The 72,089-nt window shown below is 47.0% G+C and overlaps 2 protein-coding genes across 2 annotated transcripts; both read left to right on the top strand.

Moving 5' to 3' along the window:
* Positions 1-1,660: 1,660 nt before the first annotated feature.
* On the top strand, positions 1,661-8,271 carry LOC115321855 (mite group 2 allergen-like Ixo r 2). The gene is made up of 4 exons (XM_040208995.2): positions 1,661-1,812; positions 2,395-2,499; positions 3,547-3,716; positions 7,960-8,271. The coding sequence occupies exons 1-4, from the start codon at positions 1,734-1,736 to the stop codon at positions 8,038-8,040; spliced, it is 435 nt and encodes a 144-aa protein (XP_040064929.1). The 5' UTR covers positions 1,661-1,733; the 3' UTR covers positions 8,041-8,271.
* A 27,369-nt stretch (positions 8,272-35,640) lies between these two features.
* Positions 35,641-69,583, top strand: LOC8051504 (hydroxyacid oxidase 1-like). The gene is made up of 9 exons (XM_040209001.1): positions 35,641-35,831; positions 38,498-38,652; positions 40,112-40,368; positions 40,975-40,985; positions 41,739-41,884; positions 44,255-44,346; positions 52,759-52,917; positions 53,841-53,910; positions 69,492-69,583. Exons 1-9 carry the CDS (start codon positions 35,641-35,643, stop codon positions 69,581-69,583), a joined length of 1,173 nt encoding a protein of 390 aa, XP_040064935.1.
* The last annotated feature ends 2,506 nt before the right edge of the window (positions 69,584-72,089 follow it).

Raw genomic sequence — 72,089 nt, 5'->3', positions numbered from 1 at the left:
CGGCTCTAGACCTATTTGAGTCATACCTACAGTACCGTACACAGTTTGTTAATAATAATATTTATATTTCAACTATTCAAAAAATTAGAGCTGTTGTACCTCAAAGTAGTGTGCTCGGGCCACTCTTGTTTATAATTTTCATAAATGACATTGAAAATTGCGTACCTCATGCAAACCTTGTGTCTTATGCCGATGATACGACTATCTTTATTAAAGGCGGCTCAGCAGATGATATAGAAAGAAAAGCAATAGGAGTTCTTTCAAACATTGACTCGTGAACCATAGTAAATGGACTAAAAATAAATTATGAAAAGACTAATTGTGTGCTATTTCGACCTCGAAGTAAGCAAATGCCTTGTCCGTTTCAAATAACCTTAGGCTCATCAACACTAGAGGTGGTAAAGTCGGTAAAGACTCTGAGTGTACTTTTCACGACATCATTATCATGGAATGAGCACGTTGAATATGTCCATGCAAAATCTAGTAAATCTATTTGTCTCCTTTGTAGCAAATGTCTTTCCAACAAGTGTAGAATTGTTTTTATATTACTCTTTGGCTTACACTAACTATGTATATTCTCATTTAGTTTGGGGCCAAACAACAAAACATAACAAGACTACTACTAACCCAAAAGAGGGCTATTCGAATTGTTTCAAATGTTTCTTTTTTGCATCCTTCTAAGGAACTCTCTTTCAAGCATGGTGTAATTTCGTCCTGAAGTAGATTGTTGTTTTATCTGCATCATCGTGAGGCCCTAAGACCTCTGCGAGTTTGCCCAGTGATTTTTTTTTCGTTGGTGCTATTTTTTTCTTTTTAGTGCCCTACCCTATTTGTAACTACAGTCTTGGTCTGTTCGTCCCGACCGTTCTGCTTCGCCTTTCTTCAATACGGACGTACAAGTGTGCGTGTGTGTGTGTGTGCGCGCCGATGAGTGCCGTTTCTTTTATTTAGAGCTCCGACTGATCTGCTTATTATTACGCATACAACACGCGTAATAATAATAGTCTCAGCAAAAACGAGTCATTGCAATATCCGTGCTTCGAAAGCCGCGGGCCAAGTTTCTCCTTGCACTCATTGCCACGTGGCATTCGAAGCACGGATCTCGCGGTGGCTCGCGTTCGAATCAATTTGCAGACTGTCTTTCGTATGATGTATAAGCAGTGTGACCCCGGCTTGAAGGTATAGGGGGCATTCACTGGACGCCATATTTGAGGTCACTGTTTAGAGCGCATGCTGGGAACGAGCTCACACTAATAGGCTGCTATAGAACCGTTAATCTTGATGGTGTGGAATGCACGTTGCAAAAGAACTGCTGAAGCTCCCCGTCAGCACACGCTCACCAGTCGCGCACACAGCTATGGCTGCCAGTGAATACTCCCTATTATCGAGACGGTAATCAGAGAGAACAGGTAGAATTTTGCGTGTGAACGTTATGAGTTGTGCTTTCAGGGGTTAGGTACTCATTATCTGCCCACCGGCTGGTGTGCAGGTAATCGGTATCCACGTTTGGAAAGAGTTATTCCAGGAGCAATCAAGGTCAAATGTTCGACGCAACTGCAGTACCGTTACAAACGCGTCCGATAAGATATATGGGTTATCTATTCCGTAGATGCTGGGAAGTGTGAACCTGGTCACCTGCTCCTCCTCTACTTAAATAGTGGCTGGAGTTTCCTTTTCAAACACTTTCTCTCGGATGAGCCTGGAGTCGGCCCAGATTGCAGTCGCCCACAGCCATGTTCCGTTACGTCGTGTTCCTGCTGATCGTCAGCGCTGTGTCCTGCCAGCGCGGGAAAGCCGTGTATAAACCTTGTGGTAAGAATAACTTTCCTGTCTTTTGTTTTTTCTTTTTTTATTTGACTAAAGTTTGGAGTATAGACACAGCCGATGCTACGAGCTGACGGGACCAATCAGACATCGTTAAAACAGCGCCATCAGGGTGTTCGTCATGTATCCTATCATCGCTGAACCAATCATGAGCAGAAAAGGACCGAGTCCCATTCGATCGTAGCGTCGGCTACGTCCGGAATCAAGCTGAAATTAAGTAGAGAGCTGTAATGCATTCATTTGTTCAATTGCCTGGCCTTGCTCCATGCAGAAGAAAAAGTCAATGAAAAGGAACAAGAATTAAGAATTAAGATTTATCTTGGCGCATTCTTAATAATTAAGAAATCATTAAGTAGGCGTCAGAAGCCCCGCCTCAGCCCGAGCTTCCAACCTTTGGTAACACTTCCGGGTCTCGTGAGAACGCCCAACGAAAACATGACGGAAAGCAACGAGCCCCTACTGGAGGCGAAGCGTCTTGCGCATTTCTAACTTACATCTAAACATTTTTTTAATGTAAAAGTGTGCGTGTGTGGGCGGGGAGGAGAACGAAACGAACATTGACTTTTGCAGGCGGATCGGGCAAGCTCATCAGCGTTGAGGTCGAGCCCTGCGATTCCGATCCGTGTGTCTTCAAGATGGGGACAGATGCCAAGATTCACGTCACTATGGTTGCTGGTAAGGGATTCTGTCTCTCGCGGAGCCAGTCGGCATCGCCTGACTCCAACGAAGGTGTCGCGACCAACTAAAATAAAACGCACCTGCTTTAAAAAAAAAAAAAATGAAAATAATGCAGGAAGTCATTGCAATGTGCACGGTACGACACTGTTTGTGCGAACACGACATGAGAGATTTTGTTTTTCAATTTCATTTCGACAGGGCATTGTCTGGCACCAAATGTTTAGCTCTCAGGTGTGTGCACCAAGTGAGCATTTTGTCCATTATAGTTATTTCGATCAAATCCCTTCAATTTTAGAACGAAAAAAAAAACACTGTACTCGCCTGTTTGCGTTTCACAGTGTTTCACAGTGTACGCGTTGCGTAGTCTACGACGTACGCTAGACGTTCCCAGCTGTCTTCTTCCAGGCCTCCTAGTTTGGCGTGCGTGCGTGCGTGCGTGTCCACACACACGCAGACAAAAATACTTTTTTTGTCGCAAAATTGAATTACCTATTGCCAAACGCTCAGCCTCTGCAAAATGTAACGCTATCGGTCCCAACCAGGTTCCAAAGTTTGAAAACAAACTGTTATTTTTTTCGAGAGTTACGAGAGATCTTCCAAGAAATCCGTTTTTGTAACTGGCGCCACTCAGCTCTATGTGATCGCCATTTTCTCACTGAAATTTTGAGAAAATCCCCGATAACTTTTTATTAGGATAATGGTTCCTTTTAGAACTCCTGAATCTGGGTGGGACCACTCGGACTACATTGGGGCGGGACCTCAGCATCCGGAAAAGCGTAAATTCATTTTTGCAACAAAAAAAAAAAGGAACTAAACATATTTGTATTTATATTTGTGTGTGTGTGTGTGTGTGGCCGGGGGGGGGGGGGGGGCTGTACATTAAAACGGGTAGGTTGGACAGGAGGAGGGATTGAACCCAATAAGCACTGCAGCGCGAGCTTCGTCTGTCCATTGTCCGAGAAAAATGCGAAGAGCGGATGTCACGTTCGCTTACCGGCCCGGTAAGTATTGCTAGGCACTGACCCCGTGGCATTTCGGGTGCAGACCAGGACAGCGAAACGGCGACACTGGACGCCAGGGTGAAGGTGTTCGGCTTCCAGATGCCGGTGCCCGGCATCGAGACGGACCTGTGCAAAGGCACGGTCGAGTGCCCCGTGATGAAGGGACGGACGTACAACACCACCACCGTCTTCTCCGTGCCCTCTCTGATGAGTGTGAGTATATAAGGCGACTCTGCTAACACATGGTGCAAGAAACAGTCTGCGGTCATGTTCACCTTCGATCATGCGCGAGGCATGTCTGCCGGTATTTCTGTCGTCGTGTCGGCAGCGAACGCCGTGTCTTCTGTACGACGCGTGAGCAGTGTCTCCGGGGCTTAAGTGGGTTGGCGTTCACTCGTGGCAGTGTACAGAGCAACGTTCGCCGCGGCAGAGACACGTCCAATCGAAGCAACCTTCTTTTGACAGCGTAGAAACCCTGGAGCGAACACAGAACACTAACTTTTGAAGTTCGTGTTTTTCCTTCGATCCCCGTTTGCAATAAACCGTGTTTTTTTGTTGTTGGTTTTTTTAAAGGGGGGGGGGGGGGGTTAAAGACATATTTTTGGCTTATCGATCCTCACTACAGGGTTTACAATGTCAGTCCTAAACCAGCTCACCTGCCCTCTAGTTTCAGTAACCCGCTTTCACATCCGGGCTTCTCCAATGTGCGAAAGATATCTCGGGCCGCCAAAAAGTTGAGTTCGTTTCGTTGGCGTACAAAATTAGATCCCGCTATAAAACAAAAACCATCGAGTGAAAAAGAAAGAAAAAAAAATTTGTTTGCGTGTTACTTTAGGAGTGGATATACATACCGGATTTTCTCGAATAATATTCGCGCTTCATGCCTGCGAGGTTCACACGCCTAGGTTTTCAAAGAGCACGTGGATATCTGATCACAGCGATCAGCGCAAGAAAGCAAGAAAGCCGCGAGGCTCGGGAAGCGTTTATTTTCGTAAATATATTATGTTCCCTATTGCATAAGGAGCTTAGGGTGACGCATCATGCTTTGTGTCGCAGTGTAGAGAGCATTTGGGTGTCCTTCTCTTTGCCTCGTCGTTACCAAGATTTTTTGCGCAGATCGTAATGATTGGTCATGTAGGCGCACAATAGCTGCAAAGCAGACGCGCGGTCATGAATCGTGGTCATATTTTTAAATAATATTTTACGAAAGAAACAACTGTGCCCCCCCCCCCCCCCCAATTGCGAAAAATTAAACATAAAAAAAATATATTTGGAGACCTGTCTTATAGATGAAAGGTTGTGGCTGATATAACTTCGTCGCGTTGGGATTCGATAAAGTCATATCAAATTAAGTTTCTTCAGTGGCAGATTTTGATCAAAGTGCTTGAAGAGTGAGCTAATCCTGTAGCTTCAGACCCCTATATATGGAACTCACGCTTCGCGTTCCTCTGAACTGCTGACAGTCATTGTCGCGCGAACGCCTGTGAAACGTCTAAAAAAATTGGCATCGTGATACGCCAGTTTCAGCTTAAAAATAAGGTTTAGCGTTTTATCTCTATCTTTCGCGCCATAAAGCAAAATTCTACAGGAAAGCATATTTGATTATTTATTTTACATCGTAAAAGCCCGAGGCACAATAAGATGCAGACAACAAAAACTCATCCAAGGTTCCACTTTCTGTTGTCCCGCCAACACCCATTGGGAAAATAACAACAACGAAGGCACCAAGTATATCATAACCTCCGGTCTACTGTGATCAAAAAAATTTTCGGGGACGTCTCTGGCAGGTTTACGACTTTGGAGCATCACATTGTTTCCTCATCCGACATCGAATGACGTCAAACTCAAACACCTTCAAATTTGTTTGTATGTCTTAAAGGGCATGCACCTGACCACAGAATCCTTTACGATAACGGCTCGATGTTACGGCTCGATGTTCAACGTAGACTCAAAATTCAATGCCAATATTTTTTTGCACGGCAAGCTTATAAATCGGTGTATTTTTTTTTTTTCGGTTTCTTTGGGTTAGGAAAGTTTTCGCAAGATCCGAACGGATCTACTAAAAGTGCTTACCATGTACCTTCTCCACAAGGGCGGCGTCATCTTGAATTTCATCACTTCCAGTGATTCCATCGTAGCTGGAAACACAGAACGCTAAAAAAATATTTAAAAAACGGAGAAAACAACAAGTCTTCTAGTATGGGCGAAAACGTTGTTTTGCCGTCGTTACGCAAATAGAATACATTTAGGATATAAGCGTAACCAAACACTGGACTAGGGGGGCTACAGAAAACTCCCCGAGAATACAATGGCCTCGAAGACAACAGGTTTTGCGCACTTTGAATGGCTGGATGTGTCATGGCGTTGCGGTTTTCCCCTTTAGAATCGGCTGGTGACTAGCGCCGTCTCTCGGTGCGGGATATTTTACTACCGCCCGAACTTCTTTCAATGTGTGCACGCTGTTCGGTCGCGGCGACGTAGGTCGTCTCTTGAAATTAAAAAAAAAAAAAAACGGACACTTCATTAGTGACTCACTTAGAGAGCGAATACACGTAGGATGAGCTCTGTGTCTACGTTCTTTTATATCAACCGCACGCATGTAGCTCGATCAGCGGGTATCGAAATTTGTACGAGCGGTCTTGAAAGCTGCGTTGATATGTGTGGTTAGTCGTAATCGCACTTCAAAGCAGTACGGGGCAACTAATATTAAGGCATTATGCCGACACGAGAAACACGTTTAGCAAGCACAGCAATGTCTTGTCATATACTTCACCGCAAAGTATTTGCTACTATGATTATCCCTAAAGCGCCCCAGAAGGCACCTTGAGCAAACAACCCTCTTTTCGCGACCTCGGTATGTCGGCAATTTTTCGGAGTGCTGCTTTCGGGAATGTCTGGCTGGCGCAAAATTCTGAAATCAGGAGTGGGGTTCTGTGTATTAGATATGAAACGATTGAATCGAGTGATTTTTGAATTTTTTAAATTGTGAATAGTAGTGCTTTGCAGCGGCCCAAGGCAACAGAAAAAAATATTCAGAAAGTTGGGAATAATTTTTCAGTACTTCGCAGAGAGTCAACATTATTCCTAATAGACCATGCTGGCCTTGAAAAAAGTTGGTACGAATTATTTTAGGATTCCTACAATTATAATTATTGAAGATGCGAACTCGGATTCTACTCGTAAATGTCATTCGACAATTTTTTTTTTTGTTGAAGCAATATTTATTGAACATTGAACAAATATCTACTACAGATTTGCATTCAACAAACACAGATCTACGTTTACACACCCAACCTGTTGCAGCGAACGACCCATTCCCGACATCTGAAACGATAACATCTTGTCAACTTGTCTTTGACGATAAAAGGTCAGCATGAGAAACGAGACGTCGACGTTGTTTACTTACGTGACTCGATATCTAAGGAACCGAGAGAATAGACCGATCTCACCAGTCAGTTTGACTACGCCACCGCTGCCGCAATGCATCAAGGGAACTTTAGTCTTTCTGCACGTGCGACAACCTCACTGGAGCTCTGCGCGTGCGAAGCACGCGACAGCACGAGACTTCTCGTGCACTGCCTTTTGACTCTTGTAAACTAAAGCTATGGCGGCGTCACGCATGCGCCGGTCGCTTGGTGAGATCGGTTTATTAAAGGTTTCTGCTTTGCAAGGTCCGGTTCTATAATGGAGAACGGTGCGCACTGTCCCTCCTACCATCTTCACTGATCGTTTGCAGCGGCGAACTCGTCATGCTTGGTGCACTTCGAAAGGACACTGTAGCGTGTCATCCGCAGACAAGGAGGCCGGCATCAACACGTGGTGACAGGTCGCGCAATGGTAGCCGCTGAAAGCGTCGCTCTGAAAGAGACGCTGTGGTTGGCCTGCCACGATTGGCCGAATGCTGACTACGACGCCAGCAAAGGATTTCCCGTCGACGGAAATAAGAGGAGTTGAAGAACTTCCATTTTGACGGGGTTTGCAGGGTTGCTTTCAGAGCGCTACGATCTCAAGCTTCCACCATGCTATTTCCAAACACCATCGAGCTTGCTGTTCGCAAGGTAATGATGTTACGAGAGGGAACCGTGGGAGGGCGCCACCAAAACATCTGGCCGCTAATACTACGCGCGGATACAGCGTGAAAATAGATTCTGCTACCGTTTAATTGATTTATGTCGCAAGCTACCATCTGTCTAGATTAAAACCGTGGTCGGCACTTGATAATTCTGCTCTTCTTTTTTTTTTCTGACACAGCAATATATTTTTTCTTTCTTTCTTTCTTGCTGCTTTCATTTGTCGGGGACTTTGAACACTCCAGGTTAGCGCGTCTGCGAGTGATTCATTTATACACGTATACGTCAATCAAATAACCAAAGAATGCGCGCTTTCTACGCGACTACAGGTTCGGAAGAGCAACCCGCTAATCTACGTGCCTTGTCGCGCACGGCACTTTTTTCAGCTGAAGACTGAAGTCACTGTCAAGGTGATTGGCGACAAGGGACTAAGCATCTGCGGCATAGCTGACATCATCATCGAATGAACATCGCACCCGGACACTTCGCCGGAGTTTTCCACCGTCATCCGCAGCTCTCAAGCAAACCCACATCGTTCCGTGACGTCAAGTTGCAGCGATGAGGATGTCAACAGCGTGCAGGGTCGCCTCTGAAACTGCTTCACGCCGAGACACCGACTCGCACGATCCGGGATGCTCGGTCGTGCTTCATTTTGTTTCGTAATCAGTAAGCGTAATAAAGTCAATGTTCACGTTTTACTGTGTGTTGTTTACTGTCGCCGGGCCGGGTCTCAAAAAAATTCCATGGTAGTCCCGCCGTTCAGCTAAGTGCAGCAGCGAGAGCACCTTGAGAGCCTGTCGCAGACATCTGCGAATCCTATCACGGAAGGACAAGCACCTCGCACAAAGCATCTCCACCTTTAAAGGAGCTGTGCCACGATTTTCACGTTGAAAGAATTTGCATCTTCTACTTTTGACGTTGTTTATCTTGTCGCAAAGGACAGGAGACCCATCTCCTTCCTTCAAAATGTTGCGTTCCACCGCGTAATCGCGAGGCAAAAATCAAAATATTTCCCGACCTTTAGCACGCATACGGCGGTAATGACAACCACGTGGTGTGACGTCAATGGGGGACTTGTAGAGAAATAGGAAGTTGCGAAAATACCTGCTCGATAAAAAGGTAATTTTTTTCTCAAATCTTTTCCTTCCAACATAAATATAAATGCGTCAAAAACCTGGTATCATCGACAAAACGTTTATTATACGTAGTTTTAGTGGCGCCATCTATCCGAGGTCAGCAAAACCTTCAGCACCATCTGCTACCGCGAACAGCCACCAGAAGCCGGAAGGGAAGGTGGGCAGAGCCGGGCGGGGATGTCCGGACCCAGACGAGGCTTTCCTCTTTTCGCCATGTTGATCGCGCTGCGCAAGCAGGTGGTCCGTGGTCGCGGGGTGACTTCTCGCTGCTCACTGATGGCCGGAACCCCGCTCTTCCCCCTTTCACGTCACACCGCACGTGACTCGGAAGATGGTGAAGGAGTTGAGAAGTGCCGAAAACCTCAGTCAGTCTTCGTCCGTTTTTAAAATAAAAAGACATGCAGGGCAAAAACGTTTTTCTTTTTCTTCGTTCTTTACTTCAGTAAGGTGGAGACACCAACTCCCAAATTATTTAGGCAAAGCACTGAAATTGTTCCACAGCTCTGTTAAAGGGGTTATGATACAAAAATTAAACGAATAGATAGATTATTAGGCTACTGAGTATATACACGAAGTTATGCGATTTTTAGAGGTCTGGTAATTGCAATAATCAATTCACGAGTTTTTATCATTTTCATCTGGCAACCAGGCAACACTGCCCAAGTTAGTCACACCATGATGTCCATAAACGACATGATCATGAACACTCTCTCATTCTAGGCGATCGCCCAAGCTCTCCTCGCCGCGATACGATCAAAACTGCTCACGCAACTCGGCAACCCGGACGCCATTTTCGCTCTCGCCCCCGGCCCGTTGACCTTCCACCCCGCATGCGCCTGGGAGATATTCCCGGACGACGGTGACCACGGCGAGTTCGTCCGTAACTCGCCGTCGCTGGAGCTGGTCGCCAGCGGGTCGCAGTCAAAATGAACAGCTTCCAACATCTCTCGATAGCAATCACTCGCATCGCTGCTGCGATCAATGTCGAACACTGACAACGCGAGCGGCAAGCGATGCCGTAGACGTAATCGTCACGGAGCCGGCATGTTCGAAACGCGGAAGGTGAACGGGAAGCTGAAGCTCGAGACGCCAAGTGAGCCAAGTGTGTGAGCGCCTGCAAGGGGACGCCGCGCGGGAGGCTGGCTACGTCACCAGCCTCCCGCTTCGCCCGGATCCGCCCCTCCGAGGGACCCGCATATAAATAGATTTATCCACGAAACTATCGCGCTGTTTTTAAAACAAATTTAGCAACTCACGATGAAATCAACAATAGCGATAACAAAAACACTGGAAATAACTGATAAAATTAGATTTGATAATTTGGTTAAAACCTATGATTGGAATAGTTTACTCTCTATTCAAGACTTTGATGAAGTGTACTGTAGGTTTAGAGATATATTTGACTACTTCAAGGACAAATCTAAAAGGGTTATCACTCTGAGGCGGCGTCGTAGCGAACAAGAATGGTTAACGAGTGACATTTTGTCAGCTATCCGCTGTAAAGATGTTATTTTGGCTAGATGTCGGCGATCTCCAACCAATACAAACTTGAAAAAAGAATTCCGTAGAATGCGAAACCGTGTAACCGCGCTTACTCGATCAGCAAAAAGAAAATACTTTCGAGATAAATGTTTTAAAGCAAGGTCAAATATTATAATGACTTGGAGTTTGATAAATAAATTACGAGGCACGGGTGTAAAGAGATCGATAGATGCCTCCCTAGAGAAAGTGTTTGGTAACATTACGACAAGACTAGTAGAGGATTTCAATAAGTATTTCGCTACCTTTTCTGGAGTAGCTCGGGATGATACTATGTTCACAGCAGATTTTCTTGATTCAAAGGTTTCCTCGGCATTCATTCCCGAAATTTCTGAACTTGATCTGCGCACTTTGCTTTTTAGTTTCAAAACTAACAAGGCGCCCGGTATCGATGGTATCAGTGCAAATGATCTGCGCCGAAATTATGATTCTATAAAACTTGTGCTCCTTCACATGTTAAATGGTTTCATTTCCTCCGAGATGATCCCGGTTGATTTGAAAAGTGCGCTAGTGAAGCCCGTATTTAAGGGGGGAGAGCATAAAAAACTTGACAATTATCGACCAATTTCCATTTTGCCCTGTATTGTTTAAATCTTAGAAAAACATATTTTGCAAACTATGACGGCCTTTCTTGATCACTTTATTATTCTGTCGCCCAGTCAATATGGGTTTGTCAACGGACGTGGGACACAGCCACTTTTGGAAGATTTTGCAGATGAATTGCATCTAGCCTTCGAGAGGCATCAGATTGCTTGCGCACTTTTTATTGATAAAGCAAAGGCGTTCGATTCAGTGAGTCACAATATTTTACTAACAAAATTGCAAAACATTGGATTCCGCGGCTCATTCCTTTCTCTTCTCCGGAACTTTTTAACAGAGAGGACACAGCTAGTTTCTATAGGTAATAGTCGAAGCTCCCGAGTTACCTTAAAGGCTGGGGTTCCCCAAGGTTCTGTTTTGTCACCTCTCCTTTTAACATTTTTGTAAACGATATGTCTAACTCAGTTTCAACATGTAAATTGTTCCAATATGCGGATGACACAGTGTTGCTTTCAAAACATCTTGATTATCCTGTAGCAATCGCATTGCTCCAAGAAGACACTTGTCAACTTAATGACTGGTTTAAGACAAATTGTCTTACGATAAATGCATCTAAAACTCAGCTAGTCTGCTTTCGTAATCCTCTTAAGATGTTAACGCCCAATCATCCTATATATATATACATACCTCTCTTTGTACATCTTGTAACTCTTGTCCCATATCTTATGTAGATCAAGCTAAATATTTAGGAATTCAATTCGAAAGTGATTTGTCGTGGAATTCTCATCTGTCAAAACTTTGTAAACGACTGAGAAATGGATCTTGTTTACTGTACAATACCAGGTCTTTAATACCTTATTCAACGAAAAAGACAATAGCTCACGCTTTGGCATACAGTGTTTTGCATTACGGAATAACTATTTTTGGTCACAGCCCAGGACGATGGGGTCAAAAAATAGACTCAGTCTTAAAAGGAATATTTAAAAGCATTGTTTATGGTTCCATATAGCAAACTGAAGAAGAAATCATAGCAGTCTTGGGCTTGCCATTGTTCCACTCCTTATTGGTTCAAACCGTTGTATTGAAACACTTTTGGTGTGATAACTTCAGAGTACCTCATGTCGTATGTAGATCGCTTCGACACACCGAGCGCTATGAAATGCCTTTTCTAGTGACAAAATACGGAAAAATAATTCGGAATTTTTATGTTTCCTATATATTTAATAGCCTACCGGACGATGTTTACATTGTGGACACATAGAGAGGCAATCTAAGTAGCCAGCACCTTCACCGCCGGAGCTGATACATTGTTTCGCCTTCCAACAGATCGACTCTTTATCGCTGCCCTGTCATCACCCGTACCGCCACGTGCTGCGCTGCCACCCCTGCTCCCGGCGACGGCAACATCCGGTGTCCTCCTTCAAAAGGAAGACCACAGCGGCTGTCTCGGGCATAGAGAGGCGATCTAAGTAGCCAGCACCTTCACCGCCGGAGCTGATACATTGTTTCGCCTTCCAACAGGTACGTGCAAGTCGTTTTACCAACAAACGCATCGTACCAGCTACTTAGATCGCCTCCCTATTTTGTAACGCCTGTTGTTTCGAGCAGTATGCCAACGAACCAAGAGCTGGCGAAAGAAGTTCAGCTACTGAGGGATGAACTAAAAAATCGAAATGCTGAGTTTAAAAAAGAGTTTGATGTTGCAAACAAAGAATTCCGTACTTTGAGGAACGAACTGCATCAGGCTCAGAATAGTCTGGCTTTCATGAACAAAGATATCAAAGAGCTGAAAGCAAAGTGTGATAGTTTGAGTGCAGACAACACAAAACTGAAACAGAGCAATGAATTATTAGAAACAAACAACACAGACCTAACACGGCAGGTCGCTCAACTCGAGCAGTACTCACGTCTCAAAAACGTTGAGATCCGTGGCGTGCTCAACAACCCGACCGAAGATCTCGGAGAGCTTCTAACGCACATTGGTAACCACATCAACTGTCCCATCACTAAAACTGACATCGACATCGTGCACCGGGTTCCCACCCTAAGTCAACCAAACGCTCACAACATAATCGCGAGATTCATCTCGAGGGATCGTAAGAATGATTTCCAAAAGAAGGCACGCCGCGCTCGCATCGCAAGCAAAGATCTGAACCTACAAGAGGAAGAGGAACCGCGTCAAATCTTTTTTAATGCTCACCTTTCTCCTCTACACAAAACACTCTTCTCTGCGGTACTGAGCCTAAAGAAAGACAAGGAATGGATGCACCTGTGGACTGACCAATGTGTTATTAAAGCCAGAAAAACCAATGGGAGCTCAGTTCACAAGATCGTGTCTCAGGATGATTTGAGCGTCTTTGTCTAGCTTCTAAATCTTTCTGTGTCCGTCTTCGGTTCTCACTTTTTCCTTTCCTTATGAACGTATCCTTGCTTGAACCAGACCTATTCTCCAGACAAAGACATCAGAGTTATCGGTACTCCATCTGAACATCAGAAGCTTACGTAGTCATTATGATGATCTGATTTGCTTATTATCTACCCTAAAACATGATTTTCACTTTATCGCCCTTTTCGAAACATGGCTCAGCAATAACACGAAAAACAACTTCAATATCCCTGGCTATCAGGTAATATATGGTCATGGCGAACCACAAGAAATGACGTTTCCGTCTAAATCGCACGGGGGAGTTGTTCTTTACATACAAAATACACTTACTTTCAGACTTCGAGATGACATTCATATATCATCTAATCTTTGTGAATCACTATTTATAGAAATTCCGCCAAATCCGAAATCACCTAGTTTAGTTCCCGACAAAACAAAAAATACACTCATTGGCGTCATTTACCGTTCACCAAATAATGCAGTTGAGCACTTCTTAGGCAGCTTAAATGAAACCCTCAAAAACATTTCTCAAATTAATTCGAATGTCATCATTATGGGCGACATAAACATTGACACTTCTGCTGATTCATACGTCACTTACAGATACCTAGATACACTAGCCGTCTACGGACTACAACAATGCATAACAACAACTACCCGCTTTAGCGACACAAGACGCAGCACTTTGGATCACATAATTACGTCTTGTCATCCAACAGACTTCACAATTGGCACTATTGCAAGCGACATAACCGACCATACACCCATTTTCGCTGTTTCTAATACACATAAGGTGTCACAATCGATAACACAAACTACTCAAATATACGATTACAACGTAATAATAAATACATTAAACACGAAGTCATGGGAGAGCGTATACCAGGCACCCACGGCAGAGCTAAAACTAGACAATTTTTTAGAAACACTAAAATCTTCCATTGAGATAGGTACGAAAACCAAAATCCTATCCCGCAGCTAGATCAGTCAGAAAAAGCCCCTGGTTAACATACGGACCACAGCGATCTATCAATCACAAAAACAATATGTATAAAAAACTAAAACGCAATCCATTTAATCTACGCCTTCAATCTAAATACAAATTGTATAATGTTTGTTTAAAGAAATTAGTTAACGTAGCTAAACAGCAGTATTTTTTAGTAAACTTTCTAGCGCCATTAACAATCCCAAAGAAACCTGGAAAATTATTAACTCTGCACTAAATAAGAGTACTACCGAACAAACTGAGTCAGCCTTAAGCACCGACCAAGGCATAATTACGGACAAACAAGAAATTGCTAACACGCTCAATGACTACTTTTCAACTATCACTACAAACGTACAGTATCTTTCATGCACAAATCTATCCACTGGCACACCAAATATAGCTCGTAATGACACGACGTTTTTTCTTTACCCTGTCGATCCAGAAGAAGTTCATAATACCATTAACACGCCAAAAAATACTTCGTCGTTGGGGTGCGACGGAATACAGACGCGATAATACTAAAAAATGTGGTTTCATCATTGCGCACCCTTTGGCTGATATTATCAACAGAATTTTCACGACTAGCTCTTACCCTGACTTACTCAAAATAGCAAAAGTGATTCCAATATTTAAAAAAGGAGACAAACTAAAACCAGATAACTATTGACCAATCGCCTTACTTCCTGTCATTACAAAAGTGATTGAAAAACTTCTACTAAAGCGACTGAACCTGTTCTTCTCTGAAAATAATTTGATCACTCCGTCACAATATGGATTTCTTAAAGGAAAATCAACAGAACTCGGGTTATTAAATATGGTAGAGAAAACAAAGCAAAATATTGAAATGAAGTTATTAACAATGGGAATCTTTGTAGACCTAACAAAAGCGTTTGACCTAATTAACCATAAACTTTTACTACAGAAATTAAGTCCTTACGGGGTTCGTGGTGTTGCTCTCAATCTAATCGAAAATTATCTATCAAACAGATGCCAATTTGTCACTTTAGATGGCACTATTTCAACAACTAAACCTATTACCATCGGTGTTCCGCAAGGCTCAATATTAGGTCCCTTTCTTTTTTTAATATATATTAATGACCTGGCCGCCTATTTACAAAAAGATTGTGTTCTTTATGCCGACGATACAAATATTTTTATATCTAATGCAAGCGTGACAGAACTATACATGGAAGCTAATAACACTTTAGAGAAGCTAGCTAAATGGCTAACCTTCCCAATATAGCGAAAACAAACTACATAATTTTTGCCCCGAAAAACAAACTAATTTTAAACACACCTCAGCTTTCGTTTGCAAGTATTAACCTAACTCGAGTGTACCATACTAAATTTTTAGGACTAACACTTGACCATCAGTTAACATGGCACCAACACGTAAAAGACACAACTAATACGATATATCAAAATATACCAATTCTATATAAACTACGGCACATATTTTCCTTACAAACCCTCCATATGCTTTATCATAGCTTCATTCATACTCACATTTCGTTCGGGTTATCCATTTATGGATTGACATATAAAACAACACTAAAACCCATAGAAATCGCCCAGAACACGGCACTACGAGCAATGCTGTTTGTTAATAGGCGCGAAAGTGCTCAATTTGCGTACCGCTTCCTCAACATTTTAACAGTTAATCAGTGCCTCGATTATCGTGTAGCATTGTTAACATTTAAGTTCATCACCAATCAGATAACATGCTCTTCAATTAGTTTTACTCATCAAAATGTCATGTATCCTATGCGCTCACGTTCACAAGCGTCACTGTCTGTACCATGCATACGAACTAATTATGGTGCGTTCACCTTCATTTACATTGCTACTAAAACGTGGAACTCTCTACCACCCTGCCTAACTGCCATGTCATCATTCTATATCTTTAAACAAGCCATACGTGCACACATACTATCTGCATGATTCATCAACCATTTCTATGCCCCTCCCCCTCCACCCCCCCCCCCCCCCCCCCGATTCATTCTTCTCTCCTAAGCACACCTTTCACACAATCACACACACACACACAAACACACTGATATTGTCCTTTTTTCTCGACTTTCTAGCTTTTCTTCTCTCTCTTTTCACTTGGTTTAATATTTTGATTATGTAAATACCACAATTGTGTTTCGTTTTTTTTTTTTTTTTTTTATATATAATGGTGTTAACTTGATCGCTGACCAACCCTTTATTACCAAGGGGTCCCTTCAACAGTTTTCTTTTGAAAACTTTGGGACCCCCGTCTGAATAAGTGTAATTATCTCACATCTTGTGTACAAATAAAAACACATTTTGACTTGACTTGACTAAACAAACTGAAGCAAATGCTCCGATCTAAAAGTGCAAGTTTTTAACTGTGCTGTGTATGTGCATGTGTTTGTGTGACCATCATCGTTTATATTGTGATGTATGTTGAGCTTGGAAGCTTACGTGTGTGGGGACGCTTTTTTATCACACACTGTAGGGTCTTGTCCAACAAGCCTTTTGTCTGGCTTTGGCAGACCCGCCTCACTATGAAGTGAACTACACGCGTAAATAAACATTATTATTATTATTATTATTATTATTATTATTATTATTATTATCTGTGTCTGTGTGTGTGCGTGACCCTGTGTGTGTTTTGTGTGAACGCTAACAAACGTGATCTTTTTTCTCTCTTTTCTTTCTTTAATTATCATCGTCAGTACCATAGCGTGGTAACAGTGCTTGAGTCGGGAACTACAAATCAGAGGGACATTTTGTACTCATGAAGTGAAGGGTGCTGTCCCACAAGTCATTCAACTGGCTTTGACAGACCCGTATTTCTACCAAGTATGATACATGCAAAAAAATTAACATTATTATCATTAATCTTATGTATCTACAGACATCGTTTCTCGTCGCGCAATGCGTCTACCTCAAACGATGATCCAGCAGTCCCAGTCCAACATAGCTTGGCATTGCCCACCCTGCGGCGTAGGAGAGAACATGCCGACATCCTATTTCTGTACAAACTTATTCATGGCATCACTGACTGCACATCATTGATATCAAATGTGCGTTTGAAAATTCCCGTAAAAACTACAAGGCAAAATCTTCACGACCACGTGTCGAGAATCGGGCACACCTACAATTCCTCTTTTACAGACTCTATTGATATATTTAACAATAACACACCGGAGTTCATCAGAGCGCTGAAGTTCCTCACCTAAATTTGACTTCCCATTTTTTTTTTTTTTTGCACCTGATTAAGTTTCTCAGAACCAATTTTTATACTCTCGCTTTCCTTTCCTTTCGCTATCGTGGTGGTATAGCCTAGCGAGTTTATGTGACATATGTGATCTTTTTTAAGTGTTTTATTGTTTACTGTTTGTTTGTTGTGTGTAGTGTTGATTTCCATGTTTCCTGAGTGCACCTGTACTAAGACCGCAAGGTTGTTCCTGGGCACTTTAATAAAAACATTGATTGATTGATTGATTGATTGATTGATTGATTATTTGTATTGTGTTACTGGTTTCCTGTTGAATAAAATTATTATTATTATTATTATTATTATTGTTATTATTGTAATGAGTATTGTTATTATTGTTATTATTATTATTATAAAGCGCAGACCCCATCACGAGTGGTTGACTTACGATATCCTTAAGAAAATTAAAGAAAAAGACGTTTTATGGAGCCGATGTCGGAAGTCGCCTAATAATGCAAATTCGCAAATTGAATTTCGGCAGGTCAGAAATTGCGTCAACGCTGTCATTCGTTCTGCAAAGCGACGATATTTTAAATCAAAGTTTGAAGAATACAAGCTTAACTCGGCCAAAACATGGTCACTGATTAACCAATTTCGAGGTACTGGGGCTAAACAATCTATCGACCAAACTCTTGAAAATAATTTTGGTTCACTCACCTCGTCATTAGCAGATAAATTTAATGCCTTCTTTGGTAAATATACTGGTGTGACTCGAGCCGCTGTTGACAAACGATGTACTCTGGCTGATACATCTCTAGCGTCAGCTTTTCTTCCTCCCTTAACTGATGCCGAGCTTTACTCTCTTTTGTTTAGTTTCAAAGCCAACAAGTCACCCGGTGCTGATGGTATTCGCACAAATGATCTTCAACGGAATTTCGATAAGATTAAGAAGGTTCTCCTAGTTATGTTGAATGACTTCATGACGAGCGGTAAAATACCTGATGGTCTTAAGGTTGCCATTGTACGACCTCTCTTCAAAGGGGGTGCGCGAACAAATATTGAAAATTATCGTCCTATTTCGATTTTACCAATCTTAGGGCAAATGCTTGAAAACACCTTCTTCAGTCGATGAACGGCTTTATAGATAAACATGACATTATTTCACCCACCCAATATGGTTTCGTGGCTGGGAGAGGCACCCAACCGGCTCTTGACGATTTCTCAGATTACCTCTACTCAACGTTTGATAATAATATGTTCGCGTGTGCGCTCTTCCTGGATGTATCTAAGGCCTTCGAGACTGTCAGTCATCAATTACTTCTAAAAATATTACAACGCTTAGGTTTTCGGGGTCCGTTTTATTCTTTATTAGAGAATTTTCTAACTAATCGTTCTCAATTTGTCTTAACTGGGAAATTTAGAAGCTCTCTCCTTTCTTTAAAAGCGGGGGTACCTCAAGGGTCTGTTCTTTCACCTCTACTCTTTAATATCTTTGTCAATGATATGTCTCGCGCTATCAATGGCTGCAAGATCTATCAGTACGCTGATGATACCCTCCTTACTTCGCGCCATATTAATTTCCCTTCTGCAGTCAACATTCTCCAGACGAATGCCACCCATCTAATGGACTGGTTTGCGGATAACCTTCTTGACATCAACAGCTCCAAAACAAAGCTTGTTTGCTTCCGCAATCCCCTTAAAAGACACCAAGCTACTCTCAGGTTCATTCTCCACTCCTCGTGCTGCCATCCGTGTAACTGTGACCCGATCAAATCTGTTAACAACGTGAACTATTTGGGTGTTCATTTTGATTTCGACATGTCCTGGAACACTCATATGTCCTACATATGCGGTAAATTACGAACTATATCTTGTATGCTCTATAACACACGGATGTTTATGCCCGTCAATGTTCCCCTATTGAAAATTCCATCAAGGTACGTAATTTGGGACACTGACTGCCAGTCAGCAGCCTTGGTGGAACGTGATGGACCATCAGACGTCATCTGATGGTCCATCAGATGACGTCTGACTGCCACTGCCAAGGGAATTTCATCAACAAGGGCAGCATTTATATAAGAGTAAAGCTATACGCACTCATAAATATCGCCAAATGCCTCAATAAAACAAAATGTTCAAAAAGAAAAAAAAAAAAGCTGGTCTACCGCGCATCGAACTCGCGACCACTTGCATACTAATCGGGCATCTTAACCACTATGCTACACCTCCTTTTTTTTTTTTTTTTATTGCCTGTTTAGACAAGAAAACAAACAGTCACATGGATCAAAACACATGCACGACGGATGGCCGACGTGCATGAGGGTTAAAAATTTCTCATATTTTCTAGCACATTCAGAACTGACACACAGTCAGGTGGACACTTCAGCGTGGCATAAACTGAGTTCAGTCTGCGGACCGTTTCCACGAAATACATCCACACAGGACGTGCATCAACATCCACATGCCGCACAGCCATTCTGCTTTGCCAAATCGCGTGCAAACCCAAAACCATAATAAAATCAACAGGAGTTTCACCATCTTTGTCAACAGGAAGGAATCTAATGCCTTGGGGCGTTAACGGTAACTCTTTTTTGATAGTCCTCTGAAGGACATCCCAGAACAGCAAAGCGTCCCAGCAGTCTAAAAAAACATGCTCTATGGTCTCAGATTTCTTGCACAGAAAACAATGAGCACCCCATGGAACAAAAATATTTTTCTGCTCAAGCCAAACTTTCACAGGGAGGGTGTTTGTGTGTAAGTAAAAGAAAAAAGTTTTTATACCAGGTGGGATTGCCATCTTTTTAACCCGGGATAACACGTCTTGCCCAGGACTTGCCTGGAAAATGGACCGGTACAAAGGGACGGGGAAAACAGTTTCAATGATATCACGCGTTAAGCGCTTACGCGTGACACCCGACAGGTATTCAAGAGAAAAACGAACAGACAGAAAACGGAACGCCTCTACCACTTCTCTAAGAAAACTACCAATGTGGCGCTGTTTCCGACAACACGATGAAACGACAAACAAAGGAATTTCTTCTGGCAGTCTGGTCTGAATTACAGCTCGAAGAAAAGGATTTGATTGGTCCCTAAGAAACATGAAGCGTGACACAACTTGCCTGACAAAAATGTGTGACAATGACAACCCGCCGTTTTTGACGTGACGAAACAAATTGTCCCGACAAATCCTTTCCCATCCAGATAGCCAGATGAACTCAGCAAAAACGCGGTGCAGCTTTTGCACATTTACACGCGCGCACGCCAAGATTTGAAGCACATACCAGATTTTTGCAATTAAAAAGATGTTACAGACGGTGGCGCGCGTAAATATAGACAACTCCCACCCACCCCACTTACTACACCTATCGCGTGTTTCCTTGACAGTATTTGACCAGTACGCCTTCGAGCTTTTATAATGCTGCAACGGTACTCCTAAATACTGCGTAGGCGTTGGCATAAAATTGATATCGTGAAATACACGAGGCTTCGTGGCCCACGTTCCATGCCAAAGCCCGCAACACTTTTCCCAATTAACTGCCGCTCCGGTCAGGTCGCAGTAATATTTTAGGTCACGAACGGCTTGTACAATACTTGCTTTGTCTCTACAGAAAATAGCGACATCATCTGCATATGAAAGTAGTTTGACTTCGGTTCCGTGGAGCGAAAAACCGTTAATTAATCTATTCTTCAATATAGTTGTACAAAAGGGTTCTAAATAAATACAAAATAACAAGGGCGACAAGGGGCAGCCTTGCTTGACGGACGACTGTACGCTGATGCGCGCAGACGGCTTCCCATTAATTATGAGTTGTGTAGTACACTCGGTGTACGCCATCTTGACAAAGCTAGTTATAACTTCACCCACTCCTACATATTCTAAGATTTTGTACATTACCCTGTGCTGAACCCGGTCGAAAGCTTTTTCCAGGTCAATCTGGAGCATAGCTACCTGGTCCGCCTCCTCGTCGCACAGCTCTAATAAACTTCTAGCAATATGCACGTTTGTTAAAATGGATCTACCTTTAATAGCACAAGTCTGATGCTCCCCAACTATTTCAGTAAGAACATTCTGTAACCTACGGGCTAGAACTTTCATTAAAACTTTGTAATCAACGTTACTAAGCGCAATCGGTCAATAATTTTTAACGTTCCTTAGCTTTTGGGCGTCATCATTCTTGGGTATGAGTACGGTATGCGTGTTTAGAAAAGACGGCGGCAATTTGTTTGTCATGTATGCCTCACGTATGACTTAATAAAGCTGCTCAGAAATTTCGCTTTTATATTTTTTATACAGTGCCGCTGTCAAACCATCGGGACCCGGAGACTTTTTCGTTGGCAGTTCCTCGATGGTGCGCTCGATTTCGGCGACGCTTATCGGCTCTTCTAATCTTTCTTTCATCTCGTCGTTTACACGCGGCATCACCGACAGATAGTCGCCGAGTGGCGAGTCATTGCCACCGTCCTGCCGCTGCAACATTGCGCTGTAGTAATCCACAAACGCCTCTTCTATAACATCGGGACGACTACTTACAAGACCACCATATTCTATTTCGACAATGCTTTTCTTTTTTACATACTGAGCCTCGCTACTTAATGCCCGTTTGGTTGGTTGCTCACCTAAAACATACTTTTCTGCCCGCGCTCGTACAAGTGCCCCTTTATATTTTTCAGTTTCGAAATCCGCGATATTGGACTTTACGCATTTAAGCTCCTCTGTGAATGTGCCGGGGTTCTCACATTCAAATCGATGTATCCGTTGAAGATCTTCCATGAGTAGCTTTTCCTCCGCTTTCTTCCAGTACGCGAGAATACCGGAGCGTTCTATCGCACACAATTTAAATTCACACTTAAACCATTCCCATCTCTCACTCGCGCTTTCACTTACTCCAGCCATCTTACTAAATAATTCCTCAACGGTCCCATTAAACACATCGTCCTCGAGAAGGCTATTATTAAACTTCCACATCTCCCACCGCAAGTTGGTTTTCTTTTTTCCCCTCCCACCGAGAACAAACGAAACCAATGCATGGTCCGAAAAGAAAACTGGGGCCACATTGTAACCGTCATGCCCTGACAAGAGACCAATAGACACGTATGCCCTATCGAGGCGAGCGTGACAAGAGGATTGATAGTGCGTGTAACGCAAACTCGTGTTGTTCCTCTGAAAAGTCGCGACATCAACTAAACTGAAATTTATTGTCAAATCTTTCAGCACCTTCGTGCTGTTATCGTTATAACGTATTGTACTAGATCTGTCTCGCGCGTCACAAACACAGTTGAAATCACCTATCATTAGAATACTACTTTGACAATCTAAATATGATCCCATACTCTGAAAAAATATTTTCCTTTCACTTGAGGCGTTTGGCGCGTACACATTGATTATTCGATATTCTACGTTATTAACATTGCAGTCACAAATAACGAATCGACCTGCACTGTCGGCAATCACATTTTGAACTTGTGCGTTTAACGACTTCCTTAAAAACAACATGCAACCTCCTGACAGACCATTTGCGCGTGACACGCAAACCTCAAAACACGGTAAAAAAGGCGCCGACAGGCGTACGGTCTCTTCATCACTGTGAACTTTTGTCTCCTGAATCGCGAGGACGTCAATGCCTTTATCAATGAGAAGCCTTTGAACTTGGTATTGCTTACGCCGCGAGGCGAAACCTCGCACGTTCAGCGTTCCTACCTTCAGGATATCGGCAACTTTAGGCGTCCTCGCGAGTCAGGGACTCACCTCGTCTAGAGACCCAGAGGCGCTGCACCTGTACAACATCAACCAGCCGGCTTGTCCGGTCCCCTGAGATCGGACGCAGGGCTGGAAGGAAGTCGCACTGGCCTTTTCTTTTGCAGGGCTGTCTTCACAGGAGGTTCTGCCGCGCTCGAGTCTCCCCCGATCTTTTGGGCGTCGGTCTCCTGTTCCCGAGGCCGCTTCATCGTTAGCGCGTTGACACTAGCGTCCACCATATCAACCTCATTCACCGGCGGCACTGCAGTTGCCGTCGTCGACTTAACGCCCGGTGATGCAGCCTTCGTTGTCACACCTCCCTCGCTCCCTGTCGCCGAGTCAGGTTTTGCCGCAAACACAACGGCCGACTGGTTAACCACGGGCTTCGGCTGTCCACCTGATGCGACTTGGTCAGGTTCCTTTGTAGCCTTTTCCACGGGCACCTCGGCGGACGAACCCACTCCTTCGACCGCCTCTTCCGCGTCTGCCTCGTCCATGTGGTGTTCACTATTGGCCTCCCCTCCTCCAGGATCCGTAGCAGCTGCGTACGTTTTCACGCAATGCTCGGCGTCATGGCCAAACCGGTAGCAGCAGCCGCACTTGGGCACCCGACATTCACGGCGGATGTGGCCCGTCCGTTCACAACGCAAGCAGAGTGGAGCCCTGCCCGGCACCACGACGAGTACCATCCCGCCAGCGATGCGTATCTGATGAGGCAGCTTGTCTAAACTCAGCCCAGGCTTGAGCCGGATGACAGCGGTGCGAGTCATTGACCCGCAGCCCACAACTCCCTGAACTCTCCACTTTTCGGTCCCTACCTCGCTCACATGTCCGTAGGGCGCGAAAGCCGCCCTTACCTCGTCGTCCGGCACGTGGTAAAGCAGCCAGTGCAGCTTGATTCGAATGTCCCGGTTTCCCGGGTCAATGCTGACGCAGCGATGGCCTTTAACGACGAGGTCTCCCGCCGCAAGGATCTTCCGCTTTCCGTCGAGTGACTTGAAGGTCACGGCCCAGACGTGGTTCATTTGGTATGCCCCCAAGGCGAGAACCTCGGGGAGCAGTCCCAGGTGGCCCAGGGTGTCGCGGAAGTCCTCGACGCGGTACGGACGGCCACGAACATCAGCATGAAGAAACGCGGTGTTTAGCACCGTAGGCCCAGTTGGCAGGGGAGGCAAAATTATCTTATATTCCTGACTTGAAGAATCGTTCCTGTCACCGCGGCCCGGCTGGGCCGTTATCGCCGCTCCGACGGAGCTCATGATTCGCCGTCCGTACCCAACGAGTGCCGGAAGAAGAATGATGCTACACCTCCTTTTTTTTTTTTTTTTTGTAACAAGAACTTTATTTACAATAAATATGCAAAGCAATATTTTACACTCAATTTTACACTCAGCCCTTTTGCACACTGTTCACCGATGTCTGAGGAGGAACGCCAGCTGGAAAGTTCCATTCGTTTGAACGCCTACTCAGGCGGTACCTGACGAAGGACGCACGTGGTCTGTTTTCTGGTACCATGGGAACTCCTGAGTCCTCACAGCACCTCCGGCTTCTCACGCCGCTCTTCTCGTGTGCTCATACGTGCTCCCGCACACACGATGCGCGCCACACTCAGCCAATATTACAGATGAAAAAAAAGAAGAAAAAAAATATTACAAACAGAAGGAGAAAAAAGTAAAGAAGAGAAAGGGAACCTCGCACGCGCACCGCCCCCCTCACACGACAACCGAACCCTGCCCGCCAGAGGGCAGCCGACAGCCGCGGCCACCTAGAAGCCGGCGCCCCGGGCTATAACGTCTGGACTCAAGCTGTCTCATCAGGTCCTGCCACTCGTCCGCCCCTCCCGTTGCCCCCCTGCCGGTCACCGAGACCACCCAGACCAGTTTAGCCAGGAAGTAGTCCCAGGTTGGACGCGCATCCAAGTGGCACTGCACCATTGCTGTGCGCGACTGCCAGATGGCGTGTAGCCCCAGCAACACCAACACGCTCGTCACCTCCGTCCCTTCTCCGTCACCGAGAAGGAGGTACTTGAAAGTACCCCACTCAACGTCAAAGGCCGACCTAAGGCGGAAGCACGTCCTCATCTCGTCCCAGAACAAGTAGGCGTTCGAGCACTCGACAAGGACGTGCTGGATGGTCTCGGTGTTCCCGCAGAGGTCGCAGTTGAGAGACCAGGGCACGAAGACTCCCTTCCCATGCAGCCACGACTTGACGGGGAGCACCTCCATGTGCATACGGACGAAGAAGTCCTTTGTCGCCGTGGGAGCCGGGAGGCGCCACACGAATCTGAAGAGACGCGCCGCTCCGTCGGGAACTGGTGGCGGCCTGTACAGAGGTGGCGGGAAAGTCGCTGCAACCGTGTCCCAGTATAGTTTCCTCTTAGTGATGGTTGTTAAGTAATCCCAAGAAAACAGGGCCAAGAAGAACTGTATGGCCTCTGCGATTTCGCTGTAAAAGCGCAATGCCGCCGCTTTCGCCGTACGACCACTCGTGCTCACCATCCACCTCCCCAGGTAAGGGAAACCGAGGTGGTGCAGCGCCCTCAGGAGCGTGGGCTCCTTTGCGTCCCGAAATAGAAGGAACCGCTGCACGTTAAGCTTGATAACGATGTTAACTAGGCCGAGGCCTCCGCTTTCCTGGTGTAGGAAAAGGTTGTCGCGTCGCGTCCGCTCCCATGGCGACCTCCAAACGAAAGTGGCCCAGCTTCTGTGGATCTTCTTGGCCGTCACCCCCGGGCGGCAGACGGCCTGAGCCTTGTAGAACACGGCCGGGTAAGTGACGGTGTTGCAGACCTGGACGCGGTTGAACACGGATATATATCTAGGCTGCCACGGCGATAGCTTCGCGACCATGGAGTTGGCGGCCCTTCTGCACACTGCCGCCGCCGATTGCCCCGGGTCGATAGGGGCGCCAAGGTAGTTTCCGATCGAGGTGCTCCAGCATATCCCTGCGAATCTTGGGGGAGCTGTGGCCCAACACCCAAGCCAAGCGCCCATCGACTTCTCTGGGTTAATCTCCGCGCCCGATGCGGCGGTGTAGACGTCCACGTGCTGCAGGACGGCCTCCACTTGTTTCTTTGACGAGCAGATGATGGCCACGTCGTCTGCGAATGCCAAGACGCTAACGTCCTTCCCGTCTCCCAGTTGCAGTCCACTGATGCTCTGGTCTTCACTGATGGCGCGGCATAGTGGTTCAAGTTGCAAGGCGAAAAGGATAGGCGAAAGGGGGCACCCCTGCCGGACCGATCTTCCTATAGGGATGCGCGCACCCTTGACTCAGTTGATGAGCAGCCGCGTGCCGATTTCGCGATAGCACAAGGCTATCCACTCTCGCAGCCTCTCTCCCACGCCTAAGTGATCCAGCGCCGCCAGGAGAAACTTGTGGGATACCCTGTCGAACGCCTGGCGGAGGTCGAGCTGCATCACAGCGAGAGGCTGGTGTCCCTCAGCGGTCGCCTCGCAGACGGTGCGCATGACGTGAAGGTTCCGCGCGATCGAGCGGCCGCGGATCCCGTAACTCTGATGGGGCCCTATGATCTTTCTGAGCCCGATGTCCAGTCGTCTCGCCAGGATTTTCGCCAGAATTTTGTAGTCGCAACAGAGTAAGCTAATTGGTCGGAAGTCAGTCGTCTCAGCGATGGGACCCCTCTTGGTTTTCTTGGGAATCAAGACCGTAAAGCTTTCCCTCATTGACGGAGGAAGTAGCTTTCGTGACTCTGTGTCATTAAACACCTCAGCGAGGATGGGGCTAAGCTCGTCCGAAAGCATTTTATAAAACTCTGCTCCAATGCCGTCCGGGCCGGGGGCCTTGTTACGGGAAAGCTTTTTAATGGCCTGCTGCACTTCGGATGGCCTAATGGGGCAGTTCATAACGTCTGTGGTCTCGTCAGGCGCGGTGGGCGATCCACGTAGGACAGACACGAAGGCGTCCTCGTCCAGCTCCTCCTTCCGGAAATGCTTCCCGTAGGCCTCCTCAAACATGGCGGCGATCTCTTCTTGCGAGGTCGCGACGCCCCCCTCGCCACGCACCTCCCTCAGTTCGTTTTCCTTCACTCTCCGCCTCTCGTGCGTGCGGAAAATCTTGGATGGCTGTATCTCTCCTTCCAGTCCCTCCACCCTGCTCCTCACCTGCGCCCCTTTATAGCGTTCCTCCAGAAGTCCGAGCAGCTCTTCCTTGCAGTTTTTTATGTCCTCCCGAAAGGCCCCGGGGTCTTGTTTTTTTTCTTCTAGAAGAATCTTCAGGGTCCAAGTGAGGTGGTCTCGTACCTGGCGTGCCTCGGCAGCCCTCCGACGGCCGAATGCGGAGGCGGACTCCCGAAGCTGCTCCTTAAACTGTTCCCAGGAAACCGCATCCACGCCACACTCGGCAAGCCCCTCCAGTGCGTGCCTCGTTTCCCTCACAAACTCCTCCTCCTCCAAGACGCTGGCGTTCATTTTCCACGTGGTGTCTCGTCGTGCCCGCCTGGGCCCGGGCCCTCCGGATCGGAGCACGGTGGCGACGAAGCCGTGGTCAGAGAAAGGCACAAGTTTCGCGTCGTAAGATTAAATCCGATCGCTGAGTTCGCTCGAGACGTACACTCGATCCAGTCTGGCCTGGGAGGGTCCTTGCCACCGGGTGAAGCGTGGCGAAAAACTGTCCAGCACCTCGGTGACGTCCACGATGTCGAAATCACGCACGGCATCGCGAAGCGTGTTAGCGCCCGCGTCGGCTCTGGGGGCTGTTGATCCGCGCATTCTGTCCCGCGCATTAAGCACGCAGTTGAAGTCGCCGCCGACGATGAGCGCCGCAGGGGTCTCGAGGAGGGCACGAAGCTCCGTGAAAAAAACTCTCCGCTCGGTCGCGGTGCTCGGTGCATAGACAGAGATAAGTCGAATTAGTTCGTTTCCGATGACACAGTCGGCCAACGCGAACCGGCCGTCTGCGCAAAGGGCCGGCTCAACCATTCTGATGCCCGTGGTTTTCCTTATCAGAATGGCACAACCTCCGGCGCGGTTCGCCGTTAATGTGTGTACACACCAAAAAACATTTCCGAAAAATTGCACAAAGCTCTTGGCCTTTTCTGGCGAACAGATCTTGGTTTCTTGTAAAAAAATTATATCGGCCTTCTCTTCATTCAGAAGGTCCATTACAAAAGTTTTGCGCTTTCTTGCTGTGACGCTGACGCAATTAAAAGTTGCTATTTTCAGAGACTTGGTGAAGAGGGCTTATTTGGTGAGAAGAGGACAACTAAGCGGGCCAAGCAGATTCTGAAGGGACAGGGAGGAATAATAGATCCTCTTACCGACCGGGAGGGGACCTAATCCTTCTTGTGGAGGGGAACCGCGTCAAGCGACGACACGTTCATCTCCCGGGGCGGGAGCGATCCCAGCTCGGTTTTCTTGGTTGGATTCCGGACGCTACTTCGCGTCGCCCTGGCTGTGTCCTTGGGTGCGGCACCATCCCGTCTCGGCTGCGATTCCTCCATTGGAGCGGCTGTGCGCGCTGGCGGGCCGCTTCCCTGCGATTTCTCCGGCGCCAAGCAGGGACCTTTCGTTTTCTCGTCCTGTGTCCCTTCGGTTCAGGTGCTGGCGGCTGGCGCGCCGTCCGAACCTTCTTTCTCGCCGTTCGGGCGCTCCTTTTCTTTCTCCTTTTCGCGGGCTGCCTCAGCCGACTCCTGCGGAATACCTTCTGTTTCTGCCTCTCTCTGCGCGGTGTCCGTGCCGCGCGATTCCAGAGGTTCGGCCTGTGGGGAATTCAGTGGTCCGGTGTTTGTGCCGCACTCCGTGCTTTCCCCGTCGTCCAGCATCTCGTTGTCCCGTGCCGCATCCGCGTGGCGCCGGGTCTTCGCGGCGTATGTGGGCACGCATTCCGCCTCCCCGTGGCCGTAGCTCCGGCATTGGCGGCACCACGGCGCCCGACACTGCCTCCGCATGTGCCCCAGCTGGTTACATCGGAGGCACCGCGGCGGCCTGCCTGGCACCGACACCAGCACCGGATAGAGGCTGACGCTTGTCTGGTCTGGTAACTCGTCCTTCGTGGTGCCCTCCTTGAGCACGATGGTGGCGGAGCGGGTCGAAGTTTCCACTTCGTAGTTCCCACTTGGGGATTTCCACATTTCCCTGGTTATCTTCACGATAGTCCCGTAGTCTTGGAAAGCCGTGCGGATCTCCCCGTCGGTCACGTAGGTCGGAAGCCAATGGATGCGAATCCCAACCTCCGTGACGTTCGGGTCGATCACGAGGCACCTCTTGCCCTTGATGACGAGCTCCTTGGCGGCAACCAGCTTTTCCTTGCTCTCTCTTGAATCCAACGTACATACCCACACGTGGTTGTACTGGAATGCTCCCAGCCCAACCACGTGCGCCATGCCGATGGCCTCCTCCAGCACGTCAGCAAAATCCTGAGTTTTGTAGGGCCTACCTCTCGTGTCTCCGTGGAGGAAAACCGTCGTGGCCAGCCTTGGTCCGCTCGGCAGCGCGGGCAGGATGGTGCGGTATTCAGCGCTCCCAGCAGCCTGGCCGGCATCCGCAGCGGGGGCCGCCGCTCCGTTTGGCATCGCGTCCGAGGAGGATCCGGTTGTTGCGGGAAGCTCGGGGAGAGACGTCCTTCCCCACGCACGCCGGAAAAGGAACCACTATGCTACACCTCCGCTTTGGAAAATCGATTTGACTATTTGATTTATACGAGATGCTTCGGCTACAAATGCAGTTAAGTCGTCAGCGTGTTATGCAAAGCACTCGTACATACTCGCCATACTTCAGTTCTACTCACCTGCCATGCAGGGTACTTTCGCGTCGTAGAGCGATCCTTTTGTTCGCGCGTCACCGGCCCAGTAGACCTGGTACACCTTGTCGTCTTCAACTACACCGCTAAAGTCCCTTACATCGTCGGAACTCACAACAGGCTGGGTCTTGTCGAGTAGAAATTCTACTAAAACATAAGACATTGTAGAGCCCGGGCAGGATCGACAGGTTAAAGCAAGCGGGCAAACAAAACGAGTCGAGAGCGATCGTTCATGAAAGCTCGGCGAAGTCACTATGGGCGAAGCGAAGTCAGCGAAGTGTCGTGTCCGGCGCTTCGGCGGGCTTCTGATCAAGGTTGTCGGTCCGTTGCGTGTCATATCTCTGACGTCAACGGTTTTATGGGCTCACGTCCCGAAATCGTTTTCTCGTGCATAGATTACTTTTCGTATTCATAGATTTGACGAAATAGTGGTATCCGAACGAACTTTACGTCCTTTGACCGTACGTCTGTCTGCACGTCAAAGCTTTTTGACGTACAGTCAGAGACAATCGATGTACAGTCAGAGTCACCACCAAGACATCCTGATGGCATTTCGCGGCGGCCTACTGCCACCAGGAAACCATCAGAAAGCCGACAAGCGGAGTCTGACTGGAGTTTGACTGTAGGTCAGAGTAACTTGTTGGCCAATCAGACATGCTTGACGTACAGTCAGGCACAGTCAGCGGTCCACTAGAAAACATTGACTGCCAAACAGCGTTACATTGATGGATTTTTCCTTCGGGCCGTTTTTTGTTAGTCCACGCGCTTGCCTATAGTGTGCTACGGTACGGAATCACAGTGTTTGGTATTTGTTCAGGTCGCTGGCAGGCAAAAGTTAACACTTTGTTAAGAGGCATACTGAAGAAGATCCTCTACAATACGCCTCTTTCTGCCACTGCCGACATTTTTGAAAGCCTTCAACTGCTGAATTTCCGCTCACTTTTTATTGAGACCGTCCTCCTTCGCAATTTTTGGAGCAGTGATTACAAGACACCGCTACATTCGTCCCGCACATTACGCAGCTCTCCTCGGTTTGTAGTGCCACGTTGTTGCACCCGGTATGGTAAATGCTCGCGCGAATCTTATGTGCCACGTGTCTTCAACGCCCTCCCGGACTATATTTATGATATCACATCACTGAAAACTCTAAAAAAAGAACTCAAGTGTCTTAACCTTGATAGTATTTAGTGCCTGCTCCGTGTGCGTTTATGACGATCCTGATGTGCTGGTTGCTATAGCTACCGCAGATTCGAAATGTTGCCTCTTCTTTTCTTTTTTTATTTTTGGTCTCCGTGCATTGTGTTACACTTTATTTGGGACTCGCGTCTGTAAGTGTTCATTCTATTTACGTTGTTACATTCATTTGTACATTGCTTTCGTATGCTGTATTTTTTTTCTGTAATTAGTATTCTGTGCTACAATCGGGGAGGGGGGAGGGGGGAAAGGGGGTTGGGGCGGGGAAGGGGGTGGGGAAAGTTTTATTATCTTTCAGTTCTCATTTTGAAGGCCATGCCTTTACCTTATCACTTAAGTGGACTTCTCTAATTTTTTTTTTTAGGGTGTCATCCCACAAGCCCTTCGCTGGCTTTGATGTGCCCGCAAACGTATGTCTTTAATAGTCCCACTGAGTCAATAAAATGTATGTATGTATGTATGTATGTATGTATTATTATTATTATTATTATTATTATTATTATTATTATTATTATTATTATTGTTGCTGTTGTTGTTGTTGTTCTTTTGCTGTTATGTCATAAACGGTAGAAACTTTCAGGTCGCGCAGGTGGCCTTAAACAGAGTGTGTCAAACATTTTCTCGGGCTTCTCAGTGAATCAGCTTCCAAGCATTCTTTTCCCACCATCGAACGTCTCGTAATCAGTTGGGAACGTGATTTACTGCCCACTTTGTACCCTTTCTGTTCGTCACACTTTAGTGTTGCGAGTAGGGGATCTCGATTTGAGAAACACGATGATAACGAAATTCACTAGTTCGATATCTTCGAGATTTTTTTTTTTTTTTCGCACTATACTTAAGGGATTGGTACAGCCGTGTCTTCCGATGTCTTGAGCCAATTCTGAGGCAAATCAACGACCATAAAAAAATCGTAGGGAACTCCATTTAACGCGTACTGTTTGTACACTTGATCATTGGTCCTGGAATAAAACCATACTACCGCTAATGGGGTAGTATCGCTTTATGGCGATTTTTCAGAGCCTTCTATTCTCTCGAGCTCCCCTCCGTCAATGCGCACAGGTGGTCGAGCTCCTCCTCGCCTACCAGACTCCTCCTGGCCTACCCCTCCCGTCACATGACCTCCCCGTCAACGAATCAGTGTCAAGCCTCGCCGCCACGCTTGTAATTGATCTTCACGAAATGCCGAACAAATAGGCAGGGAATGTTTCACGTTAAAAATAATATGTGCAGCTATTGGTATTTTGTACAGCTACTCACATAAGTACGTGAGCATTCACGGAATAAAGACAATAGTTGCAGCTATTGGTACTTTGTGGTCACACACATGGGTCCGTGCTATGGAATAAAAGGTGAAAGACGTTTACTAATCTCTGTAATGCGAAACTAGAGCGCAGCTCTTGAGGAGGAGGAGGGGAGGCTATGCCCCTCCTATTTTCCGTACTGACGCCTCCTCCCACCCCCCTCCTCTACCCTCCTCCTCCTTTTCCTTTACTCCTCCTCTCCTCCTGCCGCTGAGTTGGTTCATGGATGACGTGACACAAAGTCGTGACGTCGTTTTCCTCGCTAAATTTAGCGGGGAAACTGAATTGGCCTTGACGTCACGAGACATCAATTTCCCGCTAAATTCAGCGGGAAAATTTAACCCGTGAACTTCAGCGGAGAAAGGTTCCGTAGTGCAACGCGCGCGGTTACGCCGGCGCCGCTCAACCCGGAAACGGGCGCCTAAGAGCTGCGCTCGAAAACAATCATGTTGCTATCGGGACTTTGTACAGCCCCGCCCATGGGTCTGTAATATGGAATAAATCCAATATTCGCAGTTATTGGTACTTTGTACAGCCACGCACTTAAGTATGTACGCAATCATAAAAAAAAAGAAAAGATGCGCAGCTATTGGTACGTTAGCTATACACCCACGCACATAAATGTGTACGCATTTATGGAATCAAAGCAATATGTGCAGCTATTGCTACTTTGTACAACTAAGCACATAGGTATGCACGCGTTTATGGAATAAAAATGTATGCACCTATATGTAGTTTGTACAATCGCGCAAGTAGGTAGGTATGTACTTAAAAAATAAAAACGCGTGCAGCTAATCGTACTTTGTGCTGCCATAAGTAGGAGACAGTATGCATTTATAAAACAAAATAAGACAATACTTAAAAAATATTTTCAGGAAAAGATCGAGACCTTTTTGACAGTTGAAAAGAAAAAGTTGTGATACCGTATATGCACTGAGTGTTGCACAATTTAAAGAAAGACCGTCATCATTTGGCTGAATCTTCATTTAAGGCTGGAAGAGATGTGAAAAGAAAAAAAGAATCAAATGGAAACATTGCAAAGTTTCGAACAGGCGACAATTGTTACAGGCTATCATGAAAAACGAATGACAAGCATAAGTTGGTTAAGAGCTTATTTGCTATTTATGCGCATCAAATGCCCACGCATGGTTCACTTTTCAGATGATTTTCTTACGTTCCGAATTCTCCGCTTCTTTCGGTTGCGGCTTTACACCTGTGACATAGCCGAAGTTCCTCGTTATTTTTTTATTACGTAACAGATGTTGCTATAATTGAACCTAACTTTATTTCTGTTGTTTGATGAGCAACTGTCACCCGCTACACTGCTACAGCAACCTGATATTTACAGCATGCTCGAAACAAACAAAGCGACACAGGAAAGGCAACGACCGAACCTTTTGCGATTTTATGCGGCGTCCTGCTAGATACCTGAATGCCATCGCACGGCAGGAAGCAGGTGCGAGAACCCCGGATGAGCGCACGAGCAAGGTCTTGGCCTGCGTACCTCTATGGCGTGCATGACGTAGTGAATAGCGGAAATGAGGGAGGACGTAGATCGGGAGCGAATACAGGAAGGCCCCCCAAAATTTTACAGGGTTTTTCTTCACCGCAAAACTAAAGTGCACATTGCCCAACGCTTATTCTCTGCCCAACTGCAGCGCTATTGGTCCGAACCAGATGCAAATGTTTCAGAACTATAGTTATCTATGTTCAAAAGATGGAAGGAATTTTCTGAAAATTTCAATGGAAAAATGGCGTCCGACGGGGTTATTGAACTGAATGGCACCGGTTACCGAAAATGAGCCCAATTTTATCATGGAAATATGAATAAAATCACATAACTTTTGAAAAAGAGGAGGATTAGTTCTGAAACTTTAATACCTGGTTAGAACCGCTGCGCTAACTTTTGGGTTGAGAATGGGCCTTCGACGATACGCAGTTTATCTTTCGAATAAAAGTAAAATAGTACTATGTGTGTGTGTGTGTGTGTGTGTGTGTGTGTGTGTGTGTGTGTGTGTGTGTGTGTGTGTGTGTGTGTGTGTGTGTGTGTGTGTGTGTGTGTGTGTGTGTGTGTGTGTGTGTGTGTGTGTGTGTGTGTGTGTGTGCGTGTGCGTGTGCGTGTGCGTGCGCGTGCGCGTGCGCGTGCGCGTGCGCGTGCGCGTGTGCGTGCGTGCGTGCGTGCGTGCGTGCGTGCGTGCGTGCGTGCGTGCGTGCGTGCGTGCGTGCGTGCGTGCGTGCGTGCGTGCGTGCGTGCGTGCGTGCGTGCGTGCGTGCGTGCGTGCGTGCGTGCGTGCGTGCGTGCGTGCGTGCGTGCGTGCGTGCGTGCGTGCGTGCGTGCGTGCGTGCGTGCGTGCGTGCGTGCGTGCGTGCGTGCGTGCGTGCGTGCGTGCGTGCGTGCGTGCGTGCGTGCGTGCGTGCGTGCGTGCGTGCGTGCGTGCGTGCGTGCGTGCGTGCGTGCGTGCGTGCGTGCGTGCGTGCGTGCGTGCGTGCGTGCGTGTGTGTGTGTGTGTGTGTGTGTGTGTGTGTGTGTGTGTGTGTGTGTGTGTGTGTGTGTGTGTGTGTGTGTGTGTGTGTGTGTGTGTGTGTGTGTGTGTGTGTGTGTGTGTGTGTGTGTGTGTGTGTGTGTGTGTGTGTGTGTGTGTGTGTGTGTGTGTGTGTGTGTGTGTGTGTGTGTGTGTGTGTGTGTGTGTGTGTGTGTGTGTGTGTGTGTGTGTGTGTGTGTGTGTGTGTGTGTGTGTGTGTGTGTGTGTGTGTGTGTGTGTGTGTGTGTGTGTGTGTGTGTGTGTGTGTGTGTGTGTGTGTGTGTGTGTGTGTGTGTGTGTGTGTGTGTGTGTGTGTGTGTGTGTGTGTGTGTGTGTGTGTGTGTGTGTGTGTGTGTGTGTGTGTGTGTGTGTGTGTGTGTGTGTGTGTGTGTGTGTGTGTGTGTGTGTGTGTGTGTGTGTGTGTGTGTGTGTGTGGAGGGGAAGGGGTGAGGAGACACGCAGCACAAACACAATGAAAACGAAAAAGGAAGTGGACTGTTGTTTACGGCAACTTGGATTTCCCGTTTCGACGTTAGTGAGCAGGTGGATGCGCGCTCCACGCATTCTACCGCAAAGGCATGTATGTTCGCGCACATGTGCACCACATACACATACTCGCTTTCTCTCCCAAACACACTCTAAAACAAACACGCAGGTATTCAAACGCTCAAGTCCACACTGCGCACTCGTACGCGCACCTGCAAGCACCTCGAGCACTAGGAGAGGGTGCCCAAGAGTGGACGTGCTGGCCTCAACTGCTTCGACGAAATCTCGAAGCATGAATGAAGGAAACGGTCTGCCCCCCGCCACGAAGGGCAGCTTCGCTGCTGCGGATGACGACGTCGTGGTGACGCTGGACGACATTGAACGCCTCGCAAACGCCAGCCTGAAGCCGGAATACTTCGTCTACTTCAACGGTGGTGCAGGGCAGGACCAGACGCTTCGGGAGAACATGTCGGCTTTCATGAGGTGTGTGTGCCCGTTTATTAAAATTCCCCTCGTGTTTTTTTTTTTTTTTTTTTTTTGTTTTCGTTTTTTGCGGGCAAGCGATATTGAACATTACGGTACGGTATTCCGTCAATCAGAGTTATTTTCCGGGGCTAAGGCAATGTGCATCCTTACCAGCGACGTATTTTTACGACTATTGTTCCCAACAGGTGTACATTCCGCATGGCAAATGTTTGGCTGAAAAAGTGGTGTTCTTTTCTACAAACTGCACACCTGGTGCATAGTCAGCCGTTTACTTCGTTGTTGTCTTACTCCTAAAAATAGCAAATCAGTCTTTCCACGATAAATAGCACTCCGTACTAACTCCGAACAGAATACTAATGTTAATACGTCTTCTTTTCATGGCTATTACTGTTTGTCGTTTGCATTGCAACAGAAGGAAAATGAGCCTGAATACGATCTTCTTTATTTCAGAGGTATCTCGATCGTAGTTTCACAAAGCATATACAGTCACTTATTTACCAGTACTAATAATTGAGCACCTTGAGCACCCAGTCTGTTTGTGCTCAAGGTCAAGTTCGATTACCATCGTCTACTTGATGTACACACGAGAGCGACGACGACACCCTGGGTGGTTTTCGCAGCTCAGACGTCGCCGCAGCTGAACGTCTGCAAGGGAAGGGGCCAAAACTACCCTTGCTTACCGCCTAAATATCATCAGCCGCCATTGCGTCGCCGCCATTGGTGGTCGTCACATAGGATGTCGCCGAAACAAAAACAACGAGTGCGAAAAAGTAACCGTCGCCTCCTGCTTGCGAAAGAGCGCGGGACGTTGAAACAGTCCAGTCAGGGCTCTAGATTTGCTTCATGATTTGAAGTCATCAAGAAGTTTCAATACGCCACCGGTTGCGCGGGTGCGACCGCCATTTGTCGTCGAGGGGTGAGCTACTCTGGTTCGATGTGGGAACGTGATCTGATGACGTCGGGAAGTTTTCTGCCTATAGAACAGCGCAGACATCGCCCGTGCAGCTAGAAAGCCTCTATAACAACCGCGTTATTGTCGTTTTAGGGTGGAAGCCAGTGGTAATACAGAATGTGATGCGTTAGTGTGGAGAAACTGCGGGTGCACACGTGAAGAATGAATGGCGCAAATGGTACCTCGGTGGCAATGTAAATACGACTTTCTCGAGGCCTGTTGGAGTGTTAGACGAAGTATACGGAGAGCGCGGGAGGCGGAACAATTAAAACGTGGCAGCTAACTCAGAGCAGAGCAAGAGCAGAGCGACAGCAAAGCACTGCCGTCATCTCGCGCTAGAAAAGAACCAAACCCACGAACTATTGCAACCGGTTGCGGTAAAGTGATCAGGTTGCTTTTTTTCTCTCCTATTTTATCGCTTTCACTCTCCGAAGCTCCCTCTCTCTCTCTCTCTCTTGCGCTCTTTCTCTGTGTAAGCCCGGGGCCAACGCCACCTAGATAAGAAAGCCTAAGGGCTTTATTCTGCGTCACTAAAGACGGCTACCGTAGGCAGAGATTGGACACAACTACGGCGTTAGCGTTCGGCTTGGGGTCGTGTTCTCACTGACAGCACACGACTCCTATAGACCAACACGCGGCCCTGACGTCACGCAGCTGCGGTGGCGCTGTTGACGGCACTGCGCATGCGCAGACGCTTCACTTCACTCGAATTTGGTTTCTGCGCGTGCGCAATGCCCACACCTGGTGTGGGCAAACGCGGGCTTGTTTGTAAACAGCGTGTCGGTCTATAGAGCAACGCAGACGCCGTTGTCGTGCCCAATCTGTGGCCTACGGTGGCCGTCTTTAGTGACGGAGAAGAATTAAGCACTTATTCTTTCTTATCTAGGAAGTGTTGCCGGAATGTGTTCGTTTCATGGGCCAGAGCTCTGCTGTATGTCTGGACAAAGGTATAAGTATGGTGGGAAGTGTGCCGGGCGCCATATGCGCGAAATGACAAGGAAGAGCGCAATACACGAGATGAAAATTTCGAAAGAGCCTAGATTACAGAAAAGGGTCCATCTGAAACTACAGGGAGTGTTTGCCATGTAATGGCGGACGCCACGGACGAAGATTGGTCGCAAATGCGCATGCCCTGCGTTTTCGCGTGGCGAGGAGGAGACCAGGGGGAGAGTCTAAGACGCTCGCAGACGACCAACGCGTTCGTCACCTGCTCGCTGCTCGTATTGCAAACGCGACCCATAAACCACGTGACCCCGATCGATCAGTTTGAAACTCTGTAATGTAGGCCCTCTCAAAATTTTTGGCACCGCTTAACTCGCCTTCTGAATCATCATCGCTCTTCATCGATACAAACGCGCTCTGCAGAGCGTGTGTTGCGATGAAGATCTTAGCCACTGCAGACGAGTCGGGCAAATACATGTGCATATTATAGTGTCAATTGAATTTCGGGGGGGGGGGGGGGGGGGGGGAGGGGGATGAAATCCAACGGTGAGCTCCCCGTTTTTCGCGTTTTACGATTTCGCCTCTAGTCCGCGCCAGTTTTCGCTACATCCTCAGAGAGACACTAATTCACTGATGCTCTCTCTTTCACCTCTTTTCCGCTGGGAGGCCTCGCCTGTGCTGGAGTTGCGTAGTGACCCTAAAGTAGCGAATACACGCACGAACGACCGTGGGTTTATATCCAGTAACTTCGCTGGACTTATGCGCACAGGTTGCGCCTGCGTCCACGGGTTCTAATGGGCGTCGCGGTGAGGAGCACGGAGGTGACGCTGCTCGGAGACCAGAAGCTTTCCCTCCCCGTGGGCATCTCGCCCACAGCAGCTCAGTCGGGAGCCCACCCGGACGGTGAAGTGGCTACCGCAAAGGGTGAGCAAGACGCCGTCACCTTGCCAGGGTAAACAACGCACAGGCTCGCACACGGCCCAGTTAGCGATGGTTGTTTTTCGTGGCGCTACTTCCCGCTCTATAAGGCAGCAAGCAGGTGTCACACTCTGTCTTCTGCTCGCTGCGCCTAGCGGAAGATGGCGCCATAAATTACAACCATCGCTAACTCGGACTTTTGAGACAATGTCAGCCGTTTTTTGGTTTAACAAGTTTTTTCGCGATGCCCTTTTTTTTTTTTTTTTTTTCGTGTCTATGACTGCAATTTGCATCGTTTTAGACAATAAAAATAAATACGACCTTTGGGGCGTCAGTGCTCCTTTAAAGCTCTAGTAGAGCCGTCGCAAAGCGGCAGATGCGTCTGTCTTGACGACGCGTTCCGCTCGATGTGACATGCGGCAAGATGATCTGGCTGCGATTCTGACGCGAGGTACACACTTAGAAGAAAAGGGTCTATGTAGACCTCCCCAAAAAGAGGAACGCTCTTGTAGCCCGGGCGGAGCCGAGGCATCTCCTTCCTTTTTCTTTCGCCATCAACTTCTCGTTGGCGGAGAAAGGTCACATTAGCCAAAGTTGTCTTTCTCGCTTGCGGGGAAGCCTCCTTGAGGAGCACCGGGTTTGGGGGCGGGACAAATATTTCGGATTGCGCGCGCGAAACGCGGATCTTACACAGAGGTATAGCGAGCAGGAAGCTTCGCAAACCTTGGGACATTTAGTGTTAGATATGTGTGAGTGCGTAAGCGTCCGTGAGCAAGCAGACTACACGATGACCCACCTGGGAGGCGTACGACGGCGCCTCCGCGGTGGATCGCACCTCATGTCGTGCCCGTCTCCTGCAAGACGGACGGTCGCTTCTCTAGCAATACTTGAAGTAACGAATTCGAGACCGTTGCGATACTCTGCTTCGCAAGCGGAGCATCTACGGTTACTCTTACCCCTGCCCTGCCCTCCCCACCCTACAGCGCTGTGACTCCTTCAAAGGAGGCACCCCAATCTCCCATTTGTGGGCCTCTTCCTTACAGGGTCAAATTGGATGAATTTCCAGGCTAGTCAGACCTACGGTCCTTCGGGCCGCCTGCCTGCAGAGACTTACACGGGAAACCTCCTTCTCTTTGCCTTCTCAAAAAAAAAAAAACTTTTTTTTTGTATAAACAAGTGTTTATTTATTATAAAAAAAATAGTTAACGCATAAAGGTCGTGTAAGATGAGTACATTTTCACACATTTTTAACCATTGTGGGCGGAACAGATCTTGAGGGTGGTTCAACTAGTGTTGGGAGGGGTACTGGGTTGCGACGGCTATAAGAAATTCCATTGTTCGCAAGAGAGAGACAGCGAGGCCGCGAAGAAAACCGCTCTCCAGTCCCGCCGTGGGGATGAACACGCCAAATATTGGGAGTGATTGAACATCTAACCTTTCTGATTCTTGATGTCTTCGTTACCAGCTGCACAGAATGCAAGGACCGTAATGGTTCTGAGCACCTTTAGTGGCACCTCCATCGAAGACATCCGGAGCGCGGCCCCAGACGGGCTCCGCTGGTTCCAGCTGTCCATCTACAAGGACCGCGAATTTACCAGGAGTCTCGCGGAACGCGCCGAACAAGCGGGCTTCAAGGCACTCGTGCTTACCGTGGACTTGGCCGTGCCGGGACTCCGGACAGAAGGGAGAAAGGCATTTTTCACCGACTTAAGCAAAAGGTACGTTGATTGGCGGTCAGCTCGGTATGCGGCACTGAAAGGTAACTCGGCCGCACGACCCTCGAAAACGACGCACAGCCTCTGCACGGCCCCTCGGTATGAGTCTAAAGCCACACTGTCCATACATCATGCACACAAGCGACAGTCTGCAGACGTGCTTGAAGATGTATGAAGCAAATGTGCTTCGAACATTCTTGATGCGCGGATAATTTTGTCATCATGTCCGCAGCAAACACCGCGTCTTTTTGTATGATGCACGAGCAGTGTATTCTTGGACCTCGCCAGTGGGAATACTGAACACTTCCCTCGTCGGTGGGTGATAGAAAGTATCGAAGAACTCCCCTCCAAGGGATGGCGCTAGTGTACTCCCCACGCTCTGTAACGAAAGCCTGCTGCTTCAGGATGTCTAGGTGGGGTATTCCCGCTGGTATATGGTGTCATGGTTATAACATGTACACTGAATGTATACTGCATCTAACGAATGTTCGCAGAGCGGAGAAAGGCACAGGCGTGTGAGCAACGCTCGGCAGAAGCCTGTGTTTTGAGAACTCGCGCAACGAAGACATTCCTCAAGGACGCGCACGTACCTATAGATTTGTGAGCACCGCAGATGTTAGCGAAGTGAAGTATAGGTAGTCCCTGAAGCGTTCGCATAGAAGGAACCAAACTACCGCGCCGCCAAAAGTTTTCAGTTTAGTTCTCTCGGTGAGATTTCATGTTCCTTTCGCGATGTTTACTAACCAGAAATGGACGGTTCAGGCAACGCGGCAAAAATCCCTGAGACTGTCGGGCCTAATTGTCTAGCCGTTGATCTGACGTCTCAGATTGACTCGCGTATTCTTTTAATAATGTCTAAGACATTAGTAAGTTATGCCGTGACCATTGTATTGAGGATCCGCGGGAATGTTCAGCTGAAGTGTCTTTCACATTTGTGGCTGATTTAGACGCGGTTGCCTATCGATGCGCGCTCTGCCGTCAAGCCGCCAGTAGAATGTCGACACTACGTTCACCAAAAAAGTTCCATGTTGCCCATTTGAATGCATGCCCTTAGCTTTTTTTGTCTCGAAGAAGATTAATTTTACAAAATATTTTGGAGTAAATATTGCGAGTAACTCATTATCTCTTAGTTCTCCTAACCAGCTAGGCGCCTTACTTCTTTGAGGCTACTATCTTGCAGAACCCACTTTGAACACGGCGACTGATTTTTTTTTTTTTTTTCTTGTTAAAAAAAGGAAAATTTGACAAGTGACTCAAACAACCATCACTGAATAAAGGTCTGAGATCCGTGGCAATGCCGGGACAACGCAGCTGTTAAGAAACCTGATGTAGTATTCGAACCAATTTATCTTGTTATTCTTTCTCCAGCATTGGCAGCGTATTGGCTGCTTCCGGGATACCCCGTGCGGAAACCTGGAATGGCCTTTATCGCGATGTTCTCGATGCCTCCGCGACCTGGGATGACGTCGCCTGGCTCAAGAGCATCAGCAAGTTGCCCGTGATTGCGAAGGGGATTCTGACAGGTGCACACGCGCTTCTTTCCGTCATTTCGGAGATGTCGCCTTCTGCGAGCCGGGCGGAGTGTTCAGTACTTCGCACGGTGTAAGAGGCATATTGAGGGGATGTTTCACTCCGCGGCGACAAAAACAACGGGAGTGGTCAGATGATGTCCGAAGCTAGGGTTCTACAGACAGCTTAAAAAATCCAGAATGTGGCAAGTTTCGAGCGTTCTATTGTATTATGGTCGCTCCGCCAGCAGCACGAGAGCGGTATTCGCCGATAAGAACGCAGAAGAACGAATCATGAAGCAAGGCGTGTGAGCGTAGCTAAGTCCCGCCTTGCATTTCTAATATGTCTGTGACTCTACAGTGACTGAGAACTTAAGACGCTCAGGGCATTTCTTACTATGATCACACTTTGTTAATCTTATTGACCGCGAAGTAACAATAAAATGCTCCCGACTCACCGAACACTGCGTTTATTAAGCTCATAGTAACTATAGCTTCGAACTTGGACTGCACCAATGAAAAAAGAACTGCAAAAATGGTGTTTAAAAAAAAAAACGCAGGCTCATTGAAGCACAAGTTTTGGTGGTGTGGACACGCAAAGCGTGCGCAACTGTCGGTGCACGAGCATGATGAAGCAGCATTGCACGTGCGTGATCATATGAAGAAACCGGCTTGATAGAAATAAAGAAACTCGCAAAGCTGCGCTCACAATAGACTAGACTTCATTTCAGCTTAAGTCGAGACGCAGCCGACGCTACAAGCTAATGGGACCAATCAAGCAGGGTCAGAAGCGCAAGACACTAGGCCTGTTCTCTGTCAATTATTGGATCAGCTATGATTGACCACGAACAAAAACATGACGCGCACCATGATGGCGCCCTTTTGACGTTCTCTGATTCGTCCCATCAGCTCGAAGCGTCGGCTGCGTCTGGTCTTAAGGTAAAGGGATGTTTCGAAAATTGGTCGAAAGACAAAGGATTGCCGGCCATAGGTGAACTCGAACAGAGCCCAACCTCTGCGTTTAAGCCTATCGGTCTCCTTTTCTGTGGGCCCGACACTTCTCTTGTGCGCGGAGAGATGGCGCCAAAACGGAGACGCCTGCTTTGGAAACATTCACCACGAGCTCAATCGAATGGAGCGTCATTGCCCAAATGTGCTTTTTCCGCCATGGTACCTAATCAATTCTCTTTACCAACAAAAGGAGAGCACACAGTAGAATGTGTGTGCTGCACTACATCGGAAGGAATTGGTGGCTTTGTAGACCCGATATCTTAACTCCTAGAGGTGACGACAATGCTGTGTGGTTGAGGGGAGCTTCTTGGAGCTTTGCAGACTTTCCCAGTATAAGAATGCAACCAAACGAGGCAATGAAATGAAAAACCGACGAGTCTGAATTTTTCTGCGGAAGAATGTTGTCTTTACAACACACTTGTAAGGCCAAAATAGAGGACTTCGTTTTAGGGTGCCCTCGTACACACGCGATCAGGCACGTTAATTGGTAGAGGAGTCTGGCAGAGTGCTCTAGTTTAATTTCCTTGTATGTAAAGATGCATTCAATCTCTCTTTTTCACTATTTTTCTTTCTGTCGAGCGCACTTGTTGAATATTCGAGAAGTACATTTAAGCAAGTCACAGCGGAGGTTTTCTTGTTTTCTCAACAAGATGAGAAAGATGCACAAATTTTAATTCATTCGCCTTCTCTACACTACTTTTTCAAAACAACACAAAAAAGGTAACAACAAAAGTTAAAATAAAATTTATGGCTAAATGCTATGCAATAGTGTTGGATACCCGAAACATTCTTGCATCACAAACGTTCAGCGATACTCTGGGTTTATAGACGCCAGACGTCTACGTTCACAACACTCTTTATCGGATAATTTAACGCCTAGCTGGAACACGTACATTTGATAGTTGTTCCTAAAATGAAGTGAGAGTACCACTATAGGGGCTAGTAAACGTTGTGATCTTCCATAGCCTTCTATACTCTCTAACTCCTTCCCTTCAGTGCGCACAGGCGGTCGAACTCCTCCACGCCTCTCTCATCCCTCCTTGCTTACCCCTTGGGTCACATGACCTCCCCATTAACCATTCAACGTCGAGCAGCTCACTCCTCCTCTCCCAACCGATAACGATGATAATCAGTTTCGAGCCGACGCGGCCACTCTTTTATCCAGCATTCACTTTAATCAGGGCTTCACGAAATGCCCAGCACACTAGCCAAAGAACGTTTCACGTTAAAACAGCTTGGACTTCACTGAATCAAAAAGTTGCCCCCAGGCATGCATACTGCGGCGTAGGCGGTCGTCATGTCTCTTTGTTGTTACGTCGTGAACGGGCTTTGCTAACTTTTGCGACGTTTTCTTGAACGCCTCAAACATTCCAGCCGAAGACGCCGAGGAAGCTGTCAAGCACGGGGTCTCGGCCATCTTGGTTTCGAACCATGGTGGACGACAATTGGATGGCGTCCCGTCAACGGTATGACATAATCATACTCTTATTTAGGAAAAAATAACATAGCTGGTAAATTTTGCATCAGAGGGCATTCGGTTATGAACCTGCGAAATATATGAGCGAAAAGTTTGCCGTCGCTGGATTGTGTCGGATGAAGTCAGATAAACAATGTCCATTCATAACAACAAGGGAGGTGATATACATGACAAAAAATACTCATAAAGCATATTCAACAATATCAGAAGAAAAAAAATGATGAGCCATTCCACTCTTTGAAGGTGAGTGACCAGCGAAGCTGTTTAGCACAGAACACAGACTTGTCAGAAAATGTTTAACAAAGGTACGAACTATCGCAACCCTGTGGAGCCGGAGGAAACTAGACACCCGCAACGGGACCGCCACCCGGCGGAAAGCAGACATGCGAGGCGTGACCGCCACCGCTGGAGGGCGGAAGGAAAGGAAACTAGGCACGCAAGCGCTTGGAACGACGAAAAGGAGCGGGCGGTGCCAGCGTAGACATGGCCGACGCGCATCGCACAGCAGCAAATCTTTGAGAAATTTTTATTATCTACCTGAGAGTTTTCTTACCTTCACGATGGTGCCTATTGATAACTAGTCTACTGAAAATGCATTGACAAGTTACGAGCCATATAAGCTTTTGGACAGAATGAAGCGATTTTACCTCATATTAGAAACCTGAGGTTTTGTTGACGCGGACGAAAAATCCACGGAACGCGTGCGATGAGCTGCACGCGTTGGTCGTCGCTAAAGGTCGTGGCCAAAGAACATGACTGTATCACTTCTCATGGAGTGTTATAGGTATTTAGGAAAAAAAATGAAAGCCGTTTACAACCCACTGTAATGCCAATTAGAGCGCAGCTCTTGAGGAGGAGGAGGGAAGGGACTGAGGGTCACCTGTTCTCGGGGGGGGGGGGGGGGGGGGGGGCTGTCACGTGACCTCGGGGGGGGGGGTGTCACGTGACCCCCAGAAAAAGCTTTCCACTAGATTTAGGGGGGAAATTTTTCCGCTAGATTTAGCGGGTAAGTTTTTCCACTAGATTTAGCAGGGAAATGTTTGCGCTAGATCTAGCGGGGAAATTTTGCTGCTAGATTTACCGGGGAAATTTTTCCGCTAGATTTAGCAGGGAAATTTTTCCGCTAGACTTAGCGGGGAACTTTTTCCGCTAGATATAGCGGGGAAATTTTACCGCTAGATTTAGCGGGGAAATTTTCCGCTAGATTTAGCGGGGAAATTGTGCTGGATTTAGCAGGGAAACTTTTCCGTTAGATTTAGCGGGGACATTTTTGCGCTATATTTAGCGGAGAAATGTTTTTGCTAGTTTAGCGGGGAAATTTTTCCGCTAGATTTAGCGGGGAAATGTTTCCGCTAGATTTAGCAGGAATTTTTTCCGCTAGATTTAGCCGGGAAATTTTTCCGCTAGATTTAGCGGGGAAATTTTTCCGCTAGATTTAGCGGGGAAATTTTTCCGCTAGATTTAGCGGGGAAAATTTTTTCGCTAGATTTAGCGGGGAAATTTTTGCGCTAGATTTAGCGGGGAAATTTTACCGCTAGATTTAGCGGGGAAATCTTTCCGCTAGATTTAACGGGGAAATATTTCCGCTCGACTTAGCGGGGAAATTTTTGCGCTAGATTTAGCGGGGAAATGTTTCCGCTCGATTTAGCGGGGCAATTTTACCGCTAGATTTAGCGGGGAAATTTTCCGTTAGATTTAGCGGGGAAATTGCGCTAGATTTAGCAGGGAAACTTTTCCGCTAGATTTACCGGGGACATTTTTGCGCTATATTTAGCGGGGAAATGTTTTCGCTAGTTTAGCGGGGAAATTTTTCCGCTAGATTTAGCGGGGAAATTTTTTTGCTAGATTTAGCAGGGAAACTTTTCCGCTAGATTTACCGGGGACATTTTTGCGCTATATTTAGCGGGGAAATGTTTTCGCTAGTTTAGCGGGGAAATTTTTCCACTAGATTTAGCGGGGAAATGTTTCTGCTAGATTTAGCGGGGAAATTTTTCCGCTCGATTTAGCGGGGAAATATAAACATAATGCACCGCGCGGTTACGCCGACGGCGACGCAGCTCAAGCCGGAAACGGGCGCCTAAGAGCTGCGCTCTAAACACACGTCACACAGCATTTTAACAAATATTAAGGTTAGGGATGCAAACGTATATAAGATATCCCTCCTTATGAGAAGGGCTGTGCGTGTGTTAAAACTTAATTTTCAAAAGAACGCCGCATCCGCTAAGGAGAGGGTCTGATGGTCTTCGTCACTCGGGGATCTTGGGTGTTGACCGTACGTGAGCGACCAGGGAACGCCGTGGAACTAAAATGCCCTCAATGCGCAATCGACACCCAGATCAGGGTGTAAGATAGACAGGTGGGGAAACGAGAGCCTAATGAGCGACCGGATTGTGTCCCCCTCGGTTTTCTCTTCTTCTTTGGCGCCATCTAGGTGGAGCACCACGAACTCTCACTCCGGGTGGGCGACCGGTGGCGACCGTTTAAACTGACGGAGATGGTTTCTCGTAAATTTTCAGTGGAGGACTGTCATGCTCTAGGTTTATTTTGCGCAGTCTCCCACAGAGTTGAAACTAAACATTTGAGAGAAATCTCTCTGGTTGGGGAATACAATAATTAAAATATGGCAACCAACCAATTCCTAAACATGTAGGAGCCCTACGTTTTGAACCGACTCGGTTCTTCGTATTTCATCCGTATTTCATCCGCAGGCAACTAGAACACCGCATGCCAGCTATGCTCCCTCACTTACACTCTTTTGCTGAAAGCATTGCCTCCACCTCTGCAGAAAAGCAAAGAGTTTCTCAGAGTAAGAAATTCTCGAAGCTGATGGAGAGAGAAAATACTAAACACGAAACCGATACCACCAGGTTTGTCATAAACCTCTCGTCCAGGAATCTCTTCTTGCGAGACCAAGGTTTCAGCTGAAGGCCACGGATTCAACATGACTACCACGAGACCGCCTCTGCCGAAAATGGTCGCAGCCCTGGAGGACGGCATTGCGCACCTGAATCCTAGCGATCGTGAGCGGGTGCGACAGAAGGTGATCGGTATCTTATCAAACATCCCGCATCATCAACGACACAATCTCTCCAGAGAAGAAGGAAGTGCGCTCCGGGCACTGCACGATGATAAAAAGATTGTGCTTTTTCCAGCAGATAAGGGCAATTCGACCGTTGTCCTCGACCGGGATGTCTACGACCGGAAGATACACGACCTGCTTGACACCTCTGCTTATGAAAGACTAAAACAGGATCCGACACCGCGAATCCAGGCAACGCTGAGCAAGATCCTAACTGAAATTTTCAAGAAACATCCAGACTCGAGGAGCCTCCACCTGCACCTCCTTTGTAGGAATGGATCTGCACCTGGTTTTTACGGCCTTCCCAAGATCCAAAAGCCTAGCCTTGCTCTCCGGCCCATTGTGGACTTTAGAACCTCACCACTTCGAGCCGTGTCGAACTATCTTCACCACACCCTCTCTCCTCTCGTCGGAAAAACGACGACTTATATCAGCAACTCCAGCGACTTCGTGGAGCGCGTCTCGAAATTGAAGGTGAGCGCTGAGGAAAGTCTTTTGACGTCATCTCACTTTTCACAAGTGTGCCAGTTCCCCTGGAAGTTACAGCTGCCAGGAAGGCTCTCGAAAAAGACAAATACCTGCACAACAGGACCGCCCTTAGTGTGGAAGAACTGTGCCGCCTCCTTGAGTTCTGCCTTAGCAACACCTACCTTAGCGTCAAGGGAGAGTATTTTAAACAGGCCAGCGGAACCGCCATGGGCGCATCTGTCTCCGTTACCACGGCTAACCTGTGCATGGAAGCCATCGAGGAAGAGGCCCTGCAGTCACTCGCCACTGCGCCCAAAATATTTGTGCGGTATGTGGACGACTGCTTCTGCATCCTTCAAAGATCTGAAGTGGACAGATTCCTCTTACACCTCAACTCCATCGAACCGGCTATCCAATTCACAGCGGAGCTTGAAAAAGACAATTCATTGCCTTTTCTGGACGTGCTCGTGAGAAGAGAAAAAGAAAAGTTGAAGTTTTCAGTCTACAGGAAGCCCACGCACACTGGACGTTATCTCCAGTTTGATTCCTATCACCCAGCCTGCCACAAAACATCGATGGTTAGGACACTGCTGTCTAGGATGAAGGCTATATGCTCCTCTGAGGATGACAGAAGAAAGGAAGAAAAAACCATCCGTGCTGATCTGAAAAAGAACGGATACACGAGCACCTTCATCCAACGCGTTGCCCGTCGTCAAGCTCGAGGTCAGAGACACCAGCAACCACAAGCCTGTACTACAGTGTTCTAGAGGGTGTAGTGGCAAGAGCGGCGCCCGCTTACAATGAAGCGCGTGAAGACTGTCGACGTAGATACCGCGAGTGGCGCTGGAGTTCTGTGCCCTAGGAGAATTAATGGCACGTGTGCGATGAACGAAGAAGACGACGAGGGTGACGCGGTACGCTTCTCCAAAATGTAGCACCGTAGAACTTCTTTCGCAGCTATTAAGCCTGCAGCCCTAGAGTGCCTCAATGACCTTCTGTTTAGAGTGATGCCACCCTTTGTAGTACCCGATGCCGACAGCACGCGCTCACGGGGAAAATACAAAGGAATCGACGAAAACAAAATGTCGCCATAGAACAGTCAGCGCCACAGACGCGTGCAGGGACACGCTCTTTCACGCGCTTCTGAACAAAAATTAAATGTAAAAGTGGGAACAAAATGGCCAGATGTCTCTACCCTAAGCAAAGCGCACATGAAGGCACCCTATGCAGCCCAAGTGCTAGCGTTGCTGAACGATGTGTCAGTACGGGGGGGGGGGGGGGGGGAGTTGATATTAATTAAATAATCTCCCTCAAAACACGCGAATATTTCAAGTAGAGGGTAGCACACACTCTAGAGGCATTAGTCCGAAGGCGGAACTACAATTTACTATGCTTCGTTTCAGCTTATGTTGTACCGCAGCGAAGGCTTGAAGCGCGAGCTCATAGCGTTGGCAGCTGCTCTTAATTCACGAGAGCTTGTGCCGCCGAGATGTGCCCCAGAGCAAGGAGTTCGCGCTTGTAGCCTTTCCTGCGGTACATCATAGGGTGAAACAGAGTATACAGAACAAAATTAACAGTTGTTTCGCACCGCGAAAAGCTCCTGTCAAACCACAGTAGTAAGCGCCGAACAGCGCTGATGATGGGGCTGACGGGGGCGCGCTCCTAGGGCACAGAACAGCAGCGCCATGGTGTCGTCTACGCGCAAAATCTTCACAAAGCGGCCGCCGCTCTTGCCACTACAACCCCCCCTAGAACACTGTACTTGTACGCAGCCACGCCCAACCTCGCGCATCTGCGTACCCTACATCAAAGGAACAAGCGAGACGCTTGCACGCGTGCTAGCCAAAGAAGGAATCCGCGTAGCCCACAAGCCGATGTCCACGCTTGGATTACTCATGCCCCGTCCAAAAGATCGCCCTCCGAAAAAAAAAAAAAAAAACGCAGGGCGTGGTTTATAAGATCCCTTGTGCAGATTGTCCAGCCACTTACATCGGCGAGACAAAGAATTTTAATGAAAGAATACGCCAACACAAAAACGACGTTCGCAAGCTCGACCACGAGCGCAGCGCAGTCGCCGAGCACTGCGAAGTCAAAGACCACCGGATTGACTTTGACAACACCAGCATTATCGACGCAGAGACTAACAACCGACATAGGCTTTTAATCGAGTCCTGGCATATTCAAACGACGCCAGGCAACATGAATAGGTGCCTTGGTGCTTTACCAACAGTGTATGTGAACGGGCTTCGCCATATTCATGAAAGATGGAGATCGAGAAATGCGCCACATCCCTAAGAGAAGAAAAAGAAGATCGAAAAACGCCGCTCCTCAACGACCACAGTCGCCCCTGACGAAGAACCGAGTCGGTTCGAAACGTAGGGCTCCTACATGTTTAGGAATTGGTTGGTTGCCATATTTTAATTATCCCACAGAGTTCCACGCAAATCCGATTCCGACCTTTTTTCCTCTCACCGCAGCGCCATCTGTCGCAAATCTGGGGTACCCGCAAGCAGACGAGTACACAATCCGGTCACGGCGCTGCGGTAGGCTTCTATGGGCCGTTTCCCCACCTGTCTATCTTACACCCCGACCCAGATGCAAAAGTTGCCCAAAATGTCGGTGGTGCTAACATGGCAGCTCATACAACACTTTTCACCACCTTCATTTATTTTCACCATCCTCGGCTCACACTTGTGACCATAGGTGACGTGCGCTGTCCCTAGCTTCCATGCTTTGGGTCGCTACAAATATCGCATATACTCGGTCAGAACATCATCTATGCTTTGTAATGGGCACATCAGACAGAAACGATAAGAGCTTCTGTAAGCTCTTCACCGATGAACGCAAGCGGGCAAATTTCATCTTGGCTGTGTTTTCGTAACCAGGACCTCCCCTGATTTTCAACTTATCGATTCTGTCATTTTCAGTTACATCAGCCAATGCATCCAAGAGAAATAGACACTTTTCAAAGCCCCATCGAGCAACATTGGCGGTAGCCATTTTTTGGGCACGAAGTGCTTTACAGGGTCTCAGTTTTTGCCAAACGCTGACGCAACGCTTATTTTCAATACCTCCTCAAAATATGTGTCCAAGCAATGTGGGAATGGGATAACTGGGGCAACAGTTACCAGATGGGATGCATGCATTCCTGAAACAGAGGTCCACTCTGAAGGGAGTTCGCGACCGGAGGGTTGTCCTCGTGAATTCGGAGATGATGGGGAACTGCCCTTCGTGCCCCGTTTGGTCAGGGTTGGGCAGTATTGCGATACAAATATATCGCGATAGTATTTCAGAAATACATTTTGTATCTGTATTTCTCTATCGCGATACGTTTTTTTTCTCTGGTATCTGTTTTCCTGTATCGAAATACGTTTGGAATGTTTCTTTGTATCGCGACACAATCAGGATACAATGTATTTCGTTACATTTCTTGGGAAATACTCCCGCCCCACCCCCGCCCCCTCCCCCCCCCCCCTCCTCCCCCCCCCCACCCCCCCCCCCCCCCCCCAAAAAAAAAATTCCGTACGTTTTTTTTTTCGTTTTTTTTTTTTTGTGAGGGCATTTGCAGGGTCAGGGAGATGCTGGGGCATTGTTACTATGCTGACCAAGGTTCCTTCCGATTCTCCAAACTATTTTTCTATGTGTCCTCTTTTTTGTCTTCTGAGATGTGTTGCGTAGTTGGGGACTCAAACCAGGTGGTGTGCCAGGAGGGGAGTCAGAGCATCTTCTGCCGCAGGTCCTTCGGTAGGTTGAAGGCGTCTGCGTCTGCGCCCGTAATATTGCGCGGCTCAAGGGTACGTCATTAGCCGACGTGAACGTGACCCGCTGCTCTGGTGATCCGAAACCCAGGAAGGAGGCCAGATGTGGCCTCGCTGTGCCGACCCGCACATCGTATACCTGCGACTCGTCTCGAGCGCGCTGTTTCTCGGAGAGCTCGCACCTGTGTCGGCAATATCAGGTCGCAATCCACGAGGTCTCTGCTTGAATGACGCTAGGCGAGACTTGAGGACTGCAATCCATGCGTCGGTGGCGGATTGTCGGCAGAAAGGACCTTCACAAGAGGGATGCCACCGCATCGTTTTTTCAACCGTAACAAAAGATAAGACAGGTGTTCCAGGATGCTTCAGGTGGTCCACTATTTTCGAAAATTCCAAATGACACTGCCCGTGCGATCGTCAATGAGATAACCTACAACGAAAGTACGTATTGTCATTTGATACAGCAGCGTGGTAAAGTTTCATGTTCAAGGCCACACCTACAAAAACAAGAATACCAGTTCATTCCACCGTGACGTCATGTGATCAATGTTGACAGGGGGGTCCTTATGGGACAAGGGCGTGGTGACGTTTTGATGGGATTTAGGGTGACAGAATTTATTTAGAGGTCGAAGTATTTTCGCATCCCTCGTCAGACAGACAGGATGTCAGGGAAGGGACTGCGGTCAGTCCTTGATGGAACATTTTTGTGAGCCCATTGAAGACTCCTCGTCGTCCGAAACCACTGCCTTCAAGGCAGAGTGCCAAGCCTACGGGAAAGTAATTTCGGTATCAAAAAACGCCACTTCACACTTCAAGCTTCATCTCAGTTGGCGTCTCAAACAAATAAAAAAAATATACTGCAGTATCAGTATTTCTGTATTTGTATTTCTGCCCTCCCTAAAATGTATTCCTGTATTTGTATTTCTAAACACTTTTTGCCTCTCTCTTAAGTGCATTTCCGATACGTATCGCGCTACATTTTTACAGATATATCTTAGTATCAGTATTTTAGCTACTATTTTAATGTATCCCAGTATTTGTATTTCCAAATACATTTTTTGTGTATTTCTGCCCAACCCTGGCGTTTGGTGCGCAGATCGAAGCCCTCCCCGAAGTCGTGAGAGCGGTTCGGGGTCGCGTCGAGGTCTACATGGACGGAGGCGTGCGTCGAGGCACCGACGTCGTCAAGGCGCTGGCCCTGGGAGCCAAGGCGGTCTTCGTCGGGCGACCCGTCCTCTGGGGACTGGCGTACAACGTAAGCTACACTGTGGCTGTATCTAAATGAAGTATGTCAACTATGTCCCTCTGACACTGTTCTTAAATCATGCAAAGGCCGCGGTATACGACGCAGACATGACGACAGAATTATCTGCGGGCCTGTCTGAAGCCTCTTCGAAGCATGTTTGGTCCGCACGTTTGCACGCTTCGAACATGTCTAAAAACAGATATTAAAAAACCCACGTGACCTTCCCATGATAAAGTTATATGCCTCAGAGAGTGTCTGCAAACTCTCGTTTGTACGCTGCATTAACGGTGCATCCGGATCTTTACGATCACATGGGGCAACGTAGAAAGAGGCATGTCGTGACGTCGTGTCCCCGCATATGGCATAGACGCGCCAAGATCGACTGTGACAAAATTTCGAAGCAAGCAGTGTCATCATAACCCAAACCACGTCCTTCATTTTCTCTCTGCCAGTGACTATATACGGAGCGCAAATTTGTATGCTTCTTGCACTGTGCTTGCGATGATGCCAGAACGCCGAGCTCTTATTGGGCGATTGAAAAAGAAAATAGCGGGTAGTCCTCGAGGCATCTAGCATTGAGGTTCACACACTATACTTTCAATCAATGCCAGTCAGGTGTCGTTCTGATGTCACCTGAACTCCTGAGCAGGAAGTAGACGACCTGCTCTCCACATAGTAGACGTACCAGATTATCTAAATTGGTCCTCAAGTTAAGTTGAACCTGTACCGTCGTATACCTCTCGCCGAAAATAAGGGCTTACGATTTTCTGGTTTCTGCACGATCTGACCCGGATAATGTTCATGTGCCAAGTTCCACTTCTGCGCTATACTACTGATATCCGTGGTATTTATTGAATACGTAGTCCTACCGCACGGACGATATAGGATGGAGCCTGCGCGGAATATCGTCAGTTTCGTGACGCACTTTGCAGGGTCAAGCCGGCGTGAGCAGGATGCTGGAGATACTAAGGGAGGAGTTGGATCGAGCACTCGCGCTGATGGGTGAGCCTGAACTTCATACCTTTCAAGTTGCATGGGAAGAAGTATAGGGTACCACAAGTGCATCTGACGTTGAAAAACGAGCCAGAAAAATCGGCGGTTGCACATGATTTAAAGGGTTAAAAAGCGCAACACAACCAGGACAATAAAGACACAAAGACGACAGGACGGGCGCTAACTCACAACTGATTTTATTAGAAACAACACTGTCACTTTTATGCACAAGATCGTATGCCAAACCCACACTGCAACCAATCACCACTCTCACAAGCAGCTATCTAGAAACATTACTTCATTCTGAAGCAAAAAGAGAGAAGGCATGCTAACGCATTTGTCATCTTTCTTTTTGATATAAAACGCCTCTATAATCTCTCTCTCGGTCTTATCTTTTGATTTCTTTAAAAACTTTGTTTCAGCCAAAAGAGGCTTACAGTCAGCACATCGCCTGCAGTGGTCTGCCAGGTGTCCCCCACGTTGTTCTGCAGAGAAAGATTATGCTCGCGTGCCCTATCGTTAAAACAGCGCCCGGTTTGTCCAATATAAACTTTTCCACATCTTAAAGGAATCTCATAGGCAGCATTGGTCACACATTCAGTGTACTGTACAGCGTGTTTTTTTCAACAGAGTGCTTTTTCCTGCCGTGTAAGCATCGAACAGATTTTTGAGAGCTTGCAAGGGGCTGAAAAAACAACATTTACATCGTATCTACTAGCTATCTTTTTAATGTTGTGAGACACTTTATGCCAATATAAGGAATCACATCTACACGTCTTTTAACTTTATTTGTCTTGCCGCCCCCTTGTAAGTTAGTTCTTTTTATTTTTTGAAGTAGGCTCTCACAGCAGCTCGAAATTAGGTTAGGTAGGTACCCTACGTTTTTTAGCCTTTTTACTTGCTGAGCAAAACTGATGTCCATCTGATGTTTGCAACTTTTTGCAAGAGCTGCCTGAAGACATGTTAACGCGATTCCTCTCTTGACCAGTTTGGAATGTGCACTTTTGTAAGAAACAAGGCTTTTCTTAGAACGCGGGCGATACCTCCAACAAACATGGTCGGTGGAAAACATGACCATAAGGTCCAAAAACCGAATGCAGTTCAGCCCGGGCATTTCCCATGTAAACTTAAGTCCACCTGACGCTTCTTTAAAAGCTTTAACGACCCCCGCAACAACCTCATCCAAACCCAAATTTGTGTCTAAAATTATAAGATAATCGTCAACATATCTAAAGACTTTAACTACATGCAATTCAGGTAGGCATTCCAAAATGCGTCTGTCCAATGACGCTAAAAATATGTAACATAAAACAGGGGCAACCGACGAGCCAATACAAACACCAGATTTCTGTACAAAGAAACGCTCATTGTAACTGACGGCAGTGGACTGAAGGTAAAACACCAACAACTCTAAAAAATGTTCGCTACTAACGCCCGCAAAGCTTTGAAAGTTTACCTCTCCCGAATCGTCTATCTTATCCCGAACAGCTCGGAGTAACCCGTCGTGAGGCACAGAATAATAGAGGTCCTCAACATCTACAGGGAAAGCCGAGAGGGCATTTTTACACCCCTCTCTAAACACGTCAATCACTTCATCCGAGTTTCGTACAAGGAAAGGGTCCCTCAAAGCCAAGGTTGCCAGGCTGCGCTGTAGATAACGGCTAACCATAAACTGCCACGTGTTCCTCTCAGACACAATGGCTCGGAAGGGACAATCAGGCTTATGCGCTTTTCCTGTGTAGAACACTTCCAAAAAATTACTTTCCGCTTTTTCGGCTGCTTTCCTCATACTTTCCAAATTCAAAACTTTTAGCATCTTAAGATCCTGAGTTTTTTGCGACTTCGGATGGAACTTGATTTCCCTGAAATTCTTAGCAATCGCTGTCAACGCCCTCTCTTGGAAAAAACCTTTCGGCAAAACAACGAAACCGCCTTCCTTATCAGCCTGGACTAGGGATAAATCATTTTGTTTTAAAAAAACCCACAACTTTTTCAAAAGGAGGCCTCGTCCTACGAAGGTGACTCACAGTGTCTTTGAGGAAGTCCAAACCATCGCCAATCGCACGCTCTTTGTGCTGTTCACCGGCACGATCGGCCACTCGTCGAACCATGGCGAGCAGTTTTGGTCGCGTCGTAGTTGGCTCGAAGCTGAACTTTGGGCCTTTTTGTAGAACTTCCTTGACTTCCGCTGGAAGAGTAGCACCTCCCAAAAGGGTGACGTTGTCTGTTGAACCCTCGGCTTTTCTCTCGCTTCGTGGTAACCTTACTCGCGCCCTTTGCCACAAAAACTCTGTGGATTGTGCCGCCAATTTCTTGTACTCTGCGTACCGGCACATAAAACTTTCAAACATTCCCCGAATATGAACTGAGCAGGTCAGTTTTACCATGTCAGATTTTTAAGCGTAGTTCCCTTCCTCTAAAAGAAACTTTCAGCATTTCCACTCTCGTGAAGAAGGAAAACCAGAGAAGCTGTACTATGGTGGAAATTAAGTACTTATAAATGTAAGGATTAAGGTGTGATTGGGTAATTGGTTATGTGAGAACCGTATTGGTCCCGGTTGTCTTTGTTATACCACGTCAACTGCCGAAGGCTCATGAACGGAAGTCGAGGCGCCACTAGTCGTTCCTCGACCACGTTCAACCTCGGTATAGGTGCTCCAGTACGGGTGGGTACTTGTAGCCGTTCACAGTCGCGAACCGGGGCACCGCACCTTAGAGCAGGGAATCTCGGCGCGTTCTGCACGCCGGTTCTTTGCAGACGTCCGCAGACTCGATACACTGCAGCAACGAGCACGCGCCCGTTTCCCGTATCTTCTCGTCCGACACGCCGCCGATCGTGGATAAGACTTCGGCGAATCAGAGTCGGTCGCACAAGGCGTACGTGACGCCGAACGGGTTCTCTACGACCAAGCGCCCAGTGCGTACACACTATATATTGGCTCTCTCCTTTCCCCCCCAACCTCTATTACAACGCTTCTCCGGGTTCTCTACAAACTCCCTCCGGAATTTCGCCGTCGCGCCTGGGAACTGTTCAACCGGCGTGAAATTATGTCGTCGCCGGGCCTCGCGCTTGCGCTTGGCCTCCGTGGCCCACCGGCGCCGTTCACATCGCTGGTTCTGTTCTCGGCGGCGGCTTTCGAAGCGAGCGATGTGCTCTTCTTTCGCAAGGGAGTCTGAAGCGATGGACGCAGTGGAAGTCGAGGCGACAGCGGCTTCACGTCAGTCACGGACCCATTCGCGCCGCTGCGTATGTCGCCGCTCTTTCCGCACCCAGTCTTCTTTCCCCGAAAGGGCACGCGCACGGCCCATCCTGAATCTAAACCGAAACTGATAAGAGCGTAGGAAACAGCGCGCAAAACAGACGAGGACGGAGAAACACACGTGACGAGCACTGCGCTCGTCACGTGTTTCTTCTTCGTCCTCGTCTGATTTTTGAACTGTCTCTTACGATGAATTCCCACCAACTCGCTCAACTATCCACTATTCTATGATAGCTGAAACAATTGCCGCCCTCTACGAGCGACGGCGGCAACCAGACTGGTTGTGTGCTTGACGCCGTCGCTTATAGATGGCGGTAGCTGTCTAGAGGTTTGTGGAGGTTTGTGTCGACAAGATTTTGGTACCGGACACGATCCTGGGGAACTTAGCCCTGAACAGCTCCGCAGTAAAAAAAAAATTAGAGTAGCAAATTTATAAAAGTCAACATCGGGCGCGTGGCGCCATCTCCCGATAGATGCAGCATGCAGGTAATATGGTGCGTCTTCTTGCTGCGGCTATCGGGGGTTGGCATCACAATGTAACCTCGTCTGCAAACGCGCCTCACGTTGGCTTTGGCAAATTTGTTGCCTTCATATTTTTAAGGAAGAGAACTACGCCTTACAATTTCACACGCTAAAACTGACCTCAGTGCGCATTCCGTGAATTTTCGAGCTTTCCATGCAGGGGCGCCGATTTTACCGTCTCGTTATAAAACGTCCGATTAGCTTGTGTCACCCTATATACGTATACTTGTCATGCTAAGAACCCAATGGTGCTGAAGAGATTTTAAAAATACTTGTCTTACGTGTATATTAGTTTAACAAGACACTTGTTCGAGATTCATTCTTAAATAAATAGGACCCCTTGCCATTCGTTTATCACCGCTTTCCTGTCGTTTATTGATGACTTTCCTCTTCGCTTTCCACGTCACGCTTCTGTTTCCTTTCTTCTGCGGCAGCAGCCAAACGACGCTTACGCTCTTCCTCCATCTCGAGCTGACGTCTCCGACGCGTGGCCTCGGCTTTCTTCTGTCGTCGCTCTTGGGTACGGTCAGCCATGTCACTCGTGGAAAGATCCACATCCATCGCCCGAGCGGCAACTGTGCTGGGCCGCATTCCAAAGCGGCGCGGCGCCTGCTCGTCAGTGGCTCCGCGCCAGCTGTGCGATTAGGCCCGTCCAACCCGAGTGGACCATAGACTATACCTATCGCGCGCCCCAGTCACCCGCAAACAGCAAACGGCAGCACGCATCGCTAAACAGTACCGAGCGCCGAAGGTATACGCCCAGCCGAAAAAATCACTAGCATAAAAAAAATGAAAGCCGTTCACAACTCGCTGTAACGCCGGATCAGAGCGCAGCGCTCTTGAGGGGGATGGAAAGGTACTAAGGAATAGGATGGTAGGGTACTGAGGGATAGGTGACTGCCTGAGGTCACGTCGCCTCGGGGGGGGGGGGTGGGGGGGGGGGGTCAAGTGACCTGAGGGGTGTCACGTGACATCAGGGGGGTCACGGGACCTAAAGGGGGTCACGTGACCTCAGGGGGTAATCCCCATGACCCTCGTGAGGGTAACCCTCATGACCCTAGTGAGGGTACCCCTCATAACCCTAGTAACCCTTGTGAGGGTAACCCTCGTGACCCTCGTGAGGGTAACTCTCATAATCCTCGTGAACGTCGTGAGGGTAACCCTCGTAACCCTCGTGAAAGTAACCCTCCTAACCCTCGTGACGGTTACAAGGATTGTTACCCTCACGAGGATCACGAGGGTTACCCTCGTAACCCCCGTGAGAGTAACCCTGGTAAACCTCGTAACCCCAACGAGGGTTACGAGGGTTACGCGCGGTTACTCCAACGGCGACGGTGACGGCGACGCCGACGCCGACGCCGACGCTGCTCAAGCCGGAAACGGGCGCCTAAGAGCTGCGCTCTAAACTGAAAGAGGTTCGCAATCCCCTGTAACGCCGAATTAGAGCACAGCTCTTGAAAAGGAGGAGGGGAAGGTACGGAGAGAAGGCTGTGCTCCTCCTCCTCATCCGTACCCTCCTCTCCTGCTTTTCTCCCATTTAGCGGGAAATATTCGCTAAAGTTCCTGCTAAATTTCGCGTAAAAAATTTCTGCTAAATTTAGCGGGAATTTTCCCGCTAAATTTAGCGGGGAAACATTTCCGCTAAATTTAGCGGGGAAATTTTTTCTGATAAATTTAGCGGGAAATTTTCTTTCCACTAAATTTAGCGGGGAAATGTTTCCACTAAATTTAGCGGGGAAATTTTTTCGCTATGATTAGTGGGGAAGTTTTTTCGCTAAACTTAGCGGGGAAACCTTTCTGCTAAGTTTAGCGGGAATTTTTTCCGTGAAATATTGCGGAGAAATGTTTCCGCAGCATATAGCGTGGAAATTTTTCCGCTAAATTTAGCGGCGAAATTTACCCATAGTGCAACGCGCGGTGACGTCACAAGTAACCCTCGTGACGTCACACGTGACGTCACGAGTGACGTCTTATGGGAAACGTTCCATAATGCAACCCACGGTTACACCAACGCCGCTCAAGCAGGAAACGGGCGCCTAAGAGCTGCGCTTTAAAAAGAAGTGTTCGAAGTAGGAAGCACGATTTTAGAGCGCAGCTCTTAGGCGCCCGTTTCCGGCTTGAGCGGCGTCGGCGTCGCCTTCGCCGTAACCGCGCGGTGCATTCTGGGACGCGTGACGTCGCTGATGACGTCATCGGCATCGTCATTGTCACTGATGACGTCACCAGTGATGTCACTGATGACGTCACCAGTGATGTCACTGATGACGTCATCGGCATCCGCATCGTAACTGATGACGTCAGCAGTGACGTCTCTGTTGACGTCATCGGCATCCGCATCGTTATCGTCATCGTAACGTGACCCCCGTAAGGTCACGTGACCCCGGTGACGTCAAGTGTCCCCCTTGAGGTCACGAGACCCTCGTGAGGTGACGGCGACGCCGCTCGGAGGGAGGAGTAGCAGAGAGGATGAGGAGGTGAGGAGGAAGGAGGAAGGATATACCTTCCCCTCAGTACCCTTCTCCTCCTCCTCCTCAAGAGCTGCGCTCTAATTTGGCGTAACAGGGAGTTGTAAACGGCTTTAATTTTTTTTAATCTTTTTTTTATTTATTTACATATACTGCAGGTAGCAGCGTTGCCCAGGCAGGAGAGGGTTACAAAAGGAGTTTGATCAATACATGTTCGAATTGGTTGACGTCAGTACATTCCACAAGCAATGTTAGGAAAATATCACTTCTGAAAAAGGTTAGTTCTGGCAAACTAAGGGCATACAACTTTGGAGTGATTTAGTCGAGCTGATCGTTGTGACACAGGAGGAAGATAAGTGTCACTTGATAGATCAGATGAATTGTTATAAGGTAAGTAAAGAAACTTCAGCCTAGAGATTTGTCGGCGAACGTGGAGCGGTTCAAGCTCAAGCTGCTTTAACAAGTTAGTTACTGATGATGAAGTGCGGTAGTCTGATAGGATGAATCTTGCAGCAAGACGTTGGATCCGCTCCACCTGCGCAATGTCTTTCACAAAATACGGGTCCCACAGAATAGAGGCTCACTCCGCGCAAGAAAACCCTTTTCCTGCTTTCCCTGCCATTCCCGCGTTCTTTCATATGTTCATTTTATATCGCAACGTCTCCCTGGCTGAGGATTCGGCACCGCACTGCGCTGTGACCTACAAACAACGGCCACCGGCTACATGGCCCCGATCACCACCCTCCCAGCTATCAGGACCCTGCGATCAAATGAATCCTTCGAATCAAAAGACCCAAACCAGTGAGATGGTCCCTCAAATTCCACCCAAGACAGTGCGTGCAGGAGAAATATCCAAAGCAGATGAGGACAAATCATCCGTTCGCAACATACGATGACGACCCAATGCAGTTCATCAAAGTGTCGTATCATAAGAACAGACCATCTGGAATTCCGGTCATTTTCAAGCCGAGATCACCTGAATCGTCTTTTTGGAAGGTGAACACAAACTCAATTGCAAAAGACATCGTTGCGGTCAAGCAAGAGAAGGTATTGTCACACAAGATTAACAAGGATGGGAGCCTCTCTGTGAACGTGGCATCACTGGGATCCGCAAACAGACTACTGACGCTACAATCCCTGGGAATCATCAAGGTATTTGCAACCGTGCCACAGACATGCTTAAGAAAGTTAGGAAAAATTAAGAATGTGCCTCTTGAATATCCCGACATTGCACTCCTCGAGTATTTTCTCGACGCCGTACAGTAACGTCCGTGCAACGACCAGTTGCCTATCTTCGCAAGGAAGATAGGACTGTCGAACCACGATCCTCTGGAAGCGTTGTCCTGGTGTTTTGTCCGGACGGCCCGATGCACCAGCTTGTCTTCTTTGGCTTCATTAGTCACCCCGTCGAAGAATACTTTGGACCACCGGTTCAGTGCTTCGAATGCCAAAGATATGGTCATGTTGCCAAATATTGCCGAGGCCCACAGCGTTGCAAAATCTGCGCTGGACCGTATCCCTACAAGAACTGCAATTCTAAACAAGAACCAAAGTGTGCCAATTGTGACGGCATGCACTCGGCACCCTTTCCCGGTTGTCCACGGAAGCATACTGCAACCGCAGCAGCTCGCACAAGCATAATGAATGGCCGAGCTCTTAGGCACCGTGCGGCTTCAACTAACCTAGAGGTCGTTCTGTTCGCGACGCTGTCTCCAACTCAACGAGAAAAGCTAGAGAAACCAAAAGCACGTGTGGCACATATGACTACAAAAAAAAAACGTAGCAACAGTGTCACACAGCTAAAGAAGAGTGTCGCCGAAACATCGACTGTGGATTCGCCGCATGCAACATCGAACGTTCGATCCTCCGCGAACCATTGTCTATCGACTTCTTCGGAATCTGTGCTTACGCCACGATTTATGTTTCGCCAGCAAGGTGACATAAGTCAAGTATTGCTACCAATGTTCTTCGCTGCGCTAAGGGACATTCTAAAAACATCACCAGACGCTAACAACTTGCCAGAAGTAAGGGCGCTTCTCGCAATAAAACACCTGCCAATGTCTTCAAATCATTCTTGAAAAAAAAAATTGAAAATAACATCGGGTGCAATTGACGATAATTATAAGAAGGCCACTATTTTCCTATGGAACGCAAAAGGATTCCGATTCCGATTGTCTGATTTTAGACAGATGGCTTTCAAGTGTAAGTACCATATTATTGTTATATGCGAGTCCATGTTGCCTAGCAACATGCATTTATCAAGATATGAATAGTTTGACTCCTTACGTACTACTGGGAAAAGTCGCATAACTCCATTCATTCGCAGAGAACTCACGTATGTGGCACATATTGTCCCATCTGATCCGGGCAATGGATGTTTGTGCTAGAATCTTTGATGAAAAATTCACGTTTTCATTCACCATTACAGAAGCATATATACCTCCAATGGTCCAAATTCGACGGAGCACGCTTAGAGAACATCCTGAACACAGTCCTATCGCTCCATATAATTACAAGATATTTTAATGCACACCGATATATATGGGCCAGCCTTCCCAGAAATCTTCGGGGTAGGTGCCTTGCTGACATAGCAGATACTCATCCTTTATCCCTTTTAAATGATAGGAGTCCTACATAGTACCCCTGGGGTGCACAGAGTAGCAGATGCCTGGATTTGACATTTGTCTGGTTTGCTCTTGCGTCTCAAGCTGTTTGGTTCACAAATATTGAAACACGTGGCAGTGACCATATCCCTACATACACAATTATACAAGGATTTATCACAGGCAAAAAAAAAAAATAAAAATCACGTTGTCTAAAGAGTTGATTGGTGGGAGTTTGAGCAGTCAATGGGAGGTAAATGCAATACGCTGACTGACTTCCCCCAGTTTGAAAAAAGCTGTCACTTACTCTGCAAATGCATTGACCCATAGTCCTAGCCTTCCACTTAAACGAACAGCTATTGACGCGGAGTACGAACGTCTTCGGGCAATACGTCGACAGGAGGAGAGGTGAGCTCGACGAACTAAACAAAAAGATGATATTCGCGTAACAAGAAATATACAGAAAAAAATAAGCCGCCAGTTTGACAGGCTCGGTCAACGTAAATACAGGGGACTTTGTGAAAATATTGATCCACGAAAGCCACTCTCCGCACTTTGGGAAATAGCTCGAAACCTTAAGTCTCCTCCTCTACAATATCACCCATTCCGAGCACTTGCGTTGTCGGTGGCATGTTCTGAAAAGGATCTTGCAAACGAGTTCTGCGCATCTCTAACCTCGAGTGTTTTCATGCCGAAAAGTCTTCCTGACCGTACCGCTGCAGCACCATCAGCTGTTAATGGCTGTACGGACGATGTCCTCACTCGTGGCGAGCTAGAGGCCGATCTTGAGTTTATAGAACCAAACTCATGTCCGGGTCCGGACGGGATAAAATATGCTTTCTTAACACATATGGGGACTGATGCTCGCAATGGGCTGCTGGAATATTTCAACAAATTATGGAGTAATGGAAAAGTACCTAGTGCATGGAGACGGGCAAGAATTGTTCCATTACTGAAGCCAGACAAGTTGCCCCTGCTTCTATCATCGTACCATCCTGTCTGGCAAGTTGTGTTCTCAAGTGAATGGAGAAAATGATTAATCGTCGTTTAGAATGTTATCTGGAGAAACGACGAGCTCATCCAAAAAATATGCTTGGTTTTCGTCGAGAAAGAAGGTCCATGGATCCTGTCCTTGATCTGGTCACCTACGTCGCAGAGGAAAGATCTCAACGGAGGATCACAAGAGCGGCCTTTCTCGACGTCAAAGGAACGTTTGATCGTGTTACTCATCTTTCAAGCGCTACAGGAGGTCGGAATCGGAGGCCGTCTCTACAAGTGGATCAAAAGTTATCTTTCAGACCGCACCATTTATGTGACCACACACGATGGAGACAGGTCAAACCATTTCATATCTCAGGGCGTACACCATGGAGGCGTGTTCCCTTACAAAAATGATCACTGAATTTCTATTGAGTTTCTAATGTATACTATAAAAATACATTAGAAACTCAATAGAAACTCATTGATCATTTTTGCAAGGGTTAAGTCCTGCCCTATTTAATATCACGCTTATCAGGCTCGTGCAGTCGTTGCCACCAAATGCAAATGCATTCTTATACCATTCGTATACGCAGACCATATCTGCATATTGCTGTACTCGCGTACAAGCTAAAGTCAGAGTAAAATTAGCTTTAAAGAAAGTTCACACCTACCTTTGCGTCCGTGGCCTTGAAATTTCCGCTGCCAAATCTGCTGCCATTGCATTTACTCGAAGAAACATGGACCGTTATCCACTTCGCATTTTTAAGCAGAAAATTTCAAACGTCAAAAGTCACATATTTATTGGCGTATATATTGATAGAGGGCTAACTTGGACCCCCGATATTAATTACCTAAAACGGAAGTTGGCCCGTTTCATTGACTTCTCCCGGTTAATTATTTATTTATTTCAAATACCCTCAAGGTAAAAGTACATTGAAGAGGGGAGAGAGCTGTAAAATATTGACTATAAAGTGCACATATTAGTAATAGCATTTTTAAACATAACAATATCAGTGATGTTAGCAATTGAGGCGGGAAGGTGGTTCCAGTCTATAGATGTTTGTGGCATAAAAGAATATTGAAATAATGAAGTTTTAAAATTTGGAATAACAACCTTATGGCTATGATCAATGCAAGCAGATATGTGGAATGGTGGAGTAATTAGTTTATGACGAAGGATAACATTTTGATGAAATATTTTATGAAAAAGACACAAACGAGAGATTTTTCGGCGGTGAGTTAGTAACGGCAGACCTAAAGTATTTTTCATGGTAGTAACACTGGCAGTGCGATGATAGTTTTTCAATATAAAACGAGCTGAGCGGTTTTGGATGGATTCAACATGAGCAATTAGTGACGAGTGAGCGGGGTTCCACACAGCACAGCATATTCTAATTTTGGACGGATTAGGGTTTTGTACATGGTTAGTTCTAATGAAAACGGAGCGAGGAAAAAATTTCTTTTGAAGTATCCTAACATACGGTTAGCACTGTTAATTATGTATTCAATATGAATCTTCCAAGAAAGGTTACAAGTTATATTAACACCAAAATATTTGTAAACAGACACTGAAGCGAGGGGATTATTGTTTAGTGGCACTACATGGGGCGCGTCAGTACAGGTGCTGCTAGTCTATATCGGGTTTTATTTATTGGCTTGCTTAGATACAGCCTTCCAATTATCAACGGTACATGCCATGCAAACTTAGGCACACTTCGAAGCCTTCGGGCACGCGCTCTTCGAGCCTGCCTTGTGCTTCCAGCATGTGCGTCAACAATCGAGACTATACCAAAAGCACACGTCATGCCTATGAGCGTCCTGCTTATTTATTTATATGTTTATTTAACATATTATCAGTCCAAGTTAAGGACTTCAATAGGAGTGGTAGTTGCAGGTACATTTTGAAAATAAATAAAAACAGCAAACGAAGCACACGCAAGAACACCGGTACACAAAATTCCAACAATACAAACAATAAGCTGCATCCAATGCACTGACGAGTATACATATTGGCACGTGCAATAGTTATGTTGTGTCTAAGTAAGATGAAAATAACTCTGAATCAGGGAGCGAAACAACACTGTTCGGAAACTTTAAGGCTTCATTTGAGACACTTAACTAAACATTACGATCACCCTCTCGCCACCATAGAATCTGCACGTCCAAACTCAAGCAACTCCAAGGCGTTGTCCGAGGTACGGCAATACTTGCCTGGTGATATTACACAAGCCTCAGTTTGCACGACGCCTGAGTGTAGATTTCCGGAACCAGATGTCAGACTTTATATTCCTCGTATCCAGAAAAAATCAAGTATGCCAAGGTTCGTGATTTTACAGGTTACTATGTCCCATATTTACGGTAATCATTTCTCAAGAACACATGTCTACACAGACGGCTCATATACCTCCGATAGTTCTACAGGCTGTGTAGTGATTCCAAGTCATTGTACAACCGTGATATCCAAGCTAAGCTACATAGCTTCATCTACGGTGTCAGGGCTAGTGGCAATTCATCAAGCACTTCAAATCATCTTGAAAATATCGTCTCACCGATGGACAATATGTTCTGACTCCAAGCCGGCCCTCGAACCAATATCAGCATTTTTGCGACGCGGCCAAAATGACCAAATGGTTTTCGAAATAATGACCCTTCTTATGCAGTGTTTGGATCTGGGACACGCCATCCAAATTCAAAGGATACCAAGTCATTGTCGTTTACCCGGAAACGAGGCTGTAGACGAGGGTGTGAAGTCAGCCCATTCTCTAGATGCAACTATTACAGTTGCGCATTGTCGGAATGACATTAGATGCCTTATCAATCGTCACGCCGCCAGCGCAAGGAGAAGGCTGTGGCACGATGCTTCCCACCGTTACGTTTCCCTCTACGCGTTGAACCCAAATCTCGCCTTTCAACCATAGAGTTATTACAATAAACGCTAGAGGCTCAGCTGGCGCTAGTGTGCTGTTGCATTTTGAAGCAGACAGCAAGCAGTCAGAAATTGACTTCCGGTAATGCATTTCTATGGGAAAAAGCGAGTGCCTTTTCTCTCTGCGCTCGATTATAAGAGCAAATGTCACTAATAATGTGTACGTACTAGGCAGATTGTAACATTTCTCAGTCACGCACACGAAGTAATTGATTAGTTACAGCATTTTTATTTGAAATTCGCGGCATGAAAAACGGTGTTAAGACCGCTTCGTACGTGTATTTATGTGCAATGTCGGACACTGTTAGCGCGAACACGGCGTCGACGCTTTCCAGCATTGGGAATATACGTGCCAAAGGAACGAAGGACATGTGGAAAACCAAGAGAGACGGCAAGAACTACGCAGTAACACTCGATAAGTAACTCCTTGTGCTTGCAGACGATCAGAATAAATTGAAAGTCACGTAGTATAGTCCGATTTGCGATAAAAAAAGTACTGCTTTATTCTTTCTGCTCATGAATATATGCGAAGATGCTTGTTCTGTGTTCAAATCATCACCCGCACGCTCCAAATCTTTGCAAATAGGGGGAAGCCAGAGAACAGGTGCGCGATATAAAAAATGCCCAAACATATGAAATAATAAGAAAACACACCTTTCGTAGCCCACTTACTTTATTCTTTACATTTCGAACGTTTTTTTAACCACTCGTAAAGATGCACGACGGGATCATTTTCATATAGTGAGGGGACAGGCATATTAGCAATATATAAGCACGAACGGAATGCTGGCGAACTTTGAACACACTCTACATTCCTTTCGATCGTTTTTTTTTTCTTTTTTTTTTTTTTGCTTAGAATTGTCGTTTGTTTCTACATACCTGCCATGGAACAGAGGTTTGGGACTGAAATATAGCAAAGTTTAGCATCGTTCGTTCGTAAAGGAAAAACGCTGTAACTACAGCAATTACACTTTCACAATATTAATGAAGGTACATACTATCCGGTACAACCTAAATAACAAAAGTTATTCATGTTATTTTCCGACGACGAGACAAAATTCACGCGCGTTTTCCCATAGGAATACACAGGAAGACTGGAAAAGTAGACTACATGCTGTCTGCTTCAATTTGCAACCGAAAGTCCCATAGACACTAGCGCCAGCTGAGCCTCTAGCGTTTATTGTACTAACTCTATGCTTTCAACTTCCACGTGATCTTCACCGGAAAACAGAGACAGTCATACATAGCCTCAGGCTCGGCGTTGCTTACACACAGTCTTTCCTTCACCGCATCGGGCAAGCCAGAACATCGGTGTGTCCGACGTGTGAATGTGATGAAACAATTGCCCACATATTGTGCGATTGTCAAATATACGACGCGGATAAAGACCTCAAGAGTACGTTGTTGCAACTCGACAGCCGACCGCGTTTTCTATTACGAAAGTGCTCGGAACCTGGGACAGCCCTCAGAATGCAGTGAAAGCCACAAAAGCTTTTCTGTGTTTCCTAAAGGAAACACAGAAAAGCTTTAGGAAATACAAAACACGTGATCCTAAAGGATCCCGTATTTTGTGTTTCCTAAAATTAATGCGGCTTAACTTCTTCCTCTAATGGACACAGGTACTTCATCTATAATGTGCTTTATACTTTGTGCTCTGCTGTTACAATATTTTTTTTAAGACGTGTTTAATGTCTTATATTCTCCTATCCTTCCCATTTTCTTTCAATTCCCCAACTCCTCCTCCCCAAAACAGAGTAGCCAACCAGGTCAGTTAACCTAGGTTAACTTCTCTGTTCTTCCTTCACGGCCCTTTCTCTCTTCATTTCTCTCTCTCTCTTTATTCGTACAAGGTTCCTACTAAGGAATTCTCGAACCAAATACCCGACCGGAGGATGGTTTACCAGAATTGGTGAATTAAGAAAATAAGGAGTTTATAGTTCGGCGATTCTAATTCAAAACTGGAGAACGGAAAAAGGCCCTCTTTTAAAGCTGTAGAAACTCGGTCGTTTAAAAAATCCGAAGTAAACGGAAACGTAGTGGTTACTATTTTTCAAGTAACCCCCAACTATTTTTTTTTGACTAGAGTAATCTGCTTTGATAGCTTTCTTAAGCAAGAATAATTGTAATTGTACTCGATTAGGCTCTTAGAGTAACGTGTACAAGGCTGGCTGTCAGTCACTCGAACTTTCCAACGTGATGAGGGCGGGGCTGTAGTGAGAGAAAAACAGAACCAAGCATGAAGCGAATCACAGCTTACCATATACGCTGCCTGAACCCTGCTCATAACATTTGCTTAAACGTGCGGCAATTGAAACGGGCCATGGGAAGAGAGGAAGCACGGAAAGGTGACTGTCAACGCAGCAGCGTCAAATTACTATTTAATGCTGCAGCGTTAACATTTTTTTTAACAGCCTCGCGTTTTAGCTTTGGCTGTCGAACGAAACATGCGCCAACGTTCCACTTCCCGGAATCGGCCGCGCATGCCCAGTGGTGTGGGCGAACTCGTCTGCGTTGGTGTGTATAACAAAAAAGAAAAGTGAGTTAGATATGATCTTGTAAGGTCGCGGCCACTGCTTGAACATCGTACAAAAGACAGTGTAAGGCGTCTTTCTTTCATGTGTGGACGTCACACTCGTCATACAAACACTCTCTGCAGACATGTTCGAGACGTGCAGACGTCTGAAGCAAACATGCTACGAACAACCTTGAGATGTGTAATGTCGTCATGTCTGACGCGAGCGCTGTGTCTTTTGCACGATGTATATGAGCATGCCTAAGTACGGCTTACGTCTATCAGCTTTTTTCTCATCTTTTTTTTCATCGTGGCTTGCAGGGTGCTCTTCCGTCGATCAACTCCGGCCCGGGATGGTTGTCCACCAACAGTACTACTCCGATCTCCTGAAAAGACCCCAGATGCATCCGTGAAGAAGTCCAAGCTCGAAATATTGTTGTCCATTAACTAAAATTAAAAAAAAAAAAAATCAGGAACTTGGGTTTTGTTGGATCTCCTCTCCACCCCCCTTTCCAAGTCATCCCAGAATGCACAAAAATACGATGCTTCTCTTTATACCTCGGGGAAACGTTCCAATACGGCGTAACAGACAAAAATGTCGAGAAACGTGCACTCGTGTAGCTCTATAGTCTCCAAGAGCTGAAGAATCACAGGGCGTGGCTTATTATGTTTGGTGCTCCATGATTGTTCTTTCTTTCTGTATTAGCATCGGGTAATGGCCCAACCTCATTGGTTGCGGTGCAATAAGAGGATCGGGACTCGCCACGCCCGGGTTGCTGACGTCACGACATCCGTCCACGGAGTTCTCCTTGGCGTGGATATACTCTTTTATCGGACTTATTAGAACGATCTACTCAAAGTCTCTATTAGAAGGAACGCGTTACCAATTTACGTCGTGTCAAATATAAGGAGATCGTTATCATTACCGAGAAGAGGAACGCAAGTTACTTTTCCGTTGCTCTATTTATTAAAAGACCGCGTTTTTCGCGGTCTTTTAATAAAGAGCGCGAACTGGGACACACACTGGGACAAAAAACGTGAGCGTTGGGGTTTTCTAAAGTGGAAGTGTTACCGCTCATTCACACTGGAAGCGAATCCGCGTTCGCAAACCGGTTGCGAACGCGGTTGTATAAAGATCCAGTACAATTGCGCGCGCACTCTACGACATCAAGTCCGCGTGCAATTGTACTGGACCTTTATACAACCGCGTTTGCAACCGCTTTGCGAACGCGGATCCGCTTCCAGTTTGGATGAGCGGTTAGCGTGTGGAAGACTAACAATATTTCCAAGGTATGTGGGATGAGTGCAAGAATTAACTGCTTAAAATTAAAGCGAGCTTTTTTTTTAAGTTTTGGGAAGAAGTATTGAGTAACCTAATTCCGTTATCCGTTACTCGAAATAAGTAATTCTAGTACGTTATCCGTTACAATTTAAAAACGTAACCAGTACGTTACTGCGTTGCTGAAAAAAGTAACGCAGTTCCTTGTAGCGCGGTAGCGCCAACGGTGAGTGTGACTGAGGTCAAACCTAAGTGCGGTTAAGGGTGCCCGACGGGCATCCTAAGCCAGCGTTACGCTTAAATATGCACGCTAGCAGTTACTAGGGAGTTTTCGTAGATCGTTTTCGCCGTCCCGCAAGGCCCTCCGCAATCCGCTACGATAGCGGGAACTCCACAGTCAAGGCTATCGGCGCGCAGGCGCAGTAGCGACTTCTTCGTTGCGGAACGCTTAGCGGAGGGGGTAGCGCGGTCTACGAAAACTCCCTACTATCAACTGTACCCTATAGTTTTCCGGGCACCCCTAATTGCAGTCAAGTCTGACCTCAGTCACACTTAACGTCGGTTAAGGATGCCCGTGGGTATTACCCTGCTCCATTCTTTGGAGTACGGTATTTCACGGCTTATGTACCAAAAGCTATATCCCCCCCCCCCCCCCCTCTTCCGTTTTCGACCTTTAAAGACCCCGTTTCGGGGCCTGATGGCCTTCGACGACGGCCCATGCATTAAAAAGGTCAAGGAGGGCCCTGTCAATCGAGTGTTGCGAGGGAAGCTATATTTTGCAAGCGGCATCGAAACGAAGCCCGGCTTTCCCGAACAACCGCCTCCACTCGTGCTGTGGGCGATCGATCCGCTCCGCCTATAGTTTCCCCGGAAAAGGCCTTTGTGTCAGTTGGACACGACCGCTGGACTAGATGACTTCGAACACGATCGCATCAACGATTTATTTTCTTCTTTTTTTTTTACCTTCTCTCGGTCGCTGTTGTTTTTTTCTGATGTCGGAAACGGGTCGGAAGCAGGTCAGAAGCGGGTCGGAAACTGCGAATGAACGAGGACTCGACACGACAGCGCGTTGTGTTCCGTCACGGAGAGGAGAACGCAAGCTGGGCGTTGTGGTGTAGTATACTGTCAATTCTAACGATCGTGTGACATTTTTTCGATCCTCTGATATGCGGAGAATTATTCATACGCGTATACGTATGCTTTCGAACATTCAATGTCAAGGGTACGTTTAGAACAATCGATCTCTGCACGTCGCCCTCGAATAAGTGTAGAGCATTCCCGCAGGGCACTTGGGAAAGCCAATCGCTGAAATCTACTCGCTCGCAGTCAGACAAGACCGAAATTATGTTTAGACCCAAAAGAAACTTAACAGTTTGCACTGCGACATCGAGCGACGGCGTTGTACGTGATTTCGACACTCTTAGTTCCACAGTGCAAACTGTATGTTCAGGTTCACACTTACTTAAGGCCTCGTTGTTCACCGAGCTCCCTCCGAAAAACGCAACAATTGAATCTCCCAAGGAAAAACAAACATTTAGAGTTTTTTTTTTTTTTTATTTAACATATTTTAAGTCGCTTGGTTACGGTGTCATATAAGTTGGAATACAACATTTTATAACACAAAATATAACATGCAATAA

The sequence above is a fragment of the Ixodes scapularis genome, unplaced genomic scaffold, assembly GCF_016920785.2.
Source record: "Ixodes scapularis isolate PalLabHiFi unplaced genomic scaffold, ASM1692078v2 PGA_scaffold1__304_contigs__length_218370807, whole genome shotgun sequence".
NCBI lineage: Eukaryota > Metazoa > Arthropoda > Arachnida > Ixodida > Ixodidae > Ixodes > Ixodes scapularis.
Note: the sequence above shows the minus strand (reverse complement) of the source record. Positions and strands in the feature narration are given on the sequence as shown.

What these genes read in the sequence shown, in the direction of transcription:
- LOC115321855 (XM_040208995.2), top strand. Translation starts at nt 1,734, where the DNA reads ATGTTCCGTTACGTCGTGTTCCTGCTGATCGTCAGCGCTGTGTCCTGC. An exon ending in TCACGTCACTATGGTTGCTG is followed by an intron (nt 2,500 to 3,546) that starts GTAAGGGATTCT and finishes TTTCGGGTGCAG; the next exon opens with ACCAGGACAGCGAAACGGCG. An exon ending in CCGTGCCCTCTCTGATGAGT is followed by an intron (nt 3,717 to 7,959) that starts GTGAGTATATAA and finishes CACTTTTTTCAG; the next exon opens with CTGAAGACTGAAGTCACTGT.
- LOC8051504 (XM_040209001.1), top strand. Translation starts at nt 35,641, where the DNA reads ATGAATGAAGGAAACGGTCTGCCCCCCGCCACGAAGGGCAGCTTCGCT. An exon ending in TGAAGTGGCTACCGCAAAGG is followed by an intron (nt 38,653 to 40,111) that starts GTGAGCAAGACG and finishes CTTCGTTACCAG; the next exon opens with CTGCACAGAATGCAAGGACC. An exon ending in TGCGAAGGGGATTCTGACAG is followed by an intron (nt 41,885 to 44,254) that starts GTGCACACGCGC and finishes CAAACATTCCAG; the next exon opens with CCGAAGACGCCGAGGAAGCT.